The sequence below is a fragment of the Vulpes vulpes genome, chromosome 13 (assembly GCF_048418805.1).
Source record: "Vulpes vulpes isolate BD-2025 chromosome 13, VulVul3, whole genome shotgun sequence".
NCBI lineage: Eukaryota > Metazoa > Chordata > Mammalia > Carnivora > Canidae > Vulpes > Vulpes vulpes.
The window spans coordinates 118962951-119030763 of NC_132792.1; the positions used below are offsets into that span (position 1 = coordinate 118962951).

The window sequence follows — 67813 nt, forward strand, 5'->3', positions numbered from 1 at the left end:
GAGCCTGGAAGCAGTGCTGCCCTTGTGCTCAGGTTCCCTTGTCCCAGCACAGCCCCCGACGGCAAGGGGCTATGGGGGCAGGAGAGCCAGTCGGCTGTGAGTGTCAGGTGAGCATCGGGAGGCCTGTGCCTCATTTTGTTCACGCCCAGAAGGCCTTGCGCAGCCTGTGCTTTCACCTGACCTCACGTGCCTTTCCCCAGGTACGCACTCAGCTCTGCTTCTCCGCCATCCAGCGAGAGCTGGGGTGTCTTTCCCCCATGGGGCTTCCCCTGGTCTCGCTGTTCAACACGGCGGCCCATCCCTCCTTTCCTTCCCTGGGTCTGCCCTGGCCTTTTCTGGAAGAACTTACTTCTTTTTTTTTTTTTTTTTTTAAAGATTTATTTATTTATTCATGAGAGACACAGACTGAGAGAGAGGGTGGCAGAGACACAGGCAGAGGGAGAAGCTGACGCCTCTCGGGAAGCCTGATATGGGACTCGATCCCGGATCCCGGGATCACGACCTGAGCCAAAGGCAGGCGCCCAACCACTGAGCCGCCCAGGCATCCCACACTTCTTGCTTCTGACGGGAAATGTCTGCCTCTGTCCAGTGGCTGTCAGCTGCGGAGGGCGCTGATCCTTGTCTGCTTTACCTTGTCTCGGGCACCTGAGCTGACAATGGGCATGCAGAGGGCACACACTCAGCATTCACTGAAGGCCTGAAGTTCTAAAACACTCGCTGCCAGCAAGGTTATGTAAGACTAACACTTGTGTGCCCCTCAAGTGGGACTGTACATTGGTGCGATGCAGTTTTAAACAAACTTGTAATTTTGGAATAGTTTTACATTTATGGAAAGGTTGCCAAAGCAGTGCAGGGCATTCGTGTGTGCCATCACCTGCTTGGCCGCAGGTTAACAGCTGGCATTTCTGTGCTATGTTGCTCAAAACAGAGAGACCAGTGTTAAAACCTATTACTATTAACCCCAGACTTCATTCGGTGTCTCCGGCCTCCCATGGATGTCCTGTCTTCCCCACCCAGGGTCCAGGCCAGGCTGCCACAGTGCCATTGGCCAGCCATACTTTTGGGACACGTGTGTTCCTTGTGAAGAGAGGAGTCTCCGTCTGATGCCCTGGTGGAAAGGCAAAGGAGCTCTTCCGCAAGGCCCACAGGGTAGTTGGCCCCAGGACATGTACCCCTGCCTCTCCCCTCTTTCTGTTTATTGGTACAGATTTTCTGGACGTGAGGCCACATGTAGAAAAATCCTTTATAAAGCGCACACCCTTTGATGCAGCAACTTCTCTTTTAGAAATATCGTCCAAGAAAATAAACAAGGGCAAAGATTTAGGTGTGAGGATAAATTAGGAAGTAATCTCTGTGAGCAACAAAACGTTGGGCTCAGGAAATTCAGCAAACAGGGAGCTGGGGGGAGGGTGCCCCGTGGTTTGTTAGAAGTGGAGTGACCTGACCTGGGAGAGATGGCAGTCTGACCCCTCTGGGGACTCTGGTGCCAGAAGCTGGTGGCCGTCTCTGCAGGGTGCTGCCAGCGAGTGATTCAGGCCCAACCAGCTTCTCTTTCTGGGTGCCGCCCTCAGAATTCAAGTTCCCACAGACCAGAGGAAGGAAGTCCCAAGCCCACGGTCCTGGGCAGCTAGAGGCAGATCCGCCAACTGTCACCCCCACAGTTGTGTGGAGGGAGGGAGATCTGTTCCTCAAAGGAAGAGACCCAGAGAGGACAATGCCAACAGGCAACCGCCACAAAGGGTATGTCACACAGCATTCTTCTATGAGAACATAGACCATCCAGGGGCACCTGATGGCTCTGGTGGTGAAATGTCCCTTCGGCTCAGGTCAGGTTTCCAGGGTCAAGCCCTACATGGGGCTCCCTGCTCAGCAGGCAGCCTGCTTCTCCCTCTCCCTCTGCTACTCCCCCTGCTTGTGCTCTCTCTCTGTCAAATAAGTAAATAAAATATTTAAAAAAAAAGATTGTTTTTTTAGGTACGTCTATGCCCAACTTGAGACTTAAACTCAAGACCCTAAGATCAAGGGTCACATGCCCTACCGACTGAGCCAGTCAGGCACCTTTGGTATATCCCATTTAATATGAGAAGGTGTTTACAATGCAAATAGAAAAAGCAGTTTATAAATAAGTGTGTAGCACAATTCTAATTACAAATATGGTTGGAAGAAAAGACATCAAAATGTTACAAGTGGTTATTTTGTAATGTTTTTGGTTTATAAATGTTTCCTAGACTCTCTACAATGAATATGTCACTGGGAAAAAAACTCACAATTTTTTAAAAGTTCATGCTCTTGGGGCACCTGGCAGGCTGTCAGGAGAGCATGTGACTCTTGATCTTGGGGTTGTGAGTTCGAGCTCCTGTTGGGCGTAGAGATGACTCAAATAAACAAACTTAAAAAAAAAAAGGTCCTGCTCTTGGATCTAGTCATTTCTGTTCCAGCATCCTCTTCTAAGGAGGTAAGTTAGAAAGCTCTTGGACACAGACAGCCATTACCGACTTTAATAGTGAAACTGCAGGCAGCTGCAGAACATTGCAGTGATGTTAACTGCATTAAATACGTGGGACCCATTAGAGACATGAGTGTTTTTGAAGAAATTTTACTTTTTCATATCTCTGCATAGGCTCCTCACCCAACATGGGGCTTGAACTCATGACCCTGGGATCGAGAGTCACCACTCCACCTGTGGAGCCAGCCAGGCACGCCTGGACTGATATTTGTGTCAAAGAGCACAAAAACTAGTCACCAGAAAAATGAAATGAGAAAGACCTGTACAATATGGGCTCAATCTTTAATTTTTAGGTTCCAGGGGTGAAATAGCTGCACACTGGCGGTAGGCTTCCATCAGCTTGCTGTGTTTCTGCACGCAGCTGCTAGCAGGCCAGGAGCCACTGCTCTAGAACTAGGGACACGCCCCCCCGCAGCCCCCCTGCACATGCTCACACCTCAGTTCTGGAGTGGGTGTGGACATGCTTCCCTTCCCTGAGCGTGAGAAGCTCACTGGCAGCACAGGGCAGAAAGACATTTCCCCTCATCCCTACTCCCTAAAGGGGTAAAGGGGACCATGGCCACATTTCTCATGTGTCATTTCAAACAATGGACACTGTGGACAGCTCCTCACACTAGCACACTTGCATCTGGCTCGTTGTGTCTACAGGCGGCACAACGTCCCATCGTGGGGCCACTGAGATCATTGAGATCTACTGAGATCACTGCTGCCACACAAGATACCGGACAGGTACTCTGCAGCTCTCTGGCCCCGGCCAGGTCCCATCATAGGACACGCTCCTTGCTGGATGTGTGCTTTTATCGTCTGAAACAGTAATAATTTACTTTCTTCTTTCTTTTTAAAATTTTATTTATTTGACAGAGAGAGCACAAGCAGCAGGAGCAGCAGAGGGAGAGGGAGAAGTAGGCTCCCCATTGAGCAGGGAGCCAGATGCAGGACTCAATCCCAGGACCCAGGATCATGACCTGAGTCAAAAGGAAATGCTTCACCGACTGAGCCACCCAGGTGTCCCAAAGTAATAGCTTTCTTGAAATATAATTCACATACCAAAAAATTCATCCTTTTAAGGGATAAAATCAAGTGGTTTTACTGTGCTCAGATTGTGCAGCCATCACATCTTCTTAATTACAGAACATTTGGACCACCCCAAAAGAAACCTCACAGCCACACACTGTCACTCCATACTCCCTTTTCCCCAGACTCTGGCAACCATGAATCTACTTTCTGTCCTATGGATTTGCCCACCCTAGACATTTGTATAAATGGAATCACACGTATGTGACCTTGTGTGTCTGACTCGCACTTTGCAGGTTTTCCCACTGCATCCCTTCTGAGGACTGAACAGTGTCCCATTGGTGTGGACACACCACCTTTTGCTGAGTCATTCATCAACTGATGGACATGTGTACAGACTTGTGTGTTGTCGGATGCTTCCAATGTTCTTGGGTATTTATCTAGGAGGGGCAATTGCTGGCTTGTAGGTTTAACGTTTTGAGGAAATGCTAAATTGTTTTCCAAAGTGGAAAACATTTTACAACCAACTGCCCCAGCAAGTGAGAGCTCTAATGTCTCCACATCCTCACCAACCCTTGTTATTACGGGTTTACTTTAGCCATCCTTTAGTAGGAGATGGTATTATCTCATTAAAATCTAATTTGCATTTTACTAATAACTAATAATGTTGAGCATCTTTTCATGTGCTTATTAGCTATTTGTATATCTTTTTGAGAAATGACCATTAAAATTCTTGCCCATTTAATTGGGTTGTCTTTTGAGTTGTAAGAGCTCTTTATACATTCTAGAAATCAGTCCCTGATAAGATAGATGCTTTGCAAGTATCTTCTCCCTTTCTGTGGGTTTTTTTTTCATTTCTTGAAGGTGTCCTTTGAAACATGAGTTTTTAACTTTGACAGAGTCCACTTTATCTAGTTTTGGCCGCTTTTAACTCTGGTGTCCTCAGAAACCATTCCTGGATCAAAGTCATGAAAATTTAGGTTTTCTCTAAGAGTTTTATAATTTTGGCTCTTACATTTTGGCCTATGATCTGTTTCAATGTTTGAATATGGTGTAAGGTAGGGGGTCTGGCTTCATTCTTTCCTATATGGATATTCAGTTGTTCCAACACACATTTGGTAGAAAGACTGCTCTTTCCCCATTGAATGGTCTTGGCAACCTGCACTTATGTTTTTGTTGTCAAATTGTCCTCCAACGAGATTGCACCCCGCACCCACCGCCCTCGCCCCATAGGAGATAAATGCCGGTGTCTCAGATTGGCCCTCCACAGTTAGGAAGACACTAAGAATTGACATTCGTCAGGGATCATCAATAGGTTGAGCAGTAGGCCTCAGAGAGAGGTCTGAGAGCGTGCACTGAAGGGAGTACAAACGTTTCTCAGAAAAGACACAAATGTGGGCAGCCCGGGTGGCTCAGCAGTTTAGCGCCACCTTCAGCCCAGGGCCTGATCCTGGAGTCCCGGGATTGAGTCCCACGTCAGGCTCTCTGTATGGAGCCTGCTTCTCCCTCTGCCTGTGTCCCTGCCTTTCTCTCTGTGTCTGTCACGAATAAATAAATAAAATCTTAAAAAAAAAAAAAAGATACAAACGCAGGGAAATATCAACACGGACCGGGAGGGTCTGGGTTTAGAGCCCTGCTCTGCCCTTGATGGCCTGCTGTAGCCTTGGTCAGTCACCCAAACCTGGGAGTTTCAGTTCCATCCATTACACAAAGGGAGGGGTTGCTTATCTTCATGGTACCACCCCAGCATGACAGTAGCTACTGTGACGTTTTTTTGTTATGGTGTTTCATTAGTGGTATATGTGGCTGAGGTCATGTGGTGGCCAGAAAGTGTCACAAAGGGACAGAGCTGGAGTGCTTGGTGTGAGATTTTCAGTGAGGACTGATCATGCGTAGAAACCTGGATCTACAATATGTGTCACTGTCACCCAGAGCAAGGCAGTACTTGAAGTCTTTGCGGTGACATGTCACAGGAAGGGGAGGATGTGACAGTGAAATAGGTTCTGAGTGACAAGGTGGGCAGGCTCTACCCGGCAAACTTGGGAGTGCCCAGTAGGGGCTTCTTGGGAGTTGAGATGTCAGGGCAGGTATCTCTGTACCATCCCCTCCTCCCCAGACTCTGTCCCTGTTCCCTGGAAGCAAAGAGGAAAGGAGGGGGGCTTTTGTCATGGAGAAGAGATTTTGATCAGAGTGCACAAGCTACAATATACCTAAGGTGCTGTGGTGACAGCACCTTTGGTGTCACAGAAGGAAGCCCAGGAAGAGAACCTGTTAGAAATGTGTGCAGAGTGGGCTGGGCAGAACTAGGACTGGTTTCTCCTCCTGTCGGTTTTGTCTTCAGATCCTGGCCACTGTGCATCAAAACCCAAGCATTCCTTCCTCCTTGCTGTCCCCTGGGGGAGGAGACAGAGGAGTGCATGCCACATGTCGTCCAGCTTTTAGGAGCTCAGGCAGGCAGAATGGCCTCCACAGGAGGCAGGTGGGCACTGGGGGGCTGCAGGGAGGACTGCCCGATGAGCTCAGGGCAGAGCTGTCCCAGAACTCAAGGTTCTGCTCTGCATGAAGTGAAGCAAAAGCCGAACGGCACAGGTAGGGGTGATAGCTGTGTTTATTCAAATGATACTGGGAGCAGAGGGACAGGAGGTCAGGTGCGTGTGGGGACATGAGACACAGTGGCAGGGACAAGAATACAAATGGACTGCAATGGCTTAGAAGAGTCCTCTCCAAGAGGCCAGAGTTCCAATGGGAAAAGATGTTCTGTACCATAGACAGTAGATTGAGTCTTAAACACACAGGGGACCTTCCCGCCCTAACCCAAGGTGCCCTGAAGTACATGGCCTGAGGCGCTGGCAGGACTGGTAGTCTGAATATGGGAAAGGACAACTCCTCTGAGCTCAAAAAGGAGAAAGAATTCAAACCATGATTAAAGCTGCACAGAGACCCACCAGTGTGTGTATGGGGGGGGGGGGGATAAATACCCGAGGGACACACATATAAAATAGACCATCCACAAAGCAATGAGATTTGAGGTTAACGGGGGTCATGTTGCCCAAGGCGCCATAGAGAATAGCAGTGTTGTCTGTCCTGGGTGTGAGGGCAGGGGCTGGAGGGCTGTGAGGTGTCACAGCAGTACAGTGACCCAAGGGGTAGTGGGGCAGGAGCGCCCATGCCAATGGAGTGGGAGTAGGGAGAGAAGGCCGTGTCCTGGCTTGGGGATGTGGTGGGAAAGGGGAGGCAGAGGGGACCGGCAGTGCTTGTAATATTGGGGTGACCACTGGAGGGCATAGTAGATGCAAGAGTAGCAGCCTTCCCAGACCAAAGGGCAGGTCTGGAGTTCATATCCTACCATCTGGCTGGGAGACTCTATCTGTGGCCAGGTAGGCAAGCTCCTCCCAGCTGGGGGGGAAGGGTGGGACTCCTGGTAGCTCCACCCCAGTTCTGAGCCCTGGGGGGCTGCAGGTAAGTATGGCAGTGAGTTAGTGTCAAGACAAGCATCCAGGAGGGTAAGAGGCCTTTGGGGAGCGCCCACCTAGTCTGTCACTGCCGCAGGAGTTTCTTGTTGAGGAGGAAGATGAGGAGGTTGACATTGACCTTGGCTTTGTTGAAGAGCTTCATAACAGCTACGCCTTCATACTGGAGCTGCAGGAGGTCCTGGGGAGAGGGGCATGGGCGGGCAGGGGTGAGGGCTCCTGGCAGTAGCCTAGCCAGTCTATAGAAGGCTATCACTCTGGAGCCTTACACACCCATCCAATGGCGTTGGCCACTGAAATCTCATTTTACAGAGGAGGACACCAAGGCCAAGAGAGGCACAGTGACTTGACCACATGTCAGCTCAAGTACAACCATGGCTCAAAATCCATTTTCTTCTTCAAAAGGCCAAAGAGCAGAACAGAAAGATTTGGGTTTAAAATCACTGCTTTCTGGGGTGCCTGGGTGGCTCAGTTGGTTAAGCATCTGCCTTTAGCTCAGCTCAGGTCATGATCTCGAGGTCCTGCGTTCGAGCACTACATTGGGCTCCCTGCTCAGGGGGGAGCCTGCTTCTCCTTCTACCTCTGACCCTCACCCTGCTCGTGTGTGCATGTGCTCTCTCTCAAATAAATAAAATCTTTTTTTTAAAAGATTTTATTTATTCACTCATGAGAGACAGACAGAGAGAGAGAGAGGCAGAGACACAGGCAGAGGGAGAAGCAGGCTCCATGCAGGGAGCCCAACGTGGGACTCAATCCCGGGTCTCCAGGATCACGCCCCAGGCTGAAGGTGGCGCTAAACCGCTGAGCCACCTGGGCTGCTCCCAAATAAATAAAATCTAAAAATAAATAAATGAATGAATGAATGAATGAATGAATGAATGAATAAATAAATAAATAAATAAATAAATAAATAAATAAATAAATAAATAAATAAATAAATAAATTTAAAAAATCACTGCTTCCCTGAATGCTGGCCTATGATAGGCATCAACCTCAGAGCCGTAAAGGGATAACGCTTCAGGGCTGTACAGAGCCCAGCATGGGCATGGGCTAGGGCTCTGAGGACTCATCCTGCTCTGACATCACCGGCCCAAAGTCACAGCCTGCAGCTTGGCAGTGGGGTCTGTGTAGGGGAACAGAGGGGCTTGGGCTGTAAGACCTCTCCACTCGACTTGGGGGAGCGGAGCTGATGTCCTGAGGTTTAGGAAGTGAAGTGGGCCTACTGTCCTCAGGCCAGCACCCAAGCCCAGCAGGTAGCTTGTAGGCCCATGAGAGGCCCCTCACCTGGTAGTGAAGCTGAAACCGCTCCATGTCCACACCCAGGAACCTGGCATTGACTTCAAACTTTCCTGCCTCATCTCCAGGGGTGATGTCAAAGATCACGTTTCTGAAGCTGTTAGGATGGATTTGAACCAGGGCCTCTTTCCAGAGCCGCAGCCCTGCTCCTCCACCCACTGCAGCTCAGCATGACAGTGCTGTGTGTCACCGAGCCTAGACTTCCCCTCCACGCTCCCGTAGGCATAACTGTCTGTCTTGCCTGCTTGGCTCGCTGCGTATCTTCTATCTACCTGGCCCTTGTCACTCCTCTAGGAAGTGTCCCCAGCATCCTTTGCCTTGGGCTGTCTTGGACTGGGCTGGGCCATGTCCACTGGCCTTAGCTTTCTGCCTGAAGGTGCCCTGTCACCCTGCCACCCCCACTGCCCCAAGACAGGGGCTGTGCTTCTCCTCCCTCCCTACGCTGGGGCACAGCAGGGCCTGACATACTGCCCGCTAGAGACACATACTGAGAGTGGGGAAGGTCCTCAATTTCCACCAGGACCCCCTTCTCCTGGAGCTGGGCAGCGGTATAATGGAGTGATGGCTGCTTCTTCCCTTTCCCAGAAGTCCTGATTCAAAAAGGTGGCAGAGAATTGGTCTAAGTGAGTCCTCCACACCAAGGACACTGGTCCCCTCAGGGTCTGCGGGAAGGAAATCAGAGCCCAAGGACCCTCCCTGATGGAGCCCAGGGCTGCCTGAGAGGCTGGAAGGCCACACTCAGACAGGGGCCGCATTGCCCTGGAACAGTGTCCCTTTCAAACCCGGTGGAATGGGGCAGAGGTTACAGGTCACCTTGGGAGCATGCAGCACCTACTTGGCGCGGGGGGCCAGGTGGCCCAGGCAGGTGCGGATGTACTGACTGTAGTAGTCACCCTGTTCCTCATAGAAGGCCATCTTGGCATCCAGACCCTGGAGCGTGGCCTGCAGCTTTCCCAGCTCTGCCTTCCGCCACTGGCGGTGCCTGTGCTGGCTGCAGATGTCCTGGGGTGGGAGGGCCAAGGCCAAGTGAGCTGCCTCCTCTGACAGGAGCAACTCAGGGCCTGATAAAGCCCAGGGCACCCCCAGGAGGGTCCTCAGGAGAAGCAGAAGAGGCCGGTTTCACAGCTGCTTTTCCTAGGAGGACCTCAATCTCAAGGCTCTATCCCAAAACCTCAAGGAACTTGTCCTGGCCTTACCCACACCAAGGAGTAACTGTCTTAAGGCTCCTTGTTTTTAGTAAAAAAGAGGTGTAAGAATACGCCCTTCCCTGAGCACCACCCCCTTCAGAGAGGACCCTGTGGAGGTCTATTGGCTTCAGTAGCTGGTGACAATTTTGGGTGGACACTTGCCAGGGTGAGGCCTGCCCTCGAGGTACCTATGTGCCTACCCCCCACTCCCCACACTTGCCTACACCCACAAGGCCTCGCTCATCCCCCCACGCACTCACCTACACCTACCCACGACCCGCCTCTCCACCTACCTCCCCCTTCCCCCCCACTCAGCTGCCTACACCCACCCACAACCTCAAGGCCTAACCCACTCTCCTACACCCACAAGCCCTGCCCACTCACCATGCCCCACCCCAACCTGCCCCTCCCAACCCACCCTCCCTGCCTGTGCCCCCATGGACCCCACCCCTGGTAGCTACCTTGGCCAGTCCATCCACCAGCCCTTGGTAGCCATCGCGGGCACTGACCAGCCCCAGGCCCTCCAGCTGCCGCAGGTTCCGTAGGACGCGCCGTCGCTTGTCCGCCAGTGGCAGGAGGCTGTGCGCGGTTAGCGAGCGGTGCCGCCGCAGGGGCTCTGGGATCTGGGTCTCACAGGCTTGACGCTGGCACATCAGCCGCTGGTGGGCCGCTTCCTGGGGGGGCAGAGGAGCTGGAGGGACCTAGCAGGTTCTGCCATTCTGCCCCCCTACCCCCACCAGATGGCTCCAGGAAGAACATGGGAAGTGTAGCATCACAGACCCAGAGGGGCCTGTGAGTCACCGCAAGGGAGGAGGGGCCCATGGGGGACCGAAGAAGCCATAGCAGAAAGCCTTCTGAACCCACGCTGGTAGCCACCTCCTAATCCTGCGATGGCCCCAGGGTGTTTGGGGTGTTCCTCTCTTTTGTGCTGTTTTGGGAAGCGCCTCTACCGGCCATCCTCACGTTTTCTCAGGGAAGCCCTTGGCTTGGTCTTTGCTGCCCAATCAGATCTCTACCCACTCACTAGCGTCTCCTGCCTCCAGGCTCTGGGGCACACTCCTCCTGAAGCAGCCAGCCCTCCAGCACTCTTCAGGGTGGCTACCCAGACTGCCACTGGGCCATCCAGTGCCCAGGACAGATGTGGGGACCAGTACTGTGGTGCAGCGGGGAGCATGGACACAGTGGAGCCCCAGTGTCCAGACAGTACTCCCAAGCCGCCTGGCCACTCACCTGCTCTCTAGATAGCGGGTAGGAGAGCATCTCCTCCAGCGAGTCCCTAGGCTGGAACTGCATGATGTCAGCTAGCATCTGCTTGGTGCTGTTAGGAGCAGAGGAATGGGGAAGGGTCTGGACATGGGGCTGCCCAGGAGCTGAGAGTGAGTGGACCTCACCCCAAGTCATGGCTGCCAGGGACACTTAAGCCAAGAGAGTGCGTGAGGGAGGGAGACACCAAGGTGGGCTGAGGGGTCTCAGTGCACATGCTGTGCTGCCTCAACCCTTCCTTCCACTGACAGCCTCCCACAAACTGTTGTCCCAGTCCTTGGGCTGGAGGATGCCCCTCCTCCTCTGGGGGACCTTCCCCAGTGCCCATGTCCCTTCTGCTGAGCCCTCAGGGTGCCTGACAGCCACCTTCCTCTTGGTGGCCCTGGCTGTGTTCTTGCCTGGCCCCACCCTAGAAGGCCTTGGGTGGCAGGACAAAGCTGATCACCTGGCTCACTGATTCCCTGGAGGAATAGGGGGGCTGCCCTGCTGGCGCAGGATTAAGGTGGTAGCTTGGCTCCTCTTCTGCCCAGATGCAGCCAGCACTGCTGGGTGCCGCCCTCCCTCTCAGAACTGAGGATGGAAGCTCCAGGCCCCTCTCCTGACCATCACTTCCATCGGGCCACTTACCCCGAGCGTCTCTAAACCATAAAGCAGGGAAACCATCCCTGACTTCACAGTTGTCCCTTGAGCAAACTGGTAAAAAGCATGACAATATGCCAACATCAGGTATCACCAACATCCCAAGTCTCCCCCAGCCTTCAGCCAAAGCACAGAGCAAAGGCTAAGGGGGACACATAGGCCCGGCAAGGGCGGTGCCAGAGAAGCCTCAGGGAGAACTGTCCGAAGACCAGGACCCCAGGAAGATGGTGGAGGGGCCGAGTCACCAGCCTAGGATGCTCTCACCCACCTCAGAAGCAGGCTCTGGGCATTGGCATCGCCGGTGTCTGTCTCCAGCCCTTCGAACTTGTTCGCGAGTGTCAGGGACACCTCCAGCTTGCTCAGGTCTAGATTCCCATCTGCAGCTACGCCCTCCCCTGAGGTGGGGCAAGAGATGTGACTGGCGTTCACAGACGGCCATGCTAGCCACCTGCTCCATGCACCTCTGTGCCAGGAGAGGTATGTACACACTGCCTGAGGCAGCACCCTGGCCCTCGACCCTCAGCACCGATGGGAGGGCTGTTGCCCAGAGCTCAGCCCTTGACTGACACCCTTGGCCCAGGGGCCTGGAGCTCCTACCTCCCCATTTGTCACCACCCCCACCCTGACCTTCTGCCCCTGGACCACTCCTCTTGTTCCATAGCTCTTGTCAGGGGAACCCTTGAGGCTCAAAACAGACCTACATCCATCCACATCTCTCTCCCACGATTTGATCAGCCATTTACATGATGATAGCACTGGGTCTCCCTCCTGCGTGTCCACTTTCTTCCTATCAGCTCGTGTCCACATTTCCAACTTAGGACCAGAGGGAGGAGGGGGTGTGTGGACCGGCTTCGTGGCACATATCCCCGACTTAACGAGAACCCCAGCCAGAGCATGCTTTTCTGCCTGTCCATCCTTCCCTGCAGCCTCCCCAGCTGGCCCCCCCTTGCCCAGCATGGTACACACCAATGAGGTCAGGGACAGTGGGCAGCTCCCCAAGGTCCTCCAGGAGCTCATGCAGGGGATCACAGTGATCTGGGGCAATCCAGTCCTGGTGCTCTAGCAATAGCTGCGGGTTGGAGAAGGCCAGCAGATGCAGGTTTCAGCAGGGCCTTCCTCCAGCTCCAGCCTACCCACCCAGTGACCCCTCACTGTGCCCCTCACCCTGTGTGTGTTGACCAGTTCCCCGACGGTGATGTACACCACAGGTTTGGCCACAGCTACCATGTCGGAGTACTCGTCCATTGCAAAGCGCTCTTCTGGCTCTGGGACTTGGCAGGCTCGGCACACGAACCTCCTATCTCGAGGAAGGGTGTGAGAGGGGGTGAAGCGGGCAGCACCCCCACATGCTGTCCCCCTACCCCTTCCCCCCCCAGGGTCCTCTCCAGCCCAACAATCCACCATCTGGCTCACTATGTGCTTTATCTGCAGACTCTGCTTCCCCAAGGACTCCAGGGAGGGAGGTGGGGCATGACCAGAGAAAGAAGAGGAGGAAGACGGGACAGGATGGGATAATTGGACAGGACCAAGACCTGAACTTGAGGTGTGTCTCCTCCAGGTAGTCGTTTAAGGCCCGCAGATGCCGACTCTCCCCAGAGAAGACTTTGCCAGCCGCAGCATGCTGGAGGACTTGAGCCACAGCCCCAAGCGTGTGGCGCTGTGGGGTGGCCAGGGCACCACCTGCTGCCATGGCCACAATGTCGAAGGCGTCGGGGGCCACTATGGCTGGGTTCAGGAAGCGGTAGTACAGGAGGTTCCCTACCACCTGAGGGCAAAGGACACTATCCCAGAAGCGTCCTGGGATCCGCCTTGGAGGCCCCTGCCCGGCTCCCCAGCTCCCCTGGCTGCGAGGTACCACCAGAGCCAACCCCATCCTTTCATAGAAAACACCTGAGCAGGCTGGCAACCTACTCAAGGTCACACAGCAAAATGTGAGCAGGAGTTAGGACCAGAACCCGGATCTCCTGACAAGTCCAGGGCTGTCCACCCTGTTAGCTCATGTCCTAGCTGTCTGTCTACCTGCTGGCAGGTGAGCTGGGTGGAGAATGTTTTTCTGCTTGGATTTTTACAGCATAGGATTTTCTATTGTTTTGTCTCTGTCTGGGGGTTCACAGACACAGCAGGGCAGAGGACAGCTCTGGAGTCTGGGGAGGGCAGACAGTGCTTGCCTTGTAGACCTCGTTCTCCGAGTTGTCAGGGAACTTTTCTGCCAGAGTTGTCCTCAGGACCTTGGCCACATACCGCATCCCGTACCTGGGGACAGAGTGCATGTGCACTGCGGTCCTGCCCATCTCGGCCGGAGCTCAGTGCATGCATGCTGCCTATTTACTGGCTCAGATGTGGCACACCAGCACCCCAATTACCTGGGTACTCATGTCAGTACCCAGGGCGAGGGCTCTGTCACCTACTAAGTTGACATGCAGCCTTTAGCCTGGCTAGTGTCCCCTGGGAACACCCCACAGCCCAGGATTCATTTTGCCTTCACCTGAGAGGCACCTTCACCAAGAGGCTATGTATCCTGGGCATGTGACACAGCCAGAACCCTGTCCCAAGGCAGCCTGGGAGACTCTGAGGACACCAACCTCCTTAGGCATCCCAGAGCACCCAGGAGGGGCTGGGCTGGGCTGGGGGCAGGACCGAAGGAGAGCAGAACACGGGGGTAGGAACTCCAGTTCTGCCTCCAGCATGAACCAGATGGTGGCTTAAACAATCCCCTCCTCTCTCTAGCTCAGGGTTTTTGTGAGAATTGTGAAATTATGTCTGTCGAAGTAGTGTATAATAGTACTGTGGTATCCAAACGTGCTCGACTTTATTATCACGATTCCTATAATGGACGTGCCACCTACAAATTCAATCTCCTTCCACCTCCCAGGGTTCAGAGACAGAGGTTTACAAATCATGCTGGCCTGGCCAGGGTGGGGCTGATGCACGTACGGAATCCGGTCTACAGAGGACATGATGGCGACAAGGAACTTGTTGGTCACGGCCAGGAGGCTGTGGAGGGAGATGTCCAGTCGTCTTTGGACCTCGGGGTGGCTCAAGGCCTGCTCTGGGGTGACATCATAGGGGAGGTGGCTGTGGGCAGTGAGACAAAGTATCAGCCAGAGCCCCTCCCATGGTGCCCCCTCCCCCGAAGCCCCACTTCCGGAACTCTTCATCTAACAACAGGATCCCCCTCACAGGCGCACACATGCTAAAGGCAGCCCAGCATGCTTAAGGGGACCAGGCCAGAACAAGAGAAAGGACTCAAAGGGAACAGAGCAATGTGGGTGGAAGGTAAAGAGTTGCAGGGCCCAAAGCAAGTGGATGCATGTAGGAGGGATGGACACCCTGCAGTCTGTATGAGGGCTCCTCAGGGGAGCTGGAAGTCAGGGCTGTCCTAGATCCAGTCTTTGTCAGTTGGGGCAATCGGGAAGACGGCCACAGCCTTGCACCTCTGACATAGAAGCCCACATGTCACCGGAGCAGCCACCAGTGTGAGGTGCTCCTCAGCAGCCCCACTTCTCAAGGACCCGTGCACCCAACCAATGCCCCCGCCCAAGCCCAGGGCCAACCTGGCTCTTCCACTGCCTTATTGGTCTATTCATCTAGAAATCTGAATATTCAGCTATCTCCTATCAATGAGGACTCCATATCCCAACTCCTGGCAAATCAGATATATCATTTGCCAGCAGGACATAGCAATTAGACACATTTGCATATTCATCTGTGTTCATTCTGTGTCAAGCACACCAGGTCTGGTGTCGTTTATTCCAGTTCCATGTTAATTATCAGAGGGACTATCTAGAAGGCTACATTCTTTCATCCCATGGGGCTGGTGGCAATATTCAGACACCTGTGTGCTTATTTGTATGCTATCCCAGGGAGGCCCCAGAGCAAGCAGGTCAAAGAGAGCTCTCCCTGTGCCAGCTGCTCACCTGCGCTGTCCTGTCTGGGCCTCACTCTGGTTGATCCAGCTCTTGTAGAGGTGAATGGGGTCTGTGTGGACGCTCAGCCTCTTGTCCTCCAGCACCTCTTGGATGACTCTGCCCAGGATCTCCCGCAGGGCACTCTGGCCCCGCCCATTCCGGTAAAACCTCACCACCAGCCTCACGACTGTGGGGTTACCCGTCACCATGTCCTGGGGCTGCTCTACCTTTGACCTATGGTGCAAGAAGTCATGGAAGTTAGTGTCTCGCCCCGTGTAGGACAAATCGCTGCTTTTCCTTTTGGAGATTTTGGTTCTTCGAAGCCTATTCTGGTAACCTCCTAAGACTCGTCCCGACAGCGCAACCTCAGCTGTGCACTAACCCCTCTGCCCACATCCCCCCTCCATTCTGTCCTCAGAGACATCCTGCGGGCGCTCTTTGTAAGCTGGGAGAAGAGGCCTTCTGGTTCCATTTCCACCCTCAAACCTCAGCAGACTGTCAGCTGGTGAAGGAGCCAACAGTGGCCTCTCAGCCTGCTCCCCTCCCATCCCTCTGGACATGGGAACCCTACCTGATCTCCTCCTGGAGCATAGTCTTGAACAGCTGCAACAGCAGATAGGCCTCACGGCGATTGGAGGCATAGTTGTACAGGCTGAAAATCACAGACTCCATGAACTTGGTGGTTTTGTTCTGTGGCATGTGGAAGGTCAGCTTGGCCAGGTAGATAGGCTGGGTCTACAAGTGACAGGAAGACAGGAATGGTTTCTGCCGGGCCTCGAGGACCAGCGAGTGAACAAAGAGAGGCTCTCCTGACGTGAACTTCTTCGGAGGACTGACAGGAGGGGCAAGAGGAAGGGGCATCTGGGGTTGAGGCATTAGGGCAGGGGAAGGACACTGTGTGTGCAGAGAAAGGCCCTCCGAGGGTAGTGAGGTCCTCTCCTCCCACAGCCTTCTGTTCACCTGCAGCAGGTAGAAGAGATGTTGGTAAGCTTCTAGTTTCTGCCTTTTCTCTTTGCTCAGCGACTTCAGTCCCTTCTGCTTGTCCAGAACCATCATGCCCGACAGCTGCTCCTTATTCTTCTTGGTCAGCTTCTTGCAATGCGAGACCACCTCCTGCAGGTGCAGGGAGAGCGGGCCAGTGGAGTGCAGAGCATGTGGTCAGAGTCAGTGCCTCAAGGGGCCAGGCTTTCGCCGTTCCAGGCATTCGTGGCACATGAGCCGAGAGAGAGAGAGAGAGAGAGAGAGAGAGAGAGAGAGAGAGAGAGGGAGAGAAAGAGAGAGAGAGAGAGAGAGAGAGAGATGGTTCTAGAGTGTGGCTCCCCCTCCCCCCAACCACCTCCGCTTTCACAGGGTGAGTCCCTGCAGAGAACTGGGTTGCCAGGCCCTGACGTTGGGTCTGTGGGTTTCGCTACTATTTCTTCTGAGACTGCTGCACTTGCCTGAGCTGGAGCTGTCACACTACCACTTCTGCACCTTTGTGTGGACATTCAATCTGAGGAGCTTTTGTGTCTACCTCTAAGCTGGCCCGGTAAGACATACCCTCTGATTATTCCTGTTTCCCAAGGAGGAAACAGACTTAGAGATTAAGTGGGCAGCTCGCAGCCCCATCACAAGGTAGCAGCAGAGCTGGGCTCCCTCATTTCATAGCCAGGGCTCTTTCGGCCCTGTCACCTGCCCCCCGACAGAGCACCACTGGAGCGAGGACCTAAGCCAGGTAGTAAAATCCAGACAGGCAGAAATTACCGTAAGCAACCAGGACAGCCAGCACCACCTCCCAGAGGATGTGCTGGTGGTGGCAGGCCCCTCACCTGCAGGGTGATCCGGTTCTTTACCAGCAGGCCAATCTTGATGTCCATGAGGTCAAGGTCCTGCTGCAGCTGCTGGTTGGACCGGATCTTCCTGACCACCTCCTCCTGGAGCTTCAGCAGCTCTGCCTCCACCATGAAGTCCTCCTGGCTTTGATTCAAGAGGTGGGCAAATCTGCACACCACGCTGACAGTGGGATGGGGTGAGTGGACTGGCAGGACGGGAAGAGGTGTCAGGATAGCCGCGTCCTCAGAGGCTTCCTCACCAGCTTCCTGCCTGTTACCACCTCTTGGTCCCCAACCTGCTTGAGGCCAGCAGACCTGCAACACCTAGCCCTTTAACTGGTTCTGCTTGTGGCTGGGGAGTGGTGGGCTGCCTCTAGGCCTGTCCTGTCCCCACGCTCCTTATGTGATAGCCAGGGCCCACACCAGGGCCCTAGCTCCCTCTGACAGACCCCCCTCCTCAGAATGGCTGCACGCCCAGTCAGAGGAACAGACAGCACCCCCATGGGCAGGACAGGCACAGAGGGGACGGGGTAAGGGAGAGAGCAAGGTGCAGGGCGTTCTATTGAAAGCCCAGGAGTGTCACCTCGGGCCCAGGAGGGAAAGGGCCCACATCTTCCAGAACCGGAGAGCTGGAGACAAACTTGGACATGGAAGCAAAAAGGAGGACCTCCAAAGCTGGGCTCCTGGACTTTAAGAACGGGAGCCAAGAGTGGCCCAGTAGGACCTCTTTGAGGCTTTAGATGTGCAGCCCCCTGTGAGGACTAGGGGGCAGATGAGGGGCACCACTGGGTGCTGGCACTCAGGTCCCAGCACATAGGAGGCTTCATGCACACTGGCCCTCATGGGCTGGAGCTGGAACAGCCCTAGGCCGCAAGATAAGGCTGGCCCTCTAGGGAGAGAAGACCCTTCCCTTGTTTGCATTGGTGGGTAGCAACAGGAAGATGATGTAAGCCTGGGACAGCAAGCACCCGGCGAGGGAAGCCTTCGGGGCGACCGGGTTGGCTGTTACTGGGGTGGGCGGGGGCTTTGGGAATAGCCCCCATTCAACCATGTTCCTGCACAGATGTCTTAGCTCCTGTCTCTCCCACCATACTAGGGGACCCCCAAAGGCAGAGACATATCCTCAGTCCCACAGGCACCCCAGGTCCTGAGGCACACACAAGGTTGAAGACATCACCTGTTGGTGAGGGAAGGGGCTGGGAGGACAATTTCTCCAAAGCCCAATTTGTAACCATGGGCTGGGGTGGCTCCCTTGCCCACTCCCTTTGACTATCGAAAGCCATGGCTTGCACAGAGGAGGGAGACCCGGCAGCTTACTTACAATGAAGAGAGGAGACCAGGCAGCGTACCTAACACCCTGTAGTCATCCCGGGCCTTCCGGGCTCGGAAATATGCCTGGATCTTCACAATGGCGTTAACCTGCCATGAACACAGGTGGGGAAAGGCTTGCTGACTGCCCTTGTTCTGGTCTCCTGGGTGGAGGCTGGGCACAGGGACGGGGCAGCAGCAGGACACTCACATTCTTCTGGAAGTATCCCAGACGTCTCCGGTATCGCCTGCAAGCTGCCCACATCCGGACCCAGGCCTGGATCTGAGGACACACATTATCTCAGAGCTCCAGACTCGGGGCCTGGCCCTTGGACCCGGGCCAGCCCAGCTGTCTCCAGAGGTGGCGAGGTAAAAGGACTAACAATTGTTCCCAGGGGGCCCTCAGGAAACAGCACTGCCCACCCCTACCCCCCACCCCAAGCTGTGGCAGCTACCTTGATGACAGCATCCAAGTTTGCTCTGAAATACTGCAGACGTTCCAGGTATGTCTTCCTCTGCCTGTAACCCCGCCAGTGAGCCTGTGTGCCAGGAGAGAGGACAACCCCTGTTGGTCCCTGCTGGCCAGAGACCGTCCAGGGGAGCAGGGCAGAGGAGGCAGAGGGGAAACCTGTTCTCAGAGAACATCTACCCTCATGGGGAAACCAGATATCTACACCAGCCAAGCATGCTCTCTGCCACTCTCCCTGGTCCCAGCACACACACATGCACATACAAGCAATCAAACCCATGCACTCAAGCTAACACCTCCTCATAGAAACCCAATGGTAAGACACAAGCTTAAAGATATTAGTGAGTCTCCACATATTCACCAACTTCACCAGAGCGTGCACTGTATCTCCCCTCAATGCACTCACACGCTCCATTGTTCCTCACACACAGGGGCATGGATGGAAGGCGTGTGCAAGTGCAGAATGGTGCACCTACCACCTCTGCCAATGCCACGTGGGCTGCAGGCCACAGAGGCTCCCCTCGCCCACACTCTTGTTTGCCAAGCCAGCACCCCCTCCCACACCCGCCCATCCACCCTCCCTCCATGGTGCCCCGGCCCTGGCTGGTCCACGTGAAGGGCTAGGGTGACTGGCTTCTCTGTAACCACACCCTCTCTGGTCTCTAAAACAAACCCGAGGGCTTCCTTCCTCCCATTAGAGGCCTCTCCCCTTTCATAGAAGCTCGTGTAGCTGTTTTCCTAAAGTATCACCTTGACTACAACTCTCAGCCCCAGCGCATCCAGCTCTCAACCCATCTGACCCCACATGACTCTCCACTGGTTCCTTAGCGACTTGAGCCACATCAGACATTGCACTTTCTTCTCTGAACCTTTGTTTATGGCCTTCACCTTGATTCCCAGCCCCTTCTACCCCTGAAATCTTTCGTGTCATTTAGGGCCCACGTGAAACATCTCCTGGATGCTCAGGCCTGGACAATCCTCCAGCACGGAATCCATAACGGGCTGGTGTGTCCAGAGCATCTCCTTTTGACCAACTATCCCCCCAGCCCTTCCTAAAGCCAGCTCTCCTGGCTGGGCTCCACCCCTGGGGCTAACCCTGTCACTCTGTTGAGCCAGGATATAAGAGGCAGTGTGCCCTCAGGACAGCAGCTGTCCCCCCTAGTCTGGAGGCCAGAAAGACCCACCCCCCGCCTTCCCTCAGCACAGGGGCAGGCTGTCCCTCTGGACAGCTGCTGCGGTGAGGAGTGGAGGAACCCTTCTCGGCTCTTCCCCCAGCAGCCCATACACAGCTCCCCCTTAGAGAAGAGGCCTCCCAGTCTGGACTGGTCAGAGGTCAGGATCTGATCTGAGGGTTCAGCTAGGCTCAGAGCTTCCAGCAGAGGTTCAAGTCTCAGCACACCCCAGCAGCCCCATTCCTGACTCTTCCCTACAGCTGGAGGACAGGTGGCCTGATGCTCTGGGCCACCTCTCCCTTTCCCTGGTTCCCAGGACCCAGGCCAGAGCCCATACAGCTCCAGCATTAGCAGCACATGTGCCCTCTAACCCCTTCCCCTCTCCCACTATTACTGTGGCTTTTCAGCTCTTTAATTTGGGTGTGAAATCCCAGCCCAGGCTCAAGAGGGAGGAATCCTTATGATCAGACCACTAAATGCTAATCACTAAGGTTCTGCACTGAGTTCTGGGACCGACGCCCTACAATTTAACATGTGATAATGGCTACCACCAGTGGAGTGCTCATTGCACCTAGCATTACATACTTTCTTGCTAAACCTGCACAATCAATGCGTCACTGTGATTAAGGAAACTGTGTTGGAGTAGGCTCAGGAGAGTTACCCAAGGCTGTACGACCCAGAAGTACCAGGAGGCAAATTCCAGCCTCTGACTGTAAAGCTTGAGCCCTCCATCACAAACCCACACACGTGGTGACTCGGACTCCAGAGCCATGTGCCCATCCCTCCCACACGCCGCTCTTGGGGTTGCCTCTGTGTCCCCACCACCACAGCATCCACTGTCAGCCATTCCCTAGGTCCTGCCGGAGGAGATGTGGTCACTCCTCAGTGTGTCTCCCATCCATCTCCTGTCCTTGCCTTGGGCCAGGTGGCATCCTTGTATACCAGGTATGCAGTGTTCATTCAAAAGGAACTTCTCACACTTCTGCACAACCTGCAGGTCACATCTACTTGAGGAGGTCTCTGCTCAACTCCCATCTTTCCTGGCTTGTAAAATGGTTGGCGGAGGCACATCTTCCCAGTGGGTCCTGCCTCAAGGCCGCACTGGACCAACCATAGGTCAGAATATGAATGGAAAGGGCTAGCTGGAGAGAAAAGACAGGGGCTCTTCCCCTTGTGGCTGGTCCACCCTTTCCTGTTTAGCCCCCAGGGTATCCTCTTCCTGTGTCCGACACCCAATGGCTTACCAAATCTCACTCTTACCTCCCCGCAGGGAGTTGACAAAGCAGTTCTTGCCCTGGGGACAGTAACTGGAACCTGCCCATGTTCTTGCCTGCCAGCCAGGCACTGTTCAGATGCCACTGCCTTCCTTAATCCTCATGAGCACCCCATATGGAGCATGTCACAATGTTCATGTTCGCACTCTGCAGATGGGGACACTGGCTGAGAGTAAGTGCCTGTCGAGGTCACACAGCTAGCTACTTGTGGTGGAGCTGGGACTCAGACCCAGGCAATCTAGGCTCTACATGGCATGCTCATAACCCCTACTGCTCAGAGGCCAGAAGATCATCCTCACTCTACTCAGCACAAAGCAGGAAGGAAGGAAACCCTGAAGCTCAGATAAGCCCAGGCCCTGACAACTCTGAAGGCCAGAGCTTGCCACCTGGATCTTGATGACCGCTGGCAGCCAGGTCCTCAGAAAGTGGGACTGCTCAGCAAACTTCTCCCGGACAAGGAAGCCACGCAGACGGGCCTGGAACTGGATAACAAAGCCGACGTTGGCCTTCCAGAGCTGTTGGCGGTCATGGGCAGCGGTAACCTTGGTGATGGCTGACTGTGGAAGTAAGAGAGAGAACTTGTGGCACTCCAACGGGTGAGGCCTCTGCTGCAGGGAACTCTCTCCCTCCCCTACAGGGGTGCAGCCAGCACCCCAGCCAGCGGAAGCCTCTGCCACAGGGAGTCCCCTCTCTGGCCCTCTCCCTCACAGGGGCTCTGCCAACCTGGATTTCCTCCCGAGTCAGGTGGGACATATTAAGGCGACAGCCAGAGGGCCGCTCCCAGGTGCCCTGGAAGGTCTGCAGGTGGAAGTAGTAGGTAGAGCCATCCTTCATGTTGTGCTGGACCCAGAAAGCTGTGTCTCCTGAGCAGAAGTCAAGTAAGGAGAGAAGGCTCAGAGGAGGCCAAGAGGTGGCTGGGGCAGGCAGAGGAGCAGAGGGTGAGGCTGGGGCCATTACCTGGGTACTGCTTCCTTGCCATGGCACCTTCCAGGGCCCGCTGATAGCTGTCAGCACAGTTGGGAACCAACCCTCGGAGGGCCACAGTGGGGTTCCTTAGCACCTGCTCTGTCTGGGCTGCCTTGCCCTCCTTGATGGCCTGATTGATGGCGGCCACACCGAGAGCCACTGCCAGGGGCATGGGGAGGGAGTGGTTGGTCCTTACCCTTTCCCAAGTCCCTCCCATGGGCCCTGTCCTGTCCACGGGGGAGGGATTCAGGAAAAGGGGACACCAAACCCCCTATCTGATGGAAGGACAGGGAACCTCCTAGTGTGGATGTAGACAGATGAAAATAGCAGCATGTAGCTGTGCCTGGAGGGAAAAGCAGCAGTCAAGGAAGGCTTCCTGGAGGGAGGCATCATGGGGCCTGCTGGGCTGGGTTAAGAGGACAGCTCCAACGTTTGTACAGGAGCTCAAAGGCAGAATACAGAGAACCTCAAGAAGGTTTATTTATTTATTTATTTATTTATTTATTTATTTATTTATTTATTTATTTATTTATTTATTTATTTATTTATTTATTTATTTATTTATTTATTTATTTATTTATTTATTTATTTATTTATTTATTTATTTATTTATTTATTTATTTATTTATTTATTTATTTATTTATTTATTTATTTATTTATTTATTTATTTATTTATTTATTTATTTATTTATTTATTTATTTATTTATTTATTTATGATAGTCACAGAGAGAGAGAGAGAGAGGCAGAGACACAGGCAGAGGGAGAAGCAGGCTCCATGCACCGGGAGCCTGACGTGGGATTCGATCCCGGGTCTCCAGGATCGCGCCCTGGGCCAAAGGCAGGCGCCAAACCGCTGCGCCACCCAGGGATCCCTCAAGAAGGTTTCTAAAGAAGAAAATAAAGTCCAAGAAGTGCAGCAGCTGCCGTCATGTCAGACAGGTGGACAAAGGGACTCCAGACACTATGGATCGACACAACTAGCACCCACACCAGCTGGTGTGGTTTCAGAAACGCTGGTGTGGGTGCACACTGATCCTGTCTGCTTGTCCTCAAAGCCAAAGCTGACATTGGGACCCCAAACTCCAGCTACCAGCACAAGACAGGACAGACCTTTGGCTACCACCTGATGTCACATGCTCACACTTTGGGGGCAAGTACCCGTGGAAAGGTGTGGTGTGGATGGAAGCACGAGTGAACCGTGGGCCCTCAGCCCCCAAGACTCTCCTGCCCAGCTACTAGGAAAGCTATTGTTCAGGGAAGCAGCGAGGCCCTGCTCTGGTTCTGGACCACCTCCCCACAGAGGGGGTGAGGAGCCCACCTCCCCTGGACTCCCACATACTTCTCTGCGCAGCGTCTGTGTCCTGGTTGGCTCTAAGCACCTCCTGGCAGATCTCTTCCAGCCAGAGCACTGCCCCAGGGTCCCCTGTCACCTAAGAAGTTGAGAGAGATGGCTCCAGGCTCAGCTGCCCGAGGACCAAGGTACAGGCAGGACAGCAGTGTCCATTCCTCCCACCTGCCACATGCTGGCGTGGCCTTGTTGCTTCCTAGGGCTGCTGCCAGGCTCAGAAGGCTCTCTCCAGGCCTGTCTTCAGGCTGGCCAAGCATCAACTCAGCTTGGCCACAGTGCTCCCAGAATCCTCTTCCACCCTCCGAGCAACTCACTTTCCTGCCCTTGTGCCTCAGCGCCCCATTCCCCTGTGCCAACACATACCCTCCTTCTCAGGATGACCCCAACCCCAACCCCAACCTCCACCCTGTCTGGCCCATTCCTGCTCCGAATCCTTCTACCAAACCAAGTGGGGCCTGGATTATATGCGAGCATGGGTTGAGTGAGCCTGTGCCTGCCACATGGTCAGGCTGGTCCCCTTACCCCTATGGCTCACCTCACCCCAACCCCAGACTCTGCTCCCTCCTAACACTCATTAGCAGATGGAACTTTCTAGACAAACGTTTGATCAAGCACTATGTTCCAGGCCGCATTCTAAAGCACTTTCTCCTGAACCCACCACATTTGTAAGGCGCATAAACAATGCCTGGCAGAGGAAGAACCCAATCATACTGCTGTCCTACTGTCTCCCTGAAGCCCTGACCCAGAGAGAAGTTCGATGTCACCACACATCTGCAGGGGAGTAAACTGTGAGAGCCACGCACAGGGTCAACCCACCATAAGGCCCCATCATTCCCAGCATGCTGGCAGCTGGAGCTCGGGCCGGTGCCCCCCGCCCCATGGCCCCTCCTGCCTCCACCCCCAGAAGGAACTGTGTCATCAGACTGGGCCCTCCCAGGGTGCATCCTGGGCACAGCTCTATCCACAGGGGATGCTCTTCCTGCTCCGGCGACCAACCCAGACACTCCAGCCCTCACCTGGGCCTTCTGCCTCTTGGCTGCCACAAGGAGGAGATGATACCGAGGGGCGACAGCAAGGCTGACATTGTCCAGGCCAGCCGAGGGAAGCAGAAGGGCAGACAGGGTCTTCTTGGGGCTGCCCTGGTCCAGAGCCTCATTGATGAGGCTGACCGCGAGGATCTCTAGGAAAGACAGATCTAGGTGGGCAGAGGGCCCAGATGTACAGTCAGGGATGGGCTGCCCCCATCCACCCTGGACTCCACTCACGGTCGGTCTCTTCCTGGACCTGGGCATTGACCTGGTACACGGTGGCCTGCAGGTCATTCCAGCTCAGGGTGACCCCATCTGGCATGCGCTCATGTCGCAGCTCCACCAGAGCATCAAAGTAACTGGCAGTGGGGGGTGGAGGGTGGGGGTCGGAAGTAGGTGAGCAGCAGGGAGGACAGCAGCCAGAAGTCAGGGCAAGTCAGAACATGTTGCTTGGCTTCCCACTCATTACATTTTCCTGGTTCCCTTCTCACCTTGTTGGTCTTTCTTTCAAAGCCTGTGCTGGCTCCTCCCCACCCTCACAGCCCAAGCCTCCCACTGCTCTGTCTCCATATCTGATCCTGACCTCAGGGCTTGAGGTGCCATGTCCTAATGTCTCCCAGAGCACACCTGCAGCCCACTTGTGAACACCAGCTGCTCCGCCCACCTGCCCAAGATTGCCCGATGAGCACCCACACCTGACCACTCACACCTGACCCCCTAAACCACTGCCCCCCCCAAACCACTGCCCCCCCAACAGCCTGAGTCTCCCAGTCCTACCCCTTTGGTCAACATTCATTCCAACCTCTGAGGACAAAGATCTTGATGTCACACCTGACCACTCTCTCAGCCCAGGTCCACAGGTCACAACCAACCACTCTCCCTCTCATAGCCCAGGTCCACACACAGCCAAATCCAGGCAGATCTGCTTTGGGAACAGATCCAAATCCGGACTCCCCTTCACCGCTTTGACAGCCACCACCCTTGGCCAAGGGTCCCTCACACTTGGCCTAGAGGCTGCCTCTGTCCACCCCAGAGCCTGTCCTCAGCACAGCAACCACAGTAAGCCTGGCAATAGTAGCTTGAATCAGCCTCTCTGCACTGCAACCTTCTCACTCAGAGGGAAAGCCACGGCTATGGTGTAGCTCACCCTGTCGCTCTCCTCGTGTTACCCTGCCTCATGGCTTCCTGGCGTCCCTGGGCACACCAAGGGCACAACTGGTTCTGGGCCTGTGCCCTGTATGGCCCCCTAGTAATCAGAGGCCCTGAGGTCTCTCCAAGCCCCGTTACCAACAGGGCCTTCCATAACCCCCAGCATATCCTACCCTTTGTACCCTTGGCCCCTTCTGGTTTTGGTCATGGCTTGTCCCCCCTTCCGGTCCCCTTCCACTAGCACGTTGGTTGGATGAGAGCAGGAACTTCGTTTTGTTCACTGCTGTTTCCTAGTACCTGGGACAGTACCTGACACCGGGTGGTACTCAGACCTCCACTAGGAAGCACACAACATGGAGGAAGAGGGGATGACTGAGCCCCCCACTCCCAGGATGAGCCACAGGCCGAGCGGCTGTGGCTGGGCCACAGACCCAGAGGGAGGCTGGGCCCAGGGGCAGGGCGGGCCCAGAAGGCTGGTCTCCAAGCAGAATGGAGTAATGCCTCCACCTGCTTCCTCCTAGACAAGTGGTTAAACAGTTCTCACCGGTGAGCGTTCTCTCTTTCCACCTCGGCCAGGCCTGTGGTGGGGTTCACCAGGCTACTCCAGCAGCTGTCGCCATCGCCAGCCTCCAGGGCCCTGTTGATCAGGACCACAGCTGACAGCATCTCCATAGCCACAAAGAGCTCCTCATGGCCCAGCTCCTGCAACAGGGAGCACCGATTCCCATGGGGCAGTGAAGGCTTGGAGCCACCGCCATCCTGCCCCCAAGGCTCCCCAACATCCCGGTCTCTATCCCAAGCCCCAGCGGATTCATTCACTCACTAATTGTATCTGCTACCTGAGAACGAGCTCCCTGTGTGCCCAGTGTGTAAGCGCCTCACACATTTTCACTTGTCTTTATAACAAGCCGGGGGGGGGGGGGGGGGCTATCAAAACCCCTCATTCACAGATGGGCCCACAGGAAGGGAAGTTAAACCTAGCCCCCTGGTTCCAGGGCCTACGCTTAACTGTGGTCCCCCTTCTGGTTCCTAGCCACACTGGGAAGTGTGCGAGGCCCTGGCTCCACTTCTCGGCCCAGGCTTCCCCCTTTCTAAACCCCAGCGTGTGCTGCTCTCCATGCCTGAGCACCATCCAGTCCTCCACAGACAGAAGATGGCCACCAAGAATTCCAGCAGCTGAGCTTACATGCCAGGCTCATCGCTAATGCATACAGTGACTGTTGAATCCTCACAATCCCATGTGGTATGTTACTGCTCCCACTTCACATATGAGCTGAGGAGCAGACAAGTAACCTGCTTGCCTGAGGACACATGGCAAGGAGGCACAGAGCTAGAAGTTACCCCCACTTTTGACATCCATGGCCTGGGTTCCTGTGTTTACCTGCTGGTACTTGCCTTCTGTGCCTCATACCACTTGCCAATGTGGAGACAGCGCCCTTCCTGAGGGCTATGCCCAGGGTAATGCTCTAAAATTCCCTGCTGTGGGTCTGATTCTTCACAGGTGTCCTCTCTCCTAGGAAGCCTTAGTCCCAGCTCTGGTCCTTCCATTCCCTAGTCTGAAGTCCTCTGTCCCTGACAACATCCACTTCTCCCTCCCTGCAACTATCTGGATCCCTCTGAGGGTGCTCTGCACTGACTGTCCTGGGCTCCCCACGGCTCCTGGGGCTCACCCCTCCCCGCTGCTGCTGGAGCGCCGTCAGTTCCTGCTGGTACACAGCCGAGGCAGAGGGATACACTGGAGGCAGCTGGGCTTCTGGGCACGTCAGCTCCTTCACAGTATCGGCTGCCACTCCCTTCTGGATGGCTCTATTGATCCTGCACACGGCCTGGAGCACTGCAGGGGAGAAGGGAGAGGCCTGTACAGGCTGGGCACCTGGGGCCCATCCTACTTTCCTGGCTAACCAGCTGCTGCTAGGGGTCTCTGAGGGAAAATGGCTTTGCAACTGCTCCTTCAAAGTTGTTCTGCCTTGAGGTGGCTTGGTGGTGCAGTCAGTTAGCATCCAACTCTTGGTTTCAGCTCAGGTCATGATCTCAGAATCGTGGGATCGAGCCTTGAGTCAGTGCTCAGCGGGGAGTCTACTTGGGTCCTCTCCCGCTGCCCCCTCCTGTGCGTGGACACGCATGCTCTCTGTCTCTCAAATAAATAAATCTCAAAAAAACTACAACTACTCTGTCTTCTGCTAAATTCAAAATAAGTTTCTAAGTATTTAGGAGGAAGAAGTGCCAGGTCACTGTACAAAGCACTGGAAGAAGCAATTTTTCAGGCCTAGAGATCGGCAGCTTGGCAGGTAACAGAATGGCCGCCCTGGTGGAGGTGACAAGACAGGCAAGAGACTGTGGAGTGTAGCTAAGAAGCAGTCAGTCAAGGGGCCCCAGGGGCCAAATCCTGCTGACAGCAAGGAGGGATAAACAACCAGTCCCAAAGTGGAGCCATTTGGGCACAAAACGCAGGAGTAAGTGGGGCATGTGTGCGTCTCAAATGCAAGGGCTTGTAAAATGCCAGGCAGATCTGGGTGCTGCCATCAAGGAGATAGATCTACTGGGGAGAAATGAGGATATGAAGACCAGTCAGTCCATGTCAGCGCTGCCTTCCCTCCCCCAGAGCTCTGGCAGTTGGGAGAGGAGGGGTCCTGGTGGGAGAGGGAGGACGGAGGCAGTGGAGGCAGTGCTGGAGGATGCTGTCGCCCGCTCTTCACGGGTGACAGTGTGCAAGAAACAAAACCCAGACAACCAGGGGCCTGGCGGTGGGGCAAGCCAGGCTGCCGGGGAAGTGCAGCCTGTCTGGGCAGCTAGCAGGGGTGGAAGGGGGAGGGAAACCTGCAGGTCTCATCTGCCTCACTGAGCAGATGGGACAAAAATTGAGGCTGAAGCACAGAGGAGCCCAGGAAGACCTGCAGATGCGCAGCAAAGACGTGAGCATCAGGCCTGTGCAATGAGAGAGCTGAGAGACCGGCAAGCAGCTAGCAGCTAGAACAGGGCTGGCGGCCCCAGGCTAGGGCTCGGGCTCGGGCTCCTGCACTCTGCGTGGCCTAGCTCCTGCTGTGGGTGGGCTGACCCCCAGGTACAACACATCACCAACATGCTCTTCCAATAAAGAATTATATTTTTACACATCGATTTTTAAGGAGAACTGAGTGGGATCACGATTTTTTCTCTCATCTGGGAAATTGCTACATTTGAGAAGCCAATGGATTCAAGCAGGTTGAATGTGTCCACTTACAGGGACAGAGCCCCAGAGCCCCAGAGCCAGCAGGCAGGATGGACTGTCGTCACCCCAGAGCCTTCATGAACCTAACTGTCATGTGCCTCCAGGCAGCCTGGGCCTGGGCATACAACCCCACACTAGGCTGGGGTTGCAAACTCCGATGGCACTCTGCACCACCCTGCATAGAAGCCAGTCAAGGGTCAGAGGCGACAGTGATGGGCCCCGTCCACACCTCAGCCTGGAGGTGACTTACTGGCTTGTTCCTCATCACCCTTCATGTTGGCTGTAGCTACACCAGCTTGGACCTCCTCCTTTTCCAGAAGATCCAGCAGGCCCAACTCCTGGGGAGGGAAGGAATGAAACAGAAGGGAGTGCTGGGCCATGAACGCCTGTAGGAGCTGCCAACACATGCTCTCAGCTCCCCCCAACACCCTGCCTCAAGCCTCTGTCTCCTCCTTACCCAGCAGGCATTGAAATAACTACCCAGACAACACGGACATCACATCAGGGAGAAAGCCAACAGCGGTGAAAACGGGACTGCCAAGCTGAGGCCCTTCTTTGGTAACAGGGGAGCCTGTCACTGCTCATCGGGCTGCCCCTGGGTACCCCTCCACCCCAGTCAGTCTAGGCCACTAGGCTTTGGGGTGATGTAATCATTTACACACATAGTCAGCACTGACTGAATACCAGGAGGTGACAGAGGTGATGCCTATGGAAGACGCTCACCCCAATCCCACAGCCAATTGAGCAGGTGGCAGGTAATAGAGCCTGACCTGCGCTTTCTGTTCTCTGTCTGAGCTCAGCTGTTCCAAGTACCAGTTGGTGAAGTCTTTCCTGACCCCTCGCAGGGCCAGGGCAGGGTCCAGAAGGGCCTCCAGCAAGGCGTCAGGGCTCTGTCTTTCCAGCGCATCATCAACAACTTCTAGAGCCGCATGGACTGCAAAAGACCAAGACTCCACAGTGGACAACGTGTGAAAGCCCAGCCCTATTCTTCCTGCCAGTCCAGAGCTCCCTCCACCCCACTCCAGTCCCAAATCCTCAGTGGGATCTCCACAGCCTTCCCACACAGGGTCCCTAGACCCTGAGGACATACTGCCCCAAACAGGCAGATGCCCCCTCCATCCTGAGCCTTCTAGCACTTCCTGCCACCTCCTCTCCTCCATCCATTCCTCACATCTCCTTTTTGAGGACCCTAGTCCAGTTGCCCGTGGAGCTGGAAGGCCTGCCCTTTGCCTCTACCCTCTCTACAGATCTCCATTCAAACAGAACTCCCTAGATGGGGACACCTCTCTAGACACATAGCCATAAAACAGTACATGCTGTTTTTTGCCTTGGATCATTCCCTGAAACAAGGGTTGGCCTAAGCAAGGCCATAGGGCCTCTGGGCTGAGAGCCACCCCCAAGAGCACCCCAAAGCCCTCCTGGCCCATCTCTCTTTTACCGTTGATATGGTTGATGTTGCCCTGGATCTCAGCCTGAGTCAGGAAGCAGTCATACAGGTCCCAGCTCTCCCTGCCATCCTGCACAAAGAGTGAGACCTGGGAAACCAGCCCCATCTTCTCCTGCTCCTCCTTCCCTGACTATACCTTTTTCCTCCTCTGGGGCCTTCCCAGGCCAAAGGTCAGTGTGGTCAGAAGGAATCTGGAGAACCCAGCGCTCCAAGCCCACCTTCAGCATCTCCTGTCTGGTATCATCCTGTCCTGAACGTCCAGCCCCCAGAAGCCCTCTCCTGCCTTCTCCTCTGAATCCTCATTATCCTCCCAGGTGCCTCTCTTGTTTCTCTACGATAACCCATAAGCGACAGTTTCTCTTAGCAACTCTGGGGCGTGGTGACAGGACAGATAGGAGTCCTATCCCCTGGAGGTTTTTTAGGCCACCTGGCTCTTAGCACCTGAGGCTCCTCCTTACGTGGGTCTGGGCACTGGCAGCCTTCTCCGCCTTGGCCTGGGCCAGCAGCTCCTGGTAGATGGGTGCCAGAGGCTCTTGAAGATTCACTAGCAGAGCACTGGGATTCTGCAAGGCAGCCAGGGTATCCTTAACCACCCCTCGCTCCACAGCCTCGTTGATGGCAAGGACAGCTGCGTGGACTGGAAGGAGTGTGGAAACAAGGTCAGGGGGCCAGACAAACCCCAGGCCACTACAGTACAACCAGCCGCAGGCCAATGACATCAACCCTCTTTTCCATCCGGGAAGCCTGGCAGCCCTGCCAACAGATGAGAGGCATCCAGAATCCATCCGAGGCTCGGCGTCCTCCTATTCTCACTGAGCCCACCCCTTGCATGGTAGAGCCCAGACCCTACCTGCAGCCTCATCCACTGACAGCTCATTGGCCAGAATTCCCCCAATCTTGCTGAAGGCAGGCAGCTGGAGGCCATATTTGGCCAGTTCAGAGGCCATGTTGCTGAGCTCCTCAGCTGCAAAGAGCACAGATGCCTTTCCTCAGAGCCAGAGTCCCCGAGACCATGCCCACATGAGCAGCTGAGGAAGGAGGGGGCTCACCTGAGAATTTCACTTTCCCATACAGATCATGTATCTGAGGCGCCAGTCCCAGGCGGAAAAGGAAGAGACTGGAAGAGAAGGGAAGGCTTTGGGCCTCTTTATGGTGACACGCTGAACACGTAGGTCTGGACATGGGGACTTGGAATGTGGGGACCACTGTAGCTGCCCCCAAGGCCCTCCTGTCCACAGGGAGCGACATTATTGGAAGCCAGCCCGAGATAAGTGCTACAGAAGGTAAATGGGATGCTTAAGAGGTGGGGGGGATCAGGACCTCACAGAGAAGTGCACGTGGCAGGAGCAGGCCACCGTTCAGAGACAGAGGGCATAGTAAGCAGAGACTGCAGGGCCAAGCACACCCATCCCCTTGAAAGGACATGGAACATAAAGTCAAGAAGAGGCAACATGGCTGACCAAGGAACGGGTTGGGTACTTTAAGGTTCAGCCAGCTTGTTGCCAAGGGCTGGCCATGGGTAGTACCACACAGCTGTCACCATTCAAACTAAATGACTTGCATGTGACACTCTTGATGGGTCCCGTTTTGCTTCCTTTTTCCCTAGTCACAAGCAGAAGACCCTTCCTCCTCCTGCCCTTTCCTTCAGCCCCACAGGTCACAAGACAGACATGTCCACAAACATGCACATCAGGGCCCCTCGGGGGCTCAGTTGGTGAAGCGTCTGCCTTGGGCTCGGGTCATGATCCAGGGGTCCTGGTATGGAGCCCCATGTTGGGCCCCCTGCTCAGCGGAAAGCCTGCTTTTCCCTCTGCCCTCTGCCCCTCCCCCTTGCTTGTGCACATGCACACGTGCTCTCTCTCTAATAAATAAAATCTTCTTTAAAAATGCACATAAATCTAAACACAACTACAAAAATCTGAAGTCTCACTCTCCTAAGAAGTGATCCTCATGGAGTACCCACCTCCCCTTCCCACTCCAATATTTGTTACCGACCAATGGTTGCATCCACTGAGAGGAAACTCGATAACAAAAGTCTGGGGTCTCTCACCTAAGTGCATGGATGCAGTAGACCACCCGGGGCATGTTCTTCTTGTCATAGATGTCTGTGGTCTCCGGGAAGAAGGTCTGGAGGGGAAGCCAGCTGGTTACTGCCTTTGGACAGGTCATAGTACCAGCTACAGAAGACTGGGCTGAGCAATGGTCTTCCTCTCCTACCTGGGTCTGTGCTCCTTTGTCGCTTGGGGCTTCTGGGTCAATCACCCCAGCTGTTTACAGCCAGCACTGCCCCCACACACTAAGTGTTACAGAAGGGCCCAGGGGCCACAGACTGAACCAAAGCCCAGCCATAGACACAGCCCCAGGCAGGGTTATCAAGGCTATAGGATGCAGGCCATAATCCTCCAGGAGAAAGAGGCTCCCTACCCAGCCTATAGACACAGCAAGCCCTTGCCCCTTGCTTTGGACTCTCGCCCCACAGAGGGCCCATGAGGCACACACTGTCAAAGATCACAGAGGGGGCAGGGCATGCATCCCTGTCTCTAAGCCAGAGGCCTCTGATCAGTGGGAGCCTCTCAAAGAACCGAGTCCTCTGAAGCACGGTGTCCCACATTACCTGGGGACTATGATGGGTCTGACCCCAAAACTTCTTGGCTACTTTAGATTCATAAGAAGGACCAAATCTAGAGACTTAATGGTGTTCCAGTCTCACTGAGGACAGATGGCCTCTATTGCTCCTGCCTCCCACCAAGACTTTCTTTACTGCCGCCCCCTAGTCTCACAGTTCCCTGGAAGAAGAAACCCTGTAGAGTCCTATCATGCCATAACTTGTACTGCTCTTTACAATGCACAAAGGAGAACTGTGCAGATCATCTGGTCCTTCTGACAACCTTACCAGGCAGACAGGGCAGGGGTCACCATGCCCATTTTAGAACCAAGAAACACAGGTCTAAAGAGTGAGAGAACATGCAACAGGTGTCCAGCAGGGGCCTTGAGCCTAGGCTTCTGAGTCCACCACTGAGGGATGCAGCCTACGGCATGCCCTTGCTTCATGCCATGAAACTCTGGTGGGAAGAAGGCTGGCTAACATGAGTCCATCTCCTGCACCACATGGGGGCTCACTAATGGGAACAACACAGCTTAGGTCAGGGAGCCTCCTCCTCCCTCTACGTCCCTCATCCACAGGAAGGAGAGTCAGAGCCAAGGAGCATGGTTGAGAGATGGGCATCTGCAATCAAAATCCTCCGATTAAGCTAGTTTAAGAGACACATGGTGGGGGCAGAGGGCGCCAGAGAGACAAAGTGTGATGTAGGGGTGAGGTGCTGGTGGAGAGTAAAGATGAACCCCAATCTTGGGGCCCAGTGTTACCGAAGGCAGGCCAACATGGGCTATTGCCGACAGCCAAAAGTTGATATTGTCGGTGTGCCGGAAGTGCAAGCCGGTTGCCTGAAAGGGAAGGAAAGAGATAAGAATCTATTTCCACAGTTCTCGGGGTTCCCTGTGGGCAGAGCCTAGAGCACAGCTCTGAGGTTTGAAAGGGGTGGGAGCCAGACGACCCTGGTTTCCCATATTCTGTCCCCTAGCCCCTCGGGCCAGAGAAACACAGACAGAAACCACCAGGAATGACTGACACAGCAGGACATCTGAGAAGGTGGGATTAACAACCCAGGGAGGCTTCCTAGAAAAGAGGAGTTTGGAGGTGACACAGGAAGAGACAGGCTGGGTTGGCCCAGCAAAGGGAAGGGGCAGCGGGCCCAGGGGTACCATCAGGGTGGCAAGGCCACAAGCCTCTGAGTGTCCACGTGGACAGAAAAGTCTGCTTAGAAGTGTCCTTCAGGGGCATCTCAGGGCCCACCTAGCAGGAGTCCCTTGCTGCTAAAGACAGCACACAGTGTCCGGCTGGGGGACACCCACCACTCCTGTGGGCCCCGTGCAGGTATTGCTAGCACCCCCTTTCATCCTCAAACATGTCCAGGCTTGGACAATAAATTATGTGGTCACCCTGCTCTCACAGCTTTGGGGAGAAGGGGAAGTTTGGGAAGAAGCAGCTGGAAGGTAGAGCTCTCCCTTCCCTACCTGATACCGCAACTGCTCTGCATCATAGATCTTCTTCAAGGGAACCACGGCAGGTGCAAAACAGTGGCCCAGCTTGGCCAGCAATACTCCGTTCCGGAGGCTCTCCTCCAGCTCCACCGGGGAAGGAAGCTCCTCCTTCAGGCAGGCCTCCATCCAGCTGAAAGTGCAAGAGCAGGAGAGTACCTGTCACCCGCCCCTCCCTGGGCAGAGAGGGGCCTTCAAGTCTTGCCTCTGCTCCTGCCCTACTCTCCACTCCCCTTTCTGCCCCTGTCTGGCTGTCCCCACCTGGTCCCAAGCTGCCCCAAACACTGGAATGGCCAGTCCTCAGCCCCTGCCCACCCCTGAAAATCCCGACAGATCCTGAACTGGCGCAGCTTTGGAGAGGCCCTTACCTGTTGCATGCTAGACCCTGCCTCAGTCTGGTTGGCACACCTATCCCACCATACCAAATCTGCTCACTTTTCTCATTTTGCATGTTTTCTGAGAACCCAGGCCTAGAGGGTAACATCTGTCTGTCTAGGGTAACAAAGTCCTAACCCAGCTTTGATGACGATAGAGGTTGTTGGTTGATGGCAGCAGCACAAAAGGACAGAAAGGCCACAGAACCAGAAGACCTGCCTTGCACACCATCTCCTCCACCTCACCCCTCAGAGCCTTGCTGTGTGACCTGCACACTGAAGACAGCGTGGGCTGCACCCCCACCAAGGAGGCAGCGGCAGGGGCTGCTTGAGCTAACAAGTGTGAACACACTGGGAGTAGACCCAGGAAGCCTATTGTTAATATGGTGGTGTGAGAGAGCATCGGGGTCTTCAGAGGGGTTCTCCAAACTTCCCCACTGATTTCCTGTCTACTTGTGTGATCTGCTTTTCTAGAGAACATTAAAAATATACTATTGATTAAGAGGAAAGAATTAGGGACGCCTGGGTGGCTCAGCAGTTAAGCGTCTGCCTTCAGCTCAGGTCGTGATCCCGGAGACCCAGGATCTAGTCCCATATCAGGCTCCCTACACGGAGACTGCTTCTTTCTCTGCCCGTGTCTCTGCCTTTCTCTGTGTCTCTCATGAATAAATAAATAAAAATCTTAAAAAAAAAAAAAAAAAAGGAAAGAACGAGGGACGCCTGGGTGGCTCAGCGGTTGAGCGCCTGCCTTTGGCCTGGGGTGTGATCCTGGAGTCCTGGGATCGAGTCCTGCATCAGGCTCCCTACGTAGAGCCTGCCTCTCTCTCTCTCTCTCTCTCTCTCTGTGTCTCTCATGGATGGATAAAATCTTTTTTAAAAATTTTTTAAAAAAGAGGAAAGAACTAAGCATTTTATGCTGCCTTTAGAGCCAACATCCCTTTGCAGGAAAGATGGGGTACAGAGAAACAAACTGTTTGACACAAGAAAGCAAACAGACAAACCCAGAATGCAGGGCACATGAGCTAGTTTCTTCACCCAGTTATGACATAAAGAACTGGAAAGGGGAGTGGGCTATTCTGGATTGAAGAGGATTCAAGAGACACAGCAACCAAACATAACATGTGAGCTTTTTTACATCCTTATTTGAATAAGCCAAATGAAAAACAGGTTATTTCTTCAGACAATCAGGAAAATTTGAAAATGGCTTGGTGTTGATTTTCCAAGGATTAATGGATAACTTCTCTGGGTATTAAAATGGCATCGTGGTTATTATGTGACCAAATGTCCGTACATTTAGAGACAGACACTGAAGTGTGTAGGGGGATAAAAGGATGTGGTTTTGCCTTTACTCACAGATGGCATGACCGTCTATGTGGAAAATCTGAAAGAAGGTGACACAGCCTCAGGGACCTAACAAGTGACCACACAAGGCCATGGGACATAAGGTTACTATACAAGTCAGTTGCAGTCCAATATACTGCAGTGAAGAATTTAGGATTTGAAATTAAACACAATACTGTTTCTGTTAGCGCCCCAAAAATGAAACACTTAGGTATGAATCCAACAAAACATATACAACAAGACCTCTGAGGAAAACTATGAAACCCTAATGAATAAGATCAAAGGAAAACCAAACTAAATGGAAAGATAGGGCAGCCCCGGTGGCACAATGGTTTAGTGCTACAGGGTGTGATCTTGGAGACCCGGGATTGAGTCCCACATCAGGCTCCTTGCATGGAGCCTGCTTCTCCCTCTGCCTGTGTCTCTGCCTCTCTCTCTCTCTTTCTCTCTCTCTCTCTCTCTCTCTCTCTGTGTGTGTCTCTCATGAATAAATAAAATCTTAAAAAAAAAAAAAAAAAAACCAGACTTGTGACTGGGTTCCAAATACTTAAAAAAAAAAAAAAGAAAAAAATGGAAAGATAACCCACACTCATGGATGGGAAGGCTCCATACTGCCAAGATGTTAGTTCATCTCAACTGGGTCTATGGATTCAGTGCAATCCCAAACAAACTCCCAGCAAATTATTTTGTGGACAGCAAAGGTGCTGTTTCTAAAGTCTGTATGGAGAGCCAAAAGATCCAGAATAGTCAATACCATATCGCAGGAAAAGAACAAAGCTGGAGGACTGACACCAACCATCTTGGCCACAGTAATCAAGATAGTATGGCCTCAGTGAAAAAACAGATACACGTATCAAACAGAATGGAGAGCCCACAAACAGACCCACATAACAACAGTCAGCTGATCTTCGACAAAGGAGCAAAGACAATCCAATGGAGCAGAGATCATGTCTTCAACAAATGGCACTAGAACAACTGGACATCTACATGCAAAAGAAATAAATCCAGACATACACTTTACACCCTTCACAAAAATCAACTCAAGATGTATCATCAATTTAAATGTAAGATGTCAAACTGTAAAACTCCTAGAAGAGAACACAGGGGAAAACCCAGGTGACCTTCAGTGTGGCAATGACTTTTGTTTTATTTTTTCAAGTTTGTTTGTTTGTTTATTTATTTATTTATTTATGATTTTGTTTATTTATTCATGAGACACACAGAGAGAGAGGCAGAGACATAGGCAGAGGGAGAAGCAGGCTCCATGCAGGAAGCCCGACTCAGGACTCAATTCCAGGTCTCCAAGATCAGGCCCTGGGCTGAAGGCGGCGCTCAACCACTGAGCCACCCAGACTGCCCTTTAAGTTTATTTAAAAAAAAAAAAAAGTCTATGCCCAACATCAGGCTTGAACCCATGACCCCGAGATCAAGAGTTGCATGCTTGGTACACCTGGTTGGCACTCCCCTGCTCAGTGGGTAACCTGCTTCTCCCTCTCCATCTGCTGCTCCCCCTGCCTGTGCAATGTCAAATAAATAAATACAATCTAAATAACAAAACAAAACAAAACAAGAGTTGCATGCTCCATAGCCTGAGCCAGCCAGGGTATACCCCTGGCCATAATCCCCCACCTCAACCCTAGGCAATAACTTTTTAGACACAACACCAAAGACACAATCATTGGAAGAAATAACTGACAAGCTGGACTTAATTAAAATGAAAAACTTCTGCTCTAGGGGGATCCCTGGGTGGCTCAGCGGTTTAGCGCCTGCCTTCGGCTCAGGGCACGATCCTGGAGTCCCGGGATCGAGTCCCACATCCGGCTCCCGGCATGAAGCCTGCTTCTCCCTCTGCCTGTGTCTCTGCCTCTCTCTATCTCTGTGTGTCTTTCATGAATAAATAAATAAAATCTTAAAAAAAAAAACAAAAAAACTTCTGCTCTAGAAAAGAGAATGAGAAGACAAGACACACTGTGGGAGAAAATATTTGCAAAACACATATCTGATAAGACTAGTATCTGAAATACAAAAAGAACGGGGTGCCTGGCTGGCTCAGTCAGTGAAGCATGTGACTCTTGATTTCAGAGTTGTGAGTTCGAGCCCCACGTTGGGCGTAAAAATTACTAAAACAAAAACACACACACACAAAGAACTCTTAAAACTCAACAATAAAAGAAAAAGTGATGGATTAAAACATGGGCCACAGACACCCATTAACAGACACCTCACCAAAGAAGACACTCAAATGGGAACTAAGCATCTGCAAAGATGCTCCACATCATATGTCATCAGGGAAATGCAAATTAGAGCAATGAGATATCACTGCACACCTATCAGAACGACCGAACTCTGGGCCGCTGACAATACCCGACGCTGAGAGGAAATGCAGCAACAGGCTTTTAGTCACAGCTGCTGGGAATGCAAAATGGTGCAGCCATGTTGAAGACAAGTTAATGATTTCTCACAAAACTAAACATACTCCTACCATATGATCCAGCAACCATGTTCCTTGGTATTTACCCAAAGGAGTAACACATGTCCAAGGCAGCCCGGGTAGCTCAGCAGTTAAGCGCCGCCTTTGGCCCAGGGTGTGATCCTGGAGACCTGGAATTGAGTCCCGAGTCGGGCTCCCTGCATGGAGCCTGCTTACCCCTCTGCCTGTGTCTCTGCCTCTCTCTCTCTGTGTCTCTCATGAATAAATAAATAAAATCTTTAAAAAAATAAAATAAAACACATGTCCATACAAAACCTGCACATAAATGCTTATAGCAGCTTCATCCCTCACTGCCAAAACTTGGAAGCAACCAAGATGTCCTTCAGTAGGTGATGGATTAATAAACTGTGGTCCATCCAGACAACGGAATATCACTCAGCACTAAAAAGAAATGAGCGGTCAAGCCCTGAGAAGACCCGGAGGAACATCAAACACATACTACTAAGTCAAAGAGGACAGTCTGAAAAGTCTTGTGCTGTATGAGTCCAACTATGGAGAAACTCTAGAAACAGGAGAAGAGGAATGGTTGCCAGGGGTGAGATGGGAGGACAAAGAGGCAGAGCAGAGGATTTTTAGGGCAATGAAACCACTCTAAGATACTCTAACGGTGGATATGTGTCATTTGCCATTTGTCCAAACCCACAGAGTGCATGACACCAAGAGTGATCCCTAAGGTCAAGTATGGGCTTTGGGAGACTATGTGTCAAGGTGAATTCATCAGTTGTAACAAACACGCCACTCCTGCAGATGCTGACAGTGGAGGCTGTGTATGTGTGGGCACAGGGGTTACATGGGAAATCTCAGTCTTCCTCCTGATGTTGAACCCAAAACTGCTCTAACAAAACAAAGTCTTAGAGAGAGAGAGAGAGAGAGAGAGAGAGAAGAATGGACTCTTGTCCTTTTGTATCGGTGAGGGGGTAGGCGCCTGGGGTGGGCAGGGGGGGGAAGGGGGACCAGAAGGGGGCAGCCATCTGCTCACCGCTTGGCCTCCTCCAGCCGGCACAGGTACTGATAGGCCACATTCTGCCGCCTCTGCTCATCCATTTCCTCAGCTGTGAGGCGTTCATCTGAGGAGTGAGGGTCAAGGTGAGAAGTGTTAGACAAAGGGCCAGAGTGCTGAAGTGCTTCTCAACAGACTTGCTTGGGCAGCTCTGCCCAGAGACCACTCATACGTCTGTCCCCCTCTTCCTAACACCCCTTGCTCCAATCTTTGGCCCCCATCTCGTAAAGCTGCCCTGGTCCGGACCCCTTCACGGGGAGCTCCTTTCTTTTTCCCTCCAGCCATCTCCTGACCCCTCCTTCCTGTCCGTCCAGACCCCTCTGTGGCTGGGAACGTAGTCTCTGTGTTCTCTAAGACCTGGCCCGTGTCATCCTCCTCAGGCACCCTCCCAGAAGCTGGAGCTAACAGGACCAACTGGGACTCATCATCCAATCTCCATGCATTCGTACCCTACCTTCTATCTGTCAGGCCATGGGCCAGTGGATCCTTACAGATTAGCATTAGAAAAGAAAAACGTGTAAGTGACAAATTCCAACCTGAAGTGACAAGTGTGATTAGAGCCACAGACATGCAAGCAGCAGAGGAGGCAAAGGGTTCTTCCCACCAGTAAAATCTTAAAGAATGAAGCAGGAGGGGGCAGCTCAACAAAGAGAACCATGTGGAGGGCAGCCCCGGTGGCCCAGTGGTTTAGCGCCACCTTCAGCCCAGGGCGTGATCCTGGAGACCAGGGATGAGTCCCATGCTACCTGCATGGAGCCTGCTTCTCCCTCTGCCTGTGTCTCTGCCTCTCTCTCTGTGTCTCTCATGAATGAATACATAAAATCTTAAAAAAAAAAAAAAAAAAAAGAGAACCACGTGGAAAAGGAGGGCACTCACTTCGGATGAAGTAGGACAGAGAGTCTTACAAGATCACAAGGATATCTTTACTTTTTTTGGTATAGGTCACCTGAGGAGGAAAACAATCTTCACACTAAATAAAATGCAGACAATAGGCTGACCCCCAAACGTGAGAGCGGAGAATCCCCTAGGTGAGTCAACATACTATTCCGCCTTAGCCTCCACCTCCCTTCAACCTCCCCTTCTCCCATCTCCCACCTCTGGAGTGGCCTTCTGGAAGACAATACAAAATCAGATGGGGGGGTGGGACGCCTGGGTGGCTCAGCGGTAGAGCGTCTGCCTTTGGCCCGGGGTGTGATCCCAGGATCTGGGATCGAGTCCCACATCAGGCTCCCTGCATGGAGCCTGCTTCTCCCTCTGCCTGTGTCTCTGCCTCTCTCTCTTGCTGTGTCTCTCATGAATAAATAAATTAAAAAATCTTTTAAAAAAATCAGATGGGGGGAGAGAAAGCTGAACAGGTACACACACGAGGAATAAACAGAGGGCTTGGAAAGAGACACGTCTGTCTTTGAGGCAACACGTAATGTTAATCCCACTCTTTCCCTTATTTCCCTATATAGCACATCTTGCAACATGATTTGGACCAGGGGCGGGGCTTGTTGGAATTGGCAGTTAAGCAAGTTCACACACACACAACGTCTACAAGCATTGGTTGCTAAGCATGGAAAATAAACCAGTAAGCAAATGACATCACCTCGGAGTTATGAACTGAGGGCTGTGTGAGACGGGCAGGGCTTCCTCCCTACATACGCACTTTTTTTTTTTTTTTTTAAGATTTTATTTATTTACTCATGAGAGACACACGGAGAGAGGCAGAGACACAGGTAGAGGGAGAAGCAGGCTCCCCGCGGGAAACCCGATACGGGACTCTCTATCCCAGACCCCATCATCACACCCTGAACTGAAGGCAGACGCTCAACCGCTGAGCCACCCAGGTGTCCCCCACACAGTCTTATTTAAAAAATTTTTTTAATTAAAAAAAAAAATCTTCCTGCGCTTCACAGGTCTAGAACTAACTTTCCTTCAACAGATCCGAGAACAAGGACTTTGTTTTTTTGAGCCCTAATGGCAAGAAAGGGGGAGGGGTGGAAGAAGATTTTGTCTTTGTTCAGAAGGTCAGGCAGCAGCAGCCTTTCTGCCGTCCAATCCTTCTGACCCCACTGTCTTTCCAAAACAGTGTTTTTGCAAGTGTGGTCCGCGGACTACCTGCACGGTTACGTGCGGTGAGGCAGCAGCACAGCAGTGCTTGTTACCAGAGCAGACGATGGACCCCGACCCAGCGAGCTGGCGCAGCGACACAGGGCTGAGGAGCGTGCCGGTCACTTCCGGTCATCCCCGGCACACTTCGAGGGCCACCGTCTCCCCCGCGGCATCGGACGGGAGTCCCGGCCCCTGGTGGCGCGTGGCAAGCATGCCCGCCATCCGTAGCTGCTGCCTGCTCCAGGGGCCATCCCCGTAATGAGGGGACGAGGGAGAAAACCCTGGAAGGTCTGAAGCGCGGCGGAGTCCGGCGTCTCGCCGCTCCGGCTCCACCTGGGCCCGCCGGAGACCCGCCGGGGGGCTCCCTCCCCGCACCGCTCAGGCCCGCCCCCTTCCTTGGCCCCCTCTGCACTCACACAGCGCCGAGCCCGCGCCCGCTCTCCGCGGCTCCATGTTCCTCCTCCTCCCAGGTTTGAATCTCCCGCCGCCGGGCCGCCGCCCTCGTCGTTGCAGCAGCCCGACAGAACTTCCGGCCCGAACCGCGGGGGCAGCTGGGATGTGTAGTCCAGACGGTGCAGGCGCTGGCACGCCGCCAGGTGCGGAGAAGGAGGTGCTGCGGCACAGTGGGAGCGGCATCTCCCTCTCCGCGCGGCGGGTGGCTGCTGTTCCTCTAGGGATCCTCCTCTACCCTCTCCTCCATCATTTGCCCTAGCGTTCTCAGGAACTCCGCTGCGCCTCCTGTAGCGTTCTTGGCTCCCGCTAACTTGCGGGCCAGCTTGCGTGAGCTAGATGGTGCGGATGCAGAGAGAAATTACCATAGTTAGGAGCGCCTGGCTGGCTTAGTCGGTAAAGCACGCAACTCTCGATCTAGGGGTTGTAGGTTCAAGCCCCGCGTTGGGTGTAGAGATTGCTTAAAAAATAAAATATCTTAAAAAATCAGCATAGTTGATGCCCTATATATAACCTGCTATTCTGGAATGAGTGACAGTCAAAATACATGAGAGGTCAGCGATATTCAGAGGAATGAGGTCGCTACAGCAATGAAGTTACTACGGTAATGAAGTTAAGGGCAGCGAAGGACAGGAGGACTTCCTAGTGGAGGTCCTAGCTGATGTTTGTTGGAAAGGGAACAAGACTTCATCAGCCTGAAGGAGAAAGGAATCTTAGCACAAACAGCACTTGTGACCAAGGAGGGAGCCCAGGAAACGAAAATTGGTGCAGTTCTGTAGGTGAACAGAGTTTGGACAGGGAGAGGCGGGAAGAGCACCTCTAGAGACAACGCTGGCAGCAGCTGCAATGCCAGACAGCAGGCTGAAGAGCAGGATGCAGTCTGGGGAGCAGCCACAAGCTCAAGAACACTTTACATATAGGTCGAGTCCCGGTTCACATTTTACAAAGATTCATTTTGCAGCAGGGGCTTGGAGCCAGGTGACACTAGGGCCAGAGACCAACCCAGAGTGTATGGCAGCAGCACAGGTGAGAGCTAGTAAGGCCTGAACTAGTCAAAATAATTATAATGACACCTATCCTAAAATTTTGTTTTGCTATATTACCTAATGGGCTTCCCCCACCTGGTATTTCTCCTTTTGCCCTCCCTCCCTCCTACCAGTGCCCCAGTCAAGCTGCAGCCTATGCTCATAGCCTCAGGGGAGGCCCTTAGAGGGGTAGAACACAGAAATCATCCAAACCTTCCGAGGAACAGAGGAGATGCAGGGCTGAGACAAAACTGTGGGAGTTGTGGGGTTTGTAGAGGGTGGCTCCCCTTCGCTCACCACGCAGGAAAGTAGAGGGAATCTAGACTGCTGGTGATAGAAGCCCACTCCCTGCTTTCTGGGAAGGCCATGGGCAGCACAGGACCTGACAAGGAACAGTTGCTAACAAGGCCCTGATATACAGAAACCCCCACCCCAGCTAGAAAGGAAGTACATGGAAGAGCTACCCCCATTTCTCCTTGGGTTAAGGGCTCCTGGGCCTGAGAGGGCCAAGTGGAGAGTAAGTAGATGGCTAAGAACTCAATGGGCCTTCCCTCTCAAGTCGTAGCATCCCATACTCCCTCCAGCTTGGCCTCCACCCTGGGAGAAGGGAGGGGGTGAACCAAACTGATTCACACTGTCTTCTCCATCCCAGTGCAACAGGGACTGGAAACACGGCCTGAGGAGAGATGTACTTCTCACATGCTGGGGTTAGATACCACACACAGCAATAACATGCACTGAGTGTCTATGGTATGCTGGTACTATATTTAGCATCATCTTGTTTTATCTTCATTATAGTGATGAGGGAAATGAGGCTTAGAAATGTCACACAGCTAAACTGGTGGAGCCAAGACACAAATTCAGATAGTGTAGCTTCAAGCTTGAGTTCCCTACCACCGTGTGCTACCACCATCTCCACGGTTGTGGCTAGGATGCTGCAGAGGAGAAGGCATGCAGGGGAGAAGTCTCAGAGGTAGAACGAGTAGGAATAAGCTGGAGGAGGGGAGGTCGTGGCTGCCTCCCATGTTTCTAGCTCTTGGACTAGTTGGTGGTGAACCAGTGAACACTGGGAATGGGGGATGGGCAGATAGCAGGAAACAGGAATGTCACTTGGACAAAAGCCAAGTCTAGAGACATATGTTTAGAAATTTTTTTTTCATATGTTTAGAAATTATTGGCTGATCAGTGGTGTGAAAATCAGACGAGTGGATGGAATGTTCATGAAAGTGTATGTAAAGTAAGAAAAAAGCAAAGGGCAGAGGGTTGGAAACTATTTGCATTTAAGGGGTAGGCAGAGGGCCCAGCAAAGGAGACAGAGAAGGAAGTGTCAGAGGAAGAGAAAGAGCCAGGATACAGTGGATCCTGGAAGCCAAGTGAGGAGACAGTGGCAAGGATATGTCAGATAAAGTGGAAATCAAACAAGCAAATGATTCAGAAATGATCACCAAGCCATTGAGAGGTCATTGGATCCTCAGCGAGAGTCGTTTCAGTCCCTGCACCCTCCCCAAACCTTTTCCTGGAGGGGAAGCCTACCGAGTGGCCACGGACTGAGCTGAGTGTTGGCCCTGGCCATATGGTGGTGGCATCCTGGAGGCCAGCCCGTGGGTAGGAGCTGCAGGCAGCTGAGAAAGCCTGCCTTGGACACAAGCCCCATCTATGGCACCCAGCACTGTGCCGGCACACTAGCCAGTGCAAGGGAGCCCTGCTACTTCCTATAACTTTGTTTCTGGCAAAGGCCTCTCTACTTAAAAGAGAGCTCCCTCTCCCCCAGGGTAAATGAGGAGATTGGCTTTCTGCTCCAGGCCACCCTGGGTGAGTTAGTACAATAGGTGCCCACTGTCCTGGGATCTGCTGTCCTCTCATTAAGCAGAACGTGGAGCTCTGCTTGGGAAGAAGATTCGGGAGCAGAAAGACTCTTCTGATCTCCCGGCTGTCCTGACCATCAACCTTTAACCCCATTCCCAAATGTGAGATGTACCACACAGGAGCACAGTGTGTAGGTATGTGCCTCTGGGCATGTGTGTGAGAAAAGGTTCATTCTAGGACAGTCCTTGTTACAGCTTGTGATCATAGTACAGTGGAAGGAACCCTGGGCTAATTAGCCAGGAATCAGAAAACCTGGGTCTGATCCCAGCTCAGTGGCTGCTCTGTGACCTCAGTCAAGTCCCACTTGCTTCTGATTCCCCTCCTCCGTAGAGTGAGAGGAGAGATGGGAGAGATGATCCCTGAGGTTGTAACTAGTAACAAGCCATCATGCTGTGATTCCCTGCTCACAGTGCAGGACTTGAGGGGTGTGTGCAGGGATGAGGTGGGGAATGGTGGGGCTGGAAGGGCAATGGAATCCAGGTAACTGTGCCCCCAGCCGCCATCAGTGATTCAGCACTATGATAGGGCACCTGAGCTGTCCATCAAAAAATCCCCCTGGAGTGGAGGGCGGTACCTGACTGTCTGGTAACCCCAGGGCTTTGAGCTCAGAGCTTGGCCAGGTAACCCAAGCCAAAGGGACCATTCCAGAAATCCAGCCTCAGAGAGCAGAGAAGATGGAGGGAGGTAAGTCTTACCGTGGCTGGGCCCCAAGGCCTGATGGGGGTAGCCAAGAATGCCCCAGGAAGGAGGGCCTTGAAGGCAGGATTCCTGGTATTCCTACTTGCAAGGGAAATTTCTTTAAAAAGACAATCACCTCTGCCTGCCTCTTCTAAAAAACAGGGGGAAGGACAAAGAAAAGAGGAGGTGCTGAGAGACAAGGCCTGAGTCTGCCACCCCTTCCCCCATCTCCTGGGAGGAGAAATCAGGAAGGGGCTTTGCCTTCCTAGGGGAGAGACCCTTATAGGAAATACATACTGATGAGGGAAGCATATTTGAGACCAGAGCAGGTGCTGGTGAGACCAGACTGGCCAGCTATGGGGAAAGAGGTTTCCTGAGATAGGGAGTGGGCAGTGAATGAAAGGCAGCATCCTCCTTCCTGAAAGCCAAATCCTTGCCAATTCAATAGCCTGCTCAGCTTTGTATCCCTAGTGCCCTGCAGGCCCCTGGTATGCAGCAGGCGCTCACCAGGTGTCTGCTGAGCCCACTTGATCTACACCTTGAGATCAGGTGCAGGAGTGCCCAGATTGTGAGCGGATGGGTGTCCCATGGTAGAACAGTGTGAAGGAGGTGATGGGGGTGAGGCCTTGCATGTGCTCTGTTCACCTGTCTATTTGTTTATTCCTTCAATGAGGATTTTCTTTTGGGGGGGTGGTTTTTAAAATTTTTATTTTATTTAGTTAGTTAAAAGATTTTATTTATTTTTTCGTGAGAGACACACAGAGAGAAGCAGAGACATAGGCAGAGGGAAAAGCAGGCTTCCTGTGGGGAGCCCAATGTGGGACTCACTCCCAGGACCCCAGAATCACACCCTGAGCCAAAGGCAGATGCTCAACCTCTGAGCCACCCGGGTATCCTAATGAGGATTTTTTTTGTATCATGGTAACATACATATAACATGACTTTTACCTTGTTAAGCCATTTTTAAAAAATATTTATTCATTCATGAGAGACACACAGAAAGAGGCAGAGATATAGGCAGAGGGAGAAGAAGGCTCCCTGCATGGAGCCTGACATGAGACTTGATCCCAGGACCTCGGAATCACATGACCTGAGCCAAAGGCAGACGGTCAACCTCTGAGCCACCCAGGCACTCCTTGTTAAGCCATTTCTAAGTGCACCGCTCAGTGGCATTAGGTACACTCACATTATTGTGCCCATCTCATTCGATGAACATTTATGGAGGACCTACTATGTGCCAGACCCTCATACTCCTCCAAATCTAGTAGAGATAGACAAGAAAGTCAGCAATTTCAGCCTGGCATGACAAGTGCTATAAAGGACATGGGTGTGAGGCATTCTGGGAGCCCAGAAAGACACAGATGGTTGAGGGAGGAAGCTCTCTGGGAGCTGTTCCTTGACCTGGGTCCCAAAAGACTGAGAATGAGTCAGAACACTGGAGTAAGGGTTGATATGGCCAGCAGGATCCATGACACAGTGTCAGATGGCAGAGGTCACAGCAGGGCAGGGGTAGGGCTGAATTACTCCACAGGGATCCTGCTTTGGAGGAAGCCAAGGGTGACACACTGACCCCTCTGCTCCCCACTGTTAGCATTATGTCTTTCTCCAACCCTGAAGATGTCCCCCAAGAGCCTGAACCCTCAACCTCCAAGAAGAAAAAGAAGAAGCAAAAGTGGCCACAGCAAGAGGCCAGCATCCAAGCCCTCACCAGGGCTGGTCATGGAGCCCTACTGGCTGGCCGGAACCATGAAGCCTTGACCAGCTTCCAGAGGGCCTTCATCCTGGCCTCTGAGGCCCCACAAACTCAGGACACCTCTGTTCTCCGGGCCTGTGCCTTCAACCTGGGGGCCGCCTATGTGGAGACGGGGGACCCAGCCAGAGGCCTCAAGCTGCTCCTGCGAGCCCGACCTGAAGAGAAGGCGCAGGGCAAGGGTCATGGGGACCAATGTTTCAACGTGGCTTTGGCCTACCAGGCCCTGGGCAAGCTGCCCCAAGCTTTGGCCTGGTACCACAGGGCCCTGGGGCACTACCACCCATTAGGTGACCAGGGGCAGGCCCAAGCAAAAATGGGAGCCTGCTACCGGGCTCTGGGACAGCCCATACTAGCAGCCCACTGTCTACAGGAAGCAAGCCAGGCCTACGTCCAAGCAGGGCAGCCTCAGGATGCAGCCCTGGCATTGGGGGCTGCAGCAGCTTGTATGCTGAAGAGTGGGCAACACGGGATGGGTGACGTAGTACAGGTGCTGGAGGAGAGCCAGAGGCTTGCTGAGAGGAGTCCTGAGCAGGAACTGCTGGGTGAGGCCCTTGGGCAGAGGAGGTGTGGGGTCTGGGGACATTCAGACCAGGAGATACCAAGAAGTGGGGTGCATACAGGGACTTTTCTGAGGGTAGGGGGCTGGAGGACCCTGGGAGAGTGGGACAGGGGGCCATACAATACAGCTTCAGCAGCATCTGACCTGGCTACCTGTGCCCCTGGCCACACCCTCAGGGCAGCTCTATAACGACCTGGGCCTGAGCTACTCCCAGCTCCAGCTGTTCTCGCTAGCAGCTGAGGCCTTCCTGCGGGCCCTGCCCCTGTGCCGGGGGCCAGGAGAGGAGGCCATGGTGCTGACAAACCTCGGAGCAGCCCACAGCGCCCTTGGCAACTATCAGGAAGCCCGGGATGTTCACCGGAAGGCAGCTGACCTGCATGGTGGGTACCAGGGCCCGGAGCAGGGGATCCGGACTAAGAGAAGGCTCCAGCTGGGGCTCAAGGCCCAAGAGTGGACAGACCTTTAGGGACAGGCATGGGACCGGGAAGTCCCAAAGCAGGGGGTAAGGGCTGGGAATGTGGGAGATTGGGTAGGTAGGCGGGACAGGGGGTTGAGGGCTCAGAGGCTGAGGCCTGGGATTGGGGAGGCAGCAGTGGGCAGCTGGAAGGGCCCCAGCAGGAAGAGGAGGCCTGAAGTGAGGCCAGCGCTTCCTCCCACCAAATGCTTGTGTGACTTGACATTCATTGTGGCTTTCTGAGCTTCAGTTTCCACACAGGTAAGAGGAGAACTATTGACACCTGCTTTGCCTGCCTGGCAGGGTTGTTGCATGGCTCATACTAGTGAGGGGCGGGGCGGGTCAGGGAGGGACATATGCTCTCAGGCCTGAAGAGAGGCTATTGAGAGTGGAGGTGTCTGTGGTACACCTGGAGGTGTGCCAGGGCTAGCACCGGGACTCCTGGGAGCCACCCCTGGTTGCAGCCAAAGACCCCTCTTAGGATGGGGCTGGCTCTGTCCTCAGGCTCCGTGGGGCAGCGGCAGGAGCAGGGCCGCAGCTTCGGCAGCCTGGCATTTGCACTGAGTCAGCTGGGGAATCACAGAGCAGCCAGAGACAACTACCTGCATGCCCTACAGGCTGCCCGGGATACTGGTGAGGCGTTAGCAGGTGGTGTGGCAAGGGCCCAGGCTGAGGGTCCCTGGGGGCCGGTGGGGGTATGGCTGGAAGGGAGGGCTGGTGATGCAGGGACCCATGAGAGGACCTCCTGGGCTCTCTTCCCCAGGGGACACGAAGGGGCAGTGGCAGGCCTGTGAGGGGCTGGGGACCGCAGCAGCCAGGCTGGGGCAGCACAATCAGGCCTTGTGGTACTATAAGGAAGCACTGGCCCGGAGTCAGGTAGGACCACCCACCCCAGAACCTCACTCTTCCTGCTGTGCCTCCAGGAAGCCTCCTCTGCTGACAGTCCTGCCTTCTGTCTTCTTGCCATCCTTCCACTCAGCAAACATGTATCGGGCACACCGTGGGCTAGGTCCCAGGGCACTGTTGTGAGGAGGCCTTGGTCTCTGTCCACAGTTCTGCGCAGGCTGTAGCAGGGTGCTGCATGGGCCCGGGGGGTGGGGTAGAGAGAAGACAAAGCCGCCTTCCCTCCCCCTCTCCAGTATCTTGCTTCTCCAATCCCCAGAGGAGCGCTTAGCCCAGGCATTCCCATCCCCCATTCTCTACCCACTCCCCAGAAGGAGCCAGACTCCGTGCGGGATCGGCTGGTGGCCAAGCTGGCAGATGCCATGAGAACCCACTTGGCCCAGGCGGGGCCTGTACCGACCTACAGCCTGGTGAGGTGACACCTGAGACGAGGAGCTGGGGGTGGGGAGAGGTGACCAGAGAAGGAGTGGTAGTAAACAGTTCACATCCGCAGAGATGCGGCACCGGAGAACCCCTGTGTGTTTCTCTGCCCTGAAGCCCACAGAGGGGAGACCTATATCACTTTTCCAAGGACACCGGGGAGGTGGGAAGGGGGTTGAGGGATTGTGGCACGTCTCCCAGGACTAGGCTGTGCCAGCTCCTTGCCTGAGTGGTAACTAGCCAAGCACTTGAAGCCAAGGGATGCAATCAAGGACGTTGAGCCCTAGGGCAGCCCTGGTGGCGCAGCGGTTTGGCTACGCCTGCAGCCTGGGGTGTGATCCTGGAGACCTGGGATCAAGTCCCACATCGGGCTCCCTGCATGGAGCCTGCTTCTCCCTCTCCCTGTGTCTCTACCTCTCTCTCTCTGTGTCTATGAATAAATAAATAAAATCTTTAAAAATTTAAAAAAAAAAAAGGACGCTGAGCCCTACCTGGAGGAGTTGGAAACCCTTAAGTCCTTGGCTGCAGTTCCACAAAAGGCCACAGGGTGGGGGCAGTGCTCCAGGGAGGATCCCCTCCCAGGCCATCCTTGGGGGGGTGCTTCTTTGTGTGCGTCTCCACCGTCCCCTTCCTCTCTGGCTCCCCCCAACCCTCTCTCTGTCTCCTAGCCTCTCAGCAGGTCCAATTTCTCCTCACCTTGAGATATCTCAGGGAACCAACCTCCCACCCAGGAAGTTAAATTATACCTTAATATTTAATATTTATTCTGTTTATTTAATGAGGTTTATGTCTTCTCTTAAAGACCAGGATACTCTATTTATAATTTGCAAGCAAAATTAAATTAGTCTAGTCCAGGCAGAAGACTGGATGGGTGGGGGGGTAGAAGAGCTGGGGTCCATCTGAAGGGGGCCACCAGCTTTCTGTGACTTTGCCTCCAGAGGCCCCAGGCAGGGTGGGGTGGAGACCAGGCTCCAGCCAGGCCTGATGGTCCCAGAGCCTGATTCTAATTTGAGAGTCGCTAGTGCAGATCTCTCCGTGGGTTTCCACTCTTAGCTGGGTGGCACACCCCAGTCTGTAACATGTCTGTCTCTGTGGGGCATGGCCTGTGGAGGGAACATATACCCACGGATACACCCCTCACTGGTTCCTTTCCTCCCCACCATTCCCAGACTTCAGCTCCAGGGAGACCCCAGGCTCCAGGTGGGGTGGCCGGGCCCCCAGCTGGGGTGGGAAGGGGCAGAGCGGAAGTGTGGCACAGGTAAGTGGGGTGGGGCCGGAGCTCCAGCGTAGGGGAGGAGGTACACTGGAGGTGTGCAGCTGCCTGGTGGGGGGGTTGGGGCCTGCAGGCACCCCACAGAGGAGGGGACCTGTCCTAGGTTCCGCTCTCCTTCCTGCTCTCTGTCCCTCCAGGTCTTGGGGTAGGTGGGAAGAAGAAGCGTGCGAGGAGAGCCAGGAGGAGAGAGAGGACCAGCCGCCGGCGGATGTCCCCGTGGCATCTTGGGCACAGAGACTGGAGTGTGAGTGGGAGAAGGCCATCCCCAGCTGGGCATCTCCTCCCTGAAAATGGGAGCGCTTTCCCTGTCCCAGCCCCTTCGGTTCCTGGACAGCCAGGACCCCACCAGCCACTTAGGCCCAATGACCCTCTCCCCTGCCCAGGTCATGTCTCCAGGCCCTGGCCAGTTTCCCCAAACCCTCCCACAATCACCTCTGCCTCCTCGCTTCCGTGGCTTTCCTAGCCTCTAGAACTTTGCAATTAGAGTACCAAGTTTCATTGAAAGCCTACTCCATGCCAAGTATGGGGTGATTTTTTGCCCTAGTTCACTGTTTACCAGCCTCTTTCCTCAAAGGCTTTGCCATCTGGGGCAGAGCTCTTGGCTACTTGCTGTTGTCTAGTGTTCTCCCCAAAGCAGCAGGGAGTCCCCCAGGCTTGCTCTGAACACCTGCCCTGTACAGAGTGTAGTCTCTGGTGCTCCCTCTGAGTCAGTGACCAGTGCACCCATCCCAACACCCACCACCCTTGCTCTTCTCCCAAAGCTTTCTCTTTCCCCCATGTTCTCAGTGCAGAGAGGCCTGTGACAAATGTGCCTGTCCCTCCCCACCCAGGTCTAGGACCCAGGGCCCATCTCCCACTTGGAGGCCAATGCCCCCCTCGAATGGAGCAGCCTGGCACTCTGGTGCCCAATGGCCCCCAAGCCAACAGGTGGGTTCCTGGGAAAGCAGAGGAGGCCTGGAGATAGATAAAAGGGGTGGGGGTGGGGGTTGTGGCTTCAGATGCTTTTAAGGGAACATAATCACCATTCCAACTGGGAGGCGGGGATCCCTGGGTGGCTCAGCAGTTTAGCCCCTGCCTTTGGCCCAGGGTGTGATCCTGGAGTCCCGGGATTGTGTCCCATATCGAGCTCCCTGCATGGAGCCTGCTTCTCCCTTTATCTATGTCTCTGCCTCTCTCTCTTCCTGTGTCTCTCATGAATAAATAAATAAAATCTTAAAAAAAAAAAACTGGGGGCAGCCCGGGTGGCTCAGCGGCTTAAGCGCCGCCTTCAGCCCAGGGTGTGATCCTGGAGACCCCCCAGGGTGTGATCCTGGAGACCCAGGATCGAGTCCCGCGTCAGGCTCCCAGCATGGAGCCTGCTTCTCCCTCTGCCTGTGTGTCTCTGCCTTTCTCTCTGTGTGTCTCTCATGAATAAATAAAATCTTAAAAGAAAAAAAACTGGGAGGAAGTCTGGCCCAGTGCCTGGGGGATCTGGTGCTTGGAGTCTGTTTGTCTTTAGCCTTGAGCAATCAGAACAGCACCCACCCAGTTCTGGAAGTCTGGGGTGTCCCCGGTCTCCTGTGCAGCCTGACTGGATGCCTCCCAGAGAGGGAGAATCCTGCTGACCTCAACACAGTTGAGGGTTGGGGTGGGCGCTCAAGCCTCCCCCTCTTGCCCTGGGGCCCAGCATCTGACATAAGGGCCAGGGAAGCTGCCCTCTGCTCTTTCCCCAGCCAGCCCCACTGGCAAGCCCCTCCCTGCCTCCTGCAGGTCATCCAGCTGGTCCAGGGAGACCCCCAGCGGGAACCCTCAGAGGAGACCCACCGAGTCTGGCTTCTGTGCCATCATATGACTCCACTCAGCTGACCGTGAACGTGGCCTCCTTGGTACCTCCCTGACGCACAAACATTAGGGGTTTCCAGGACCAAGCCTTTTCCTGGTTGTTCAGTGCTCTAAGGACAGGTGATGTAACATCGCCAAACAGTGGGCTCCTGTGTAGGCTGAACAGGGCCTTTGCAGTCTGGGTGCCAGGGTGTGGAGTTTGCTCCTTGTTGGGAGTTTCAGACTCAATGGGCAAAAGAAAAAGGAAAAGTGAACAGTGAATTTCCCCTTTTTTCCTTCCTGATCCAAACCTCTTGATTGCGAAGGCTCTTGTCAGCTTGGCTGTGACATAGTAGTCAGGACATTTTGCCATTGTGAACTGTCTCCTGACCTCCATCTTCTTGAAGGGGAAATGAGGATCTAATACTACAGAGGATGCATCTTAACCCACCGATGTGCTCCACTTTCTCCACTTCCTTGTGGGTGGGAGAGGCAATGCCCCAGGCCCATTGGGACCGCTGCTGTCAGTGGCCACCATGTTTTGTAAGGCATGATGATCACTCAGCACACACCACACCCTGCTCTGAGTGCTTCACGCATGTTTTCTCCTGCAGTCCTCGCAGCAGATGACCCCCTTTCACAGATGAGGCAGACAGCACAAAGGTTAATGACTTTCCTCCCAGGCCACACAGCTAATGGATGGGGAAGCTGGGATTCAAACCTGCACAGTGAGCACCCTCTAGAATGCCGTGTGGTTCTGCTACCCCCTACTTACGCTAATGTTCACCAAGAGTTGATTGTGTTGGTACCAAATGTGCTTATGCCATATGTAACTGTACTTTGTGCTTTAATTAAATATTATATAAATTGATGACCTAAGTGTGAAAACAAGCACTGTTTGTATGAAAATGAAGTTGAATCCTTAGAGGTCTTGATTAAGGTGAGTCAATTCAAAAACTACTATTGAATTAGATGTGAGCAAGACAATGATCACATCTTGGGGCAAAATAGTAAAAATCTAGATGAATTTTGCATTCAGATTGCTCCAAACATGCCATCAGTTGTTCCAGCTTAAGGAAGCAGACTGGAAATTGTAGGCAATCTGTAATGAGGTTTATGCAGAAAGGATGGGGAGCTCCAATCATGGGCCCGTCCTCAAAGAGAAGACCCTGGCCACACTTGGACAGATGGCAAATGAATGTCCTTTCTTCTTTTTTTTAAGATTTTATTTATTGATTCATGAGAGACACACACACACAGAGAGGCAGAGACACAGGCTGAGGGACAAGCAGGCTCCATGCAGGGAGCCTGACGTGGGACTCGATCCCTGGTCTCCAGAATCACGCCCTGGGCTGAAGGCGGCGCTAAACCGCTGAGCCATCTGGGCTGCCCCTACTTTTTTGTTTTAAGTTGAAATAAAATAATTCATTCCTAGTCATGTCAGAGGGGAGGGCTTCTACGACACCGTGAACTACTTTACCTCACCATGAGATTTTGAGGATTCATTGAAATATCTGTAGAGGACCTGTGGGCCCAGCATGGAGCTAGCAGCTGGGGACACAACTGCTCACCTTCCTTGGAATCCTGTCAGGGGTTCAAGATGTCTTGATTTGGATGCAGGTTCATCTACTGTAACAAAGCCCAATGTGACTGTGCCTGTAAGCAGAGACAACTTTGTTCCTCTCTTATGAAAGCAGCCCCAGGGGATCCCTGGGTGGCTCAGTGGTTTAGTGCCTGCCTTTGGCCCAGGGCCTGGTCCTGGAGACCCAGGATTGAGTCCCACATTGGGCTCCCTGCAGGGAGCCTGCTTTTCCCTCTGCCTGTGTCTCTGCCTCTCTCTCTGTGTCTCTCATGAATAAATAAATAAAATGTTTTTTTAAAAATATTTATTTATTTATTATTTATGAGAGACATAGAGAGAGAGAGAGAGAGAGGCAGAGACACAGGAGGAGGGAGAAGCAGGCTCGATGCCAGGAGCCTGACACGGGACTTGATCCCAGAGCTCCAGGATTGCGCCCTGGGCCAAAGGCAGGTGCTAAACCACTGAGCCACCCAGGGATCCCTCAATAAAATGTTTAAAAAAAAAGAAAGAAAGAAAGCAGCCCCAGCCAATGTGGTGGCTTCCTGGAGCTCAGAGCTCGGAGCTGCGAAGTATGAGGGGTACTCTGCAGTCCTCCACATGGGATTCCCATGCCCTGGCCTAGAATGGCTGCCCGGCTGCGCCAGAGCACCTTCCTCCCAGCCAGGGGAAGAAAAAGAGGAAGTGCTGGAAAACGCGTTTTCTAAAAGGCAGGACATGGCACGTCATCTTTGCTCAGACCTCATTGGTCAGCGTGTAATCACATGTATGTGCAGCTGCTGCAAGGGAGACTGGAAAGTGTAGTGTTGAACTAGGCAGCCACGTGACCAGATAAATCAGGGGTTCTGCTGCCAAAGGAAGAGAGGGGAATGGATTTTGACGGACAAGTAGCAGCATCTGCCATGGGAATACTGCCACTTGGTCGGGCCAACCCCGTATCAACTGTCACTGGCTCTACCATTTAATAGCTGTATTATCTTAGGAAATGACTTCCCTGTGCTAGTCAATTTCCTCATCTATAATGTGAGGGTGAAAATATGTCATAGGATAGACAGGACGATTTTTATAAGCATCTGAAACTCAGCAGGGGCTCAATTCATGTGCCCTTCCTAGATTAGTTTTGAAGGCATTTCCCTGGAAGAAAACTCTAGAAGTGTGAAAGGCAGCAATGAGATGGAGTAGGTCTTTGGCTCCACTTTCCTGGGGATAGCCCTCATGTGGTTGTCTTATGCATTCTGGGTGGCACGCAGTGGGGTATATCTGTATCACTATTTTACTCTCACATCTCTTCAGAATGAAGTCAGCAGCGACAGCACTTTAATTACATATTTCCGCACTTGGGAAGGGGGCAGTGCAGTAATGGTTTAGAGTGCAGACTCTAGATCAAGCTGCTTGGACCCTACCTCTACCACCAGCAGTTACCACTGTATCACTGGGCATGTCATTCAATATCTCTGAGTCTTCGTTGCCTCATCTGTAAAACGGGAATAATGGGAATAACAGGGTTGCCACAAGGATAAGATGAACTGATTCATTTAGCACATGGTACATGTAAATATCCAAATGTCATCTCAAAAAAAGCATGCTTCACCCTGTATTTTATTTAAAGATCATTTATTTTTTTATTCGTGAGAGACACAGAGAGAGAGGCAGAGACAGGAGAAGCAGGCCCCATGCAAAGAGCTCGATGTGGGACTCAATCCCAGGACTCTGGGATCAGCCCTGAGCCAAAGGCAGACGCTCAACCACTGAGCCACCCAGGCTGCCCACCCTGTATTTTAGAAATAAGTCTTTGGGGGTTGCCTGGAAAGCTCAGTCAGAAGAGCCTACGACTCTTGCTCTTGGATCATGGGTTTGAGCCCCAACTTGGGTGTGGAGATTACTTTTATTCATTTTTTAAGATTCTAAGTAATCTGGGCAGCCTGGGTGGCTCAGCGGTTTAGCGCTGCCTTCAGCCCAGGGTGTGATCCTGGAGACCCGGAATCGAGTCCCACGTGGGGCTCCCCGCATGGAGCCTGCTTCTCCCTCTGCCTGTGTCTCTGCCTCTCTCTCTCTCTCTGTCTCTCATGAATGAATGAATAAATAAAATCTTAAAAAAAAAAAAAAAAAAAGATTCTAAGTTCTAGAACACATGACCCGGAGATGACCAGCCGCAGGCTCCTGACTGAGCCGGCCAGGCACCTCGCCACAGGTATAATCTGGATAAAGGAGGATGGGCATTCCGTCCGGTTAAGGAAATGCAGCAGCGTGCTATCTGGCGGGCTGAGCTCTTCCCAGCTTCTGCGCTCGCTTGCTGCTTGCTGCTCGCTGGCCGCACAGCCCTGCCCCGCGGCACGACACCTCCGTCCTTCGGAGGACTCCACCTGCTCAGGGTCGGATGCACAAACGACCCAGCGCCTGGGCACCGGCTCCGCCGCACCGAGCCCGTTGGTTTCTAACGCCCCGCTGGGATGGGGAACCCCTCCTTCCCACCACGCTGTCCCTCCGGTGAGGACCGAGTCGCGGGAGCAGCCCAGCCTAAAGCGTAAAGGAGAACGCGAGCTGCAGGGCGCTGGAGGCAGGGGTGCCGGTGTCCACTCCGCCGGAAGTCCCAGGGCCGGGCCCCGGGCCTCCCGCCCTGCCACCAGCGGCCCCTAAGGGGCCGCCCGCGACCGAGGAGCTACTATTACCAACTCGGCCCTCAGCAAAGAGCCACGGCCCCGGGAGCGCGCGGCCCGGCGCCCGCGCGAGGGGGCGGGGCGAGCCTGCGGCCCCACCTCCAGGGGGCGTTGCCGGCGCTGCGCATGCGCCGCGCGAGCTTCATGTCTGCGCTGCGAGCGCTGCTCGGGCTCGGGCTTCTGGCAGCCGGCTCGCGCCTGAGGCGGGTCCCGGGCCGGGCCGGAGCCTGCCCTGCGGGGTCCGCGTGGTGGGAGGCGCGGCGACCACACTCGGGCGGCGGCGGGGAGCCGGCAGGCATGGCGAGCCCGGCGGTGAAGTACCTGAGGTAGGCGAGGCTCGGCGGGTTGCTCCAGGGCGGGGACTGGGCCGGGCCGCGCGCAGGGCGCCCGGGGGCGGAGACTGAGGCCGTGGGTGTCCGCAGCCAGGAGGAGGCCCAGGCGGTGGACGAGGAGCTGTTCAACGAGTACCAGTTCAGCGTGGACCAGCTAATGGAGCTGGCTGGGCTGAGCTGCGCCACAGCCATTGCTAAGGTCAGTGGCCTGGGCACGGCAAGTGCGGGGACAGCTTGCTAGGCTGGCCCGGAGCTCTTCTAACCCCCCTCCGACCCCCCACCCCAGGCCTACCCCCCCACGTCCATGTCCCGGAGCCCCCCCGCGGTCCTGGTCATCTGCGGACCTGGAAATAACGGAGGAGACGGCCTGGTCTGCGCTCGGCACCTCAAGCTCTTTGTGAGTATGTGGGCGGGGGCCAGGGCGGCAGGGGCTCTGGGCTCTGGGCTCCAACGACCCCCTCCTTTCCTCCAGGGCTACCAGCCAACCATTTATTATCCCAAAAGGCCGAACAAGCCACTCTTCACCGCATTGGTGACCCAGTGTCAGAAAATGGACATCCCTTTCCTCGGTGAAATGCCCCCAGAGGTAGGTGGTGCCAGCTGAGTGCCCTCTTCCGGAAACACGGCGCATGTTCTGCTCTTCCTTGAGTACTCAGTCCGAGCTTACTTGCTTACCTTCCCCTGGAGAGTGGACTCCTAGCAGGAGGACCTTTCCCTGCGAGGTCAGGTCTTGTCCTGCAAGCAGTAAACATGCTGTCCATTTTTGTTTTTTTTTTTAAGATTTTCATTTATTCACGAGAGACACAGAGAGAGAAAGGCAGAGACACAGGCAGAGGGAGAAGCAGGCTCCATGAAGGAGCCCAACGTGGGACTCGATTCTGGGTCCTCAGGATCAGGTCCTGGGCTGATGGCAGCACTAAACTCCTGAGCCACCCAGGCTGCACTCATCCACTTTTCAAGGGCTGAAGTGACTGCCACATCCTAAAAACCCTTCCTGCAGGGACATGGGCTTAAGGATGGAAAGAACTTTTTTTTTTTAAAGATTATTTATTTATTTATTTATTTATTATTTATTATTTATTTATTTATGATAGACATAGAGAGGCAGAGACACAGGCAGAGGGAGAAGCAGGCTCTATGCCGGGAGCCCGACGTGGGACTCGATCCTGGGACTCCAGGATCGTGCCCTGGGCCAAAGGCAGGCGCCAAACCGCTGAGCCACCCAGGGATCCCTAGAACTTCTTTTTTAAGTTTAACACATTTTAGATGAAGAGACTGAGATGGTCCAGAGAAGGCAAGTGGTTTGTCCGGAGTCCCAGCCTCAGGTGGTCCTACACTATACCTTCTCAGTGGCAGGCAGGCACTGAGAACAGAAAGCGTGTCTGGACTCAGCCTAAATCAGTGACCAACTTGCACTGATGTCTAGGCCCCAGAATACCATCTGAATGAGATGAAGTATATATGCTTCTGCAAATAGGGTGTGCAGAGGACAGCCCTTTCCTGTTGAGGATACTCTGTGCAGCACCTGGCTCTGACGTGCTTTCCCCTTTCTGCTCCACAGCCCATGCTGATTGATGAGCTGTACGAGCTGGTGGTAGATGCCATCTTTGGCTTCAGCTTCAAAGGTGATGTTCGAGAGCCGTTCCGCACCATCCTGAGTGTCCTGGATGGGCTCACTGTGCCCATTGCAAGCATCGACATTCCTTCAGGTGTTGTGTCCAAGGAAGGTGGGGGTGAGAGTGGGGATGAGGATGTGGATGCCCTGTCTTGAGCTAGGCAAGGCTCAGGCCTAAGTTAAAGGTAGGTGCATCTAGAGGGGCAGAACATTGCTTTATGGATTCCCCAAAAGGGCCAGGGAGCAGAGTTTAGGAGTGACTTTGTGTGGATACATGGGGCTTCAAGGATGCAAATTCTTGGGTGGGGACACAGGGCCTCCCACTCCTTCAAAACTAGGGTAGAGCAAGGTATGGGAGAGGAGGACACCTATCTGGCCTTTTCCTCTCCTGAATACCACCTTCTTTTCAGGATGGGATGTGGAGAAGGGAAACTCTGGAGGGATCCAGCCAGACTTGCTCATCTCCCTGACAGCACCCAAAAAGTCTGCAACCCAATTCACTGGTCGCTACCACTATCTGGGAGGTCGTTTTGTACCACCTGCTCTAGAAAAGAAGTACCAGTTGAATTTGCCACCTTACCCTGACACTGAGTGTGTCTACCGTCTTCAGTGAGGGAAGATGAATGCGCATTCTTCCCAATAAAGACTTAGTGACTCTCTCCAGAGCTGTGGAGTCCTGGGAACTTTCTTGGCAATAATGGTTAATGGGCGGCAGAAGTCAGAAAGCAACACTGAGATTCGGTGCCACCTCTCTGAGGGAACAAAACGGGCAAGGAAGGTGGCTGTGGCATTTGGGGGCAATGAAAATAGGCTTTCAGATGCTACGGAAGGTTAATAAGTGATTTCTCTGGAGGCATTCGAGGAAACTAATTTGTTGTATTCAGGATGTTCCCAGGCTGTGAACCCGAGCTGATGCTGAATTGTGTACTACAGTGCTGGGGCTGGCAGCCTGTGGGCCGGATTCTATCTCACACTTGCTGTGTTTGCAGCTGTCTTAAGCAAGGATGTCTCTCCAGAGGGCGTCTGCCTGCTCATCCCCACAGGCCCAGAGCACTGCATCCTACCACTGCCAGGCTCCTGAGTTTTCCATGTCAGGGTTAGAAACTGCAGACAATACCATGTCCACACCCAACTTTGAGCAGCTGGAGTTCCAGAGTTCAGCGTCCTCCTTGGGAGGGCCTCTTCACTGCAAGGGTGCAGGGGACCTGTGTCGACTCAGGTCTGAGGCTTTAGCTCCTGAAAAGGAATCCGAAGAGCCCCACCTTGACCTGACCTTCAGGTTTTCTTTTTCTGTTTTTTCTTTCTCGGTCTCTGGTCAGGGCTGACTCCAGCTCTTTCCTGCCACCTCCTCTCACCTCTGTGGCTGGAGCTGGTGTGCACTATGCTCACTGCCTCCCTAGTCCTGCTGCCCTCCTCATGTCCTTCATTCCTAACTTCCTCCTCTTTCTCCTGGGGCTGCAGGCTTTTCTTCTTGATTTTCCTGCTTTTCCCATCTCGGTGTGCTTTATGTGCTGCTTTGCTGGCCCCCACAGCAGCCCCTTCCTCATCTTCCTCTCTGTTCCAGTCCCCCTCCTCCAGCTGCCACCACCTCTCTGCCTGCCCTGTCCCTGTGCTGGCTGTGGCCTCCTGGCCGCCTGCCCCTCCATCTGAGACCCCCGAGCCTTTCCTCTTTCTTTTCCTGCAGGGCTCATCAGCTTGCTCTCTGCTCTCCCACTCTGCAGGCCCGCTCCTTTCTGCCACCTCTGCATCCACATTACCAACGGTTGCTCCCTCCCTCTCATCTATCCCAGCTTCTTCTTGGGCTTCTTGTTGCCGTCTTTTCTTCTTCCTGCTTCTGGCCTGGGCAGCCTCTTCTGGGCACTCCTCTTCTGCACTTCTGGTGGTTGCTGTGACCGCTTTCTCCTCTTTCTGCTTCCTTTTCTTTTTCTTCTTTTTGAGAGGCTTACTCTCAGACTGCAGTTGAGGGGTCCCAGGGTCCTGGCTTTTAAGACGAGCCAGGAAGGCCTGTTCCTGGGCCTCCAACCGAGCAAGCTTAGCCTTCATCGTGATTCCATGACGAGCAGCCCTGAAACAAAAGGGGCCCAGGTCAGAGCAAGGTATGGCAAAAAGAGGCATAGTCCTCTGGATGCAGGCAACTCTGGATGGGGAGGAGCTGCCTATCCTCAGGAGCCTCAGGGATGGGCAGGAAATGCCAAGAAGGGGCACAGACCATCCTCAGGGCTGGACTTGTGATGGGCAGAAGAGAAGGAAGCCCAAGGAGCTGACCACTACTTACCTGTGTGCTGTGCGCCCCTCACAGGCTTGGAGCAGCATCTCATCAGTCAGGCTGTTGGGGGAAGATCAGGAATCAAAACCAGTTCTTGCAAAGGCCTGACCCCTCCTGCCCTCTAAAACATTCCCTCAACACTGAGTTCCCATTCAGGACCTGACACTTTCTTGGTGCAGGGTATACAAAAATGAGTACAACACAGTTCCAGCCAAAGAAGCCCAGTCAGGCCTGAGATTTGGCCCTTTCTCTTGATATTCAAAGGCCTCTCCTTCCACATGCCCCCAGCACTGAAATGAGGTCTCACATCTTTGGAGGCTTGGGCTCCTGGTTGTCGTCATCACTGTGGCTCTCCAAGTCCTTGTCTGGCTTCTCCCCACCTGAAGTCAGTGTGGCTGTCTAAAAGGGGTGATCACAGGGGTGGATAAAGCTGATTCCAAACCACTGCCAAACCCCCTTCCCTCCCAGAACCCCTTCAGGAATTGATAGCCATAGGCACAAGTTTGCCAGCCCCCAAGACAGCTCCCTGCAGACTCACAGAGAGGTGGGCCACTGCTTACTTCCAACTTAGGAGGCGGGCTGCAGCTGCGAGGGTTGGAGGGTGCCCAGTGGGTGGGAACAAAGGACGGAGGAGTGTACCAGGTCCACCTGGTGTGTTCCCTGTGCTACTGATAATTAAGATGGTGCTTCTCACGGCCCTCCCCCACACCTACGGTGGAGTGCTTTTATTTTTTAAAGATCTCATTCATTCATTCATTCATTCATGAGAGACACAGATCGAGAGAGAGGCAGAGACACACAGGCAGAAAGAGAAACAGGCTCTACTCAGGGAGTCTGATGTGGGACTCGGTCCCAGATCCTGGGATCACGCCCTGGGCTGAAGGCAGATCCTCAATCACTGAGCCCTCCAAGTGTCCCTGGAGGGCTTTTATTTAAGCAGACTGAGAACCTACTATGGACCAACGGGTTGAGGATACAGAGTGGAACACAAATGAGATAGCCCATATGGAATCTACGTGTGGGGTGAAGGAAGGATGCAGAACATAGGCAGATGCAGAGTGTTGCCTGTGCTAGAGGAGGATAACCAATCCAACTTCAGGGTCTGGGGAAGTTTCAGGAACTTGGTGAGCTCTAGAGGACCATTAAAATGGGCAGGTAAAGGGGGAAGGGCAGCAGACTGTTGCAGGCAGTGAGTGGGAAGTGCAAAATCTTGCAGGTGAAAAGAGGTGGTACTTTCAGAAGAATCTGATTCCATCTGGCTAAAAGTATTAGAGGTCCGGAAAGGGGTGAGTGCAGGTCAAGGCCTCAGGGCCCTATGAGCCAGTCTGACACATCAGGACTGTCATCCCAGGTCAAGGATGAGCCAGAGTCCTAGTGAAATCTGTTAGCATTCTAGTCACTGGGTCAGTGAACTGACTGGGGTGGGCAGTGACAGGGTGAGGGGTCTGGCTATGAGGCTGTGAACGAAATCAGGCAGGAGAGGATGATGGCCATAAGGAGGAGAAGAAACAAGAAAAACTTGCTATGTAACACAGAGGACCCACATAACAGATGATCACTGAACATTAGCTCCCTTCTATTGCTATGCTAGGAAGTAGGGGTCTGAAGCACCAGATTCTGGTCCTGTCTGCAAGCCACTTCTCCCTGCTTGTGACAACTGCAAAATAGAGAATGGGTCAGATAATCTCTCAGGTCCCCTCTGGATTCTAAGTCCTTTGGACTGGACATCCCCTCCTGCCCCACCACCCACTCCCCATCACTGCCCTCAGCAGAAGGTAGGGACCCAGGAGACCCGAAGATCTAATTCTAGCAAAGGGTCTGGGCAGGCTAAGCAAGCAACAGCAAGGTTGGTCACAGGACTGACCATGTTAAGATAGTTCTCCAACAGGTAAGGATGGGTAAGGCACATGAAGCCATTGTTCAGGGCCTGGGGGAGGCCAGGGAAGGAAAAACGAGGGACTCCCTCACTCCCAGCCCCAAATACCTTCACAAACTTCTGATAGAGCAAGTTGGGCTTGGGATGATTATGACGGCCTGTTTCCTTTGAAAGACGCTTTATCCGTACTCCATCCTGTGGGGAGGTGTCAGTGAACGAGTGACACAGGTGTCACTCGTTCACTGACACCGGTGTGCCCCTCACCCCCACATGCCCATGAGCACCCCATACCTGCCCATCCTCCACAACCAAGCTGGCCGCAGTCCTGTTGAAAAGCTCATCCCACCAGTGGTCCGTGAACTCCTTGGCAGGGTCATGTCCCACCTGCCAGATAAGAATGAGCTCAAGACTTGTCCCTGCCCCATCCTGTCCTCGGGGCCTCGTGTCCCATCCATGCCTTCCCAGTCTTACCCCGTGAGTGTCCTGCTTCAGTGTCACCCTTAGGGCCTGAGTGATGCCATTCTCATTCCGGCCCAAGCCTTTGCCTGCAGGAAAGTGAGTGACTGGGTTTATTCTGCTGCCTGCCCTGAGCCCTCATAGGCATCCCATGTGCCATTCCTCGCCACACCACACACCAAGTGTGCTCCATCCCTGGCGGATGCCTTCCAGTCCCACTTTCTGGCACCTCTCCATACAGTGTCCCTGCCTTTGTCTGAGTCCAAGCCGTCTTTTCCTTCATGATTCTTTCAGGACAGAAGTCATGACCCTTCCTCCCTCCCCCATCCCCCGATCACTTTGCTCTCATGACCTACTGTCAAATTTCTCCTACCCAACCATTTTCCGGAAACTTAGAAATTGTCTTCTGCAAATTGCCCTTTAAACTGGCTTTTCCTCCTCCAGCTGAATGGACTACATACGGGTAAGCCCCAGATGACGCTGTTCACCTGGCCACAAGGTGGGCAGGGAGTTGGGGGGGATGTGGAAGGGGCCCCCCAGGGATGACCTTGCGTCCATCCATGCTTTAGCAGCTGTTCCTCAGCAAACTTCATCCCACGACTCTTGATCTCTGGGGTGGCACTCATGGTGAGAGAAGAGTCACTATCCTCAGGCCCTCACCAGAGAAGAGGCCATTATCATCCCTTTAAAAGAAAAGGAGAAAGTGCCCAAATCATCCATCCAATCCATCCTGACTGGTCTCATAAAAATTCTTTTCTGAGTGTGGGGTAGACAAAGGGAGGAGGCCTGGTCTTTGGGAGAGCTCCCTGCTGACCACAGAGATCATCAGCATGTTGAAAAGTCAAGTAAGACTGGTGTTACTAATAACACCCAAATTTACGGAGAGCTCACCACATGAGTGTTTAATGTTCCTAGCCCAGAAAGGGTTCCTAAACTTTGCATTCAGGAAAGTATTATGATCCGTACTTCACAAATGAGGAAACGTGACTTGCTCCATGTCAACCAGATGGCCTGCCGGCACAGCCCTGCTCTTTGCCACGACATGGTTAACAGCTCCCTAGATTTACTGCCATGTAAAAAAAGGTGATAAGAGATTTTTAACCTGAGTTATAAGAATACTCAGCGGAGCCCATATCTCATACCAATGCTCCAGGGCTTCACCTCAAGTGTGGGGGCTCTGCACCTCTTCCTCACTGCTGCTCTTCACTCTTGTTGGAACACCCCTTTTGAAACTGTCCATCTCACTGATCATTTCATGCATCACAGATTGATTACACATACTGTTGTATTGTCTTATTTAATCCTGATAGTCCTGTGGATAACAATTACCTTTACTTCACAAGCAAAGAAAACAAAGCCTGCGTCACATAGCTAATAAGAGAAGGAGCCAGAATACAAGCCCAGGTTGCCCACCTCCAACGAGGCCTCCATCCCATCACAATTACTAGTCATCTAGGCGCTTCTCCTTTGGGAGCCCAGAATGGCATTATCCAGCTTATCACACGAAACACACAAAACTAAGACCACCACTGCTGACTTAACTCACTAAAGTTAACTTGTATTAAGGTAACTCATCACAGGGATTGCAGACCATTTTTAAGGATTAATGGCATTAGCAGAGTAACCCTAAGCCTCCCAATGTGACAATTCTTTAGGGTAAAACTTGCATTTGTGTTTAAGAAGGCCCAGTGAACATGATATTAATCAGCCACATCACATGAAGTCACCTCTCCTAAATATATGTATAGGCTTAAGAATGCTGCCCATTCTGGCTTGGTATTTAGAGCAGGCAAATTCAGGATGACTTACATTTCTGTTCACATTTCTACTATGAAGAACGATCACCCGAAAACCAGGTACCTTGAGAATCCCAACAAAAAAGCCAAGCGAAGAAACGGCTCTATCTTACTTCTTGAATTTTAAGAAATGTAAAATTCGAACACCGGGGCCTTTTAAGGGCGCCTCAAAACTCGGCCTCCTCCCGGAAGTTATCTCTCATCCATCAGCCCCCAGATCTTCGTAATAACAACAGTGTCTAAAAGTCTTTACTCAATGCCAGCCTACTAACCTCTTTACACAGATCGTCTGATTTCATCCTCCCAACAGTCCCCTTAGGAAATATTATTACCGACACTTGCAAACAGAAGAAATCACAGATAAGTTTATTATTTGCCCAAAGCAAAGAGCTGGCAAGTTGCAGATCCAGGATCTCAGGCATCCCAGAACTGGTCTCTCACAGCTCTTCGCGCTGCCCGCCTTGAGGTTTACCACTGCAGCCATTCGGAACTACACGCCCCCGCATGAGGGTCGGGCTTTACTCCGCAACCCCGTGCACTTAATGCAGGAGTGGAATGCGCTCAGCGCTACGACCCAGATCCGGGCGGCTTCAGCTGACTGCCCACGGTAATTGCACAGAAGCAACCAGGCCCCACGCTGTGCCCCGCGGGCCCGGGAAGGCTGCGAGCGCGTTCTCTGGAACCGTCCCCTCTCTGATCAACCTGAGTTTCCTGGAAAAGGGTCCCAGGACCACCCATCTGACAGCGCTTCCAAAGGGCCGCTACCCCGACCCTGGCCTCCCTCCTCATGCCGTAGTCCCAACGGCCAAGGACACTGTCCTGCCCCCACCTTCACTCCTGAGCCCAGGCTCCGAATGACTCCGTTCGGGGCGCAGTAGCCAGTTACCGTCACCGCGGGGCCCTCTCCGCGCGAACACGTGCGTCGCCCGTTCTGTGCGCCGCCATCTTCCCGGAAGTGCCGGTCGGTCCCTCTAGGCTGCGGACATCATAGAGGCGCACGTGGGCCCGGAAGTCCAGGCGTGGGGGAGGCGCTCTGTCCTCAGCGGATGTGGCGGAAGCTCGCCCGCGAGCGCCAGTTTCCTGGGGTTCGGGGCGGCTCTATTTCCGGTTAGCTTGCAGCCCCCGGGATGCAAGGGAATCGTCTTGGCCAGCCCTCGGGGCGCCGAGCACAGCATTGGCTGCAACGCTGAGCTAGTCCTGGTCCCAGAGCTGGGGAAGGAAGCTCCAGGCAGCGCGCAAGGCTGCCTGGGCGGGTCGACGGGCGGCGAAGAAGCGGCCCCTCCGGGGTAGTTTGCGGGGATGGATACTCAGCCCGGGGACGGTCGTTCGGAGGTTGCAGTAGGTTCATCACCCTGTGGGGGCAGCTGCCCGGTTGGAACTGGTGCTGCGAAGATGCGGAAGACGCGCGCCCTCACTCGGGCGGACCTGCTTTGGCGGGGGTCCACGGAGACGCTGCGTGGGGCTGCAGGGCCGGGGTTGGGGGCTGGAGCTAGCTAGGGCGGATCCCGGCCCGCTGCGGGCCGGCTGAGGACCTTGCACTTGCCTGGTGTGAGGCTCCGCTGAGGAGTTGCACAGGCTGCATGCACACAAACTGTACCTCAGCCTCGCGCACCACCGAAGAACTAACACCTGAACACCCCCACACACACACACCAGCTCCCTGTCAGGATTTCCGGTAATGGAAGCGCATACTCCTGGAACTGCGAAAAGGAAAAGTGGCATTTCCCGGGAAAGCTTTGCCACATTACTCAGTTTGTCACATCTAATTTCTCCTGTAAAATTCACTCACTCACCAGAGAGCACAAGCAGGCTGAGCGGCAGGCAGAGGGTGAGGGAGAAGCAGACTCCCCCCCACCCCCCCAAACGGAGAGCTAGCCACGTGGTGATCATGACCTGAGGGTAAAGCAGACGCTACCGACTGAGCCACCCAGGAGCCCCTATTTATTATTTAGAGAGAGGGGAGGAGGAGAGGGAGAGAAAGAATCCCAAGCAGGCTCCATCTGAAGACCCTGCAATCATGACCAAATCAAAATCAAGAATCTGAGGCTTAATCGACTCAACCACCCAATGCCCCTAACTTTACTTTTAAAATACACTGCATGGGGACGCTGGTTTAAACCATGGAGCTTGCTTAGTGGAATTCTTCATGCATCAGGGATGGTGGATGCTTGGAAGGTACTCCTCAGGGT

The 67813-nt window shown here is 53.7% G+C and overlaps 4 protein-coding genes across 7 annotated transcripts in view; 2 read left to right on the plus strand and 2 right to left on the minus strand.

Moving 5' to 3' along the window:
- Positions 1-6110: 6110 nt before the first annotated feature.
- IQGAP3 (IQ motif containing GTPase activating protein 3) lies at positions 6111-42579 on the minus strand. The gene is made up of 38 exons (XM_072732536.1): positions 42283-42579; positions 39749-39836; positions 34540-34696; positions 33832-33909; positions 32516-32592; positions 31515-31582; positions 31316-31429; positions 30924-31102; positions 30457-30535; positions 29789-29952; positions 29269-29356; positions 27481-27644; positions 26355-26512; positions 24899-25020; positions 24650-24813; positions 23625-23715; positions 22275-22442; positions 22041-22180; positions 21704-21874; positions 18858-18941; positions 18614-18685; positions 18444-18513; positions 17092-17300; positions 16244-16396; positions 15855-16018; positions 15293-15517; positions 14310-14450; positions 13544-13628; positions 12908-13140; positions 12540-12672; positions 12342-12444; positions 11644-11770; positions 10704-10791; positions 9935-10147; positions 9122-9288; positions 8775-8876; positions 8275-8383; positions 6111-7171 (listed from the first exon to the last, which is right to left on the minus strand). The coding sequence occupies exons 1-38, from the start codon at positions 42500-42502 to the stop codon at positions 7058-7060; spliced, it is 5082 nt and encodes a 1693-aa protein (XP_072588637.1). The 5' UTR covers positions 42503-42579; the 3' UTR covers positions 6111-7057.
- A 3242-nt stretch (positions 42580-45821) lies between these two features.
- On the plus strand, positions 45822-53918 carry TTC24 (tetratricopeptide repeat domain 24). 3 transcript variants are annotated; one of them, XM_072732537.1, is made up of 10 exons: positions 45822-45891; positions 47503-48180; positions 48374-48577; positions 49156-49284; positions 49415-49527; positions 49866-49964; positions 51144-51232; positions 51385-51491; positions 52078-52174; positions 52997-53918. In XM_072732537.1, the coding sequence occupies exons 1-10, from the start codon at positions 45882-45884 to the stop codon at positions 53076-53078; spliced, it is 1608 nt and encodes a 535-aa protein (XP_072588638.1). In that variant the 5' UTR covers positions 45822-45881; the 3' UTR covers positions 53079-53918. The 3 variants fall into 3 exon arrangements, with proteins under 3 accessions (XP_072588638.1, XP_025853112.1, XP_025853113.1); XM_025997327.2 differs by having other exon boundaries at positions 45868-45891; positions 47477-48180; XM_025997328.2 differs by having other exon boundaries at positions 45874-45891; positions 47477-48180; positions 49869-49964.
- A 3482-nt stretch (positions 53919-57400) lies between these two features.
- On the plus strand, positions 57401-59895 carry NAXE (NAD(P)HX epimerase). Of its 2 annotated transcripts, XM_025997330.2 has the most exons (6): positions 57404-57609; positions 57706-57814; positions 57902-58012; positions 58088-58201; positions 59177-59324; positions 59641-59895. In XM_025997330.2, exons 1-6 carry the CDS (start codon positions 57410-57412, stop codon positions 59841-59843), a joined length of 885 nt encoding a protein of 294 aa, XP_025853115.2. In that variant the 5' UTR covers positions 57404-57409; the 3' UTR covers positions 59844-59895. The 2 variants fall into 2 exon arrangements, with proteins under 2 accessions (XP_072588640.1, XP_025853115.2); XM_072732539.1 differs by lacking the exon at positions 58088-58201 and having other exon boundaries at positions 57401-57609.
- Positions 59896-60086: 191 nt separating this feature from the next.
- Positions 60087-67813, minus strand: part of GPATCH4 (G-patch domain containing 4) — a 9160-nt gene continuing 1433 nt past the window's right edge. Inside the window, exons 1-8 of the mRNA XM_025997329.2 lie at positions 66454-67813; positions 64376-64511; positions 63844-63917; positions 63664-63756; positions 63481-63567; positions 61804-61895; positions 61506-61556; positions 60087-61295 (exon numbers count right to left, since the gene is read on the minus strand). The exon at positions 66454-67813 is cut by the window's right edge and continues 1433 nt beyond it. Of these exons, the coding sequence (XP_025853114.1) occupies positions 60506-61295; positions 61506-61556; positions 61804-61895; positions 63481-63567; positions 63664-63756; positions 63844-63917; positions 64376-64454 (1266 nt within the window). The 5' untranslated portion in view covers positions 64455-64511; positions 66454-67813 and the 3' untranslated portion in view covers positions 60087-60505. The remainder of the gene's footprint in view (positions 61296-61505; positions 61557-61803; positions 61896-63480; positions 63568-63663; positions 63757-63843; positions 63918-64375; positions 64512-66453) is intronic.

Coding starts and splice junctions, on each gene's coding strand:
- NAXE (XM_025997330.2), top strand. CDS start 57,410: ATGCGCCGCGCGAGCTTCATGTCTGCGCTGCGAGCGCTGCTCGGGCTC. Junction 57,610..57,705: donor CCGGCGGTGAAGTACCTGAG/GTAGGCGAGGCT, acceptor GGGTGTCCGCAG/CCAGGAGGAGGCCCAGGCGG. Junction 57,815..57,901: donor GCGCCACAGCCATTGCTAAG/GTCAGTGGCCTG, acceptor CCCCCACCCCAG/GCCTACCCCCCCACGTCCAT.
- IQGAP3 (XM_072732536.1), bottom strand. CDS start 42,502: ATGCCGCTCCCACTGTGCCGCAGCACCTCCTTCTCCGCACCTGGCGGC. Junction 13,629..14,309: donor TCCTCTGTAGACCGGATTCC/GTACGTGCATCA, acceptor CTCTGTCCCCAG/GTACGGGATGCGGTATGTGG. Junction 8,877..9,121: donor CACCTGGCCCCCCGCGCCAA/GTAGGTGCTGCA, acceptor TTTTTGAATCAG/GACTTCTGGGAAAGGGAAGA.
- TTC24 (XM_025997327.2), top strand. CDS start 47,481: ATGTCTTTCTCCAACCCTGAAGATGTCCCCCAAGAGCCTGAACCCTCA. Junction 51,233..51,384: donor AGAGCGGAAGTGTGGCACAG/GTAAGTGGGGTG, acceptor CTGTCCCTCCAG/GTCTTGGGGTAGGTGGGAAG. Junction 52,175..52,996: donor AATGGCCCCCAAGCCAACAG/GTGGGTTCCTGG, acceptor TGCCTCCTGCAG/GTCATCCAGCTGGTCCAGGG.